The sequence below is a fragment of the Malaclemys terrapin genome, chromosome 9, assembly GCF_027887155.1.
Source record: "Malaclemys terrapin pileata isolate rMalTer1 chromosome 9, rMalTer1.hap1, whole genome shotgun sequence".
NCBI lineage: Eukaryota > Metazoa > Chordata > Testudines > Emydidae > Malaclemys > Malaclemys terrapin.
In genome coordinates this window covers 99317783-99374524 of record NC_071513.1, presented here as the reverse complement: position 1 = coordinate 99374524, position 56742 = coordinate 99317783, and the positions used below count along the sequence as shown (strand labels likewise).

At 57.1% G+C, this 56742-nt stretch overlaps 3 protein-coding genes and 1 pseudogene across 5 annotated transcripts; 3 read left to right on the top strand and 1 right to left on the bottom strand.

The window, feature by feature from the left end:
* The first annotated feature begins 4163 nt into the window (after positions 1–4163).
* On the top strand, positions 4164–19730 carry CHRNG (cholinergic receptor nicotinic gamma subunit). Of its 2 annotated transcripts, none has more exons than XM_054038821.1 (12): positions 4164–4280; positions 6853–6992; positions 8017–8061; positions 8535–8644; positions 9257–9412; positions 10664–10761; positions 13948–14151; positions 14682–14796; positions 15558–15672; positions 16514–16721; positions 17483–17616; positions 19056–19730. In XM_054038821.1, the coding sequence occupies exons 1-12, from the start codon at positions 4238–4240 to the stop codon at positions 19218–19220; spliced, it is 1533 nt and encodes a 510-aa protein (XP_053894796.1). In that variant the 5' UTR covers positions 4164–4237; the 3' UTR covers positions 19221–19730. The 2 variants fall into 2 exon arrangements, with proteins under 2 accessions (XP_053894796.1, XP_053894798.1); XM_054038823.1 differs by having other exon boundaries at positions 4244–4280; positions 6737–6992.
* LOC128842697 (uncharacterized) lies at positions 4287–6728 on the top strand (annotated as a pseudogene).
* Positions 19731–22929: 3199 nt separating the features above from the next.
* On the top strand, positions 22930–29652 carry LOC128843776 (phospholipid scramblase 2-like). The gene is made up of 7 exons (XM_054040879.1): positions 22930–23365; positions 24201–24275; positions 25060–25252; positions 25542–25653; positions 26677–26776; positions 27226–27284; positions 28618–29652. The coding sequence occupies exons 1-7, from the start codon at positions 22930–22932 to the stop codon at positions 28642–28644; spliced, it is 1002 nt and encodes a 333-aa protein (XP_053896854.1). The 3' UTR covers positions 28645–29652.
* Positions 29653–34877: 5225 nt separating this feature from the next.
* On the bottom strand, positions 34878–55255 carry EIF4E2 (eukaryotic translation initiation factor 4E family member 2). 2 transcript variants are annotated; one of them, XM_054039761.1, is made up of 8 exons: positions 55155–55255; positions 53381–53495; positions 52529–52663; positions 49539–49643; positions 47224–47376; positions 46913–47049; positions 38126–38204; positions 34878–35349 (listed from the first exon to the last, which is right to left on the bottom strand). In XM_054039761.1, the coding sequence occupies exons 1-7, from the start codon at positions 55172–55174 to the stop codon at positions 38159–38161; spliced, it is 711 nt and encodes a 236-aa protein (XP_053895736.1). In that variant the 5' UTR covers positions 55175–55255; the 3' UTR covers positions 34878–35349; positions 38126–38158. The 2 variants fall into 2 exon arrangements, with proteins under 2 accessions (XP_053895736.1, XP_053895737.1); XM_054039762.1 differs by lacking the exon at positions 38126–38204.
* Positions 55256–56742: the final 1487 nt, after the last annotated feature.

Genomic DNA, 56742 nt, shown 5'->3' with positions numbered 1-56742 from the left:
TCTGCTGGGGAGCGCCCCGAGCTGAGCGTAGCAGCCCAGCCAGGGTCTGCGGGTACGTGTGGGGCACTATGGCACCTACATCAACCCTGGATCCTAGGTAGGGATCAAACCCAGCACCTCTGGCAGCAGGCCCCTTGGTGCCGCATGGGGAGTCGTTGTTCCAGCCAGCGGGTTGGCCTCACGGGTGCTGATGCCACGTGTTCCCTATAGCCCCACCCTGCCCAGTGGGAAACGGTCCCCCCCTCATCGGCGCCTTTCCCCCAGGGCACGCCAGACCTTGGTGCTCACCCGGCCTCCCTTCGCTGCACTTAGCGGCCCGGGGACAAGGGGAGTCCATGGGACGGGGGGAGGTCTTGTTATCACAGCAATGACCCCAGCGGGGCAGGAGTGTGCTGGGCACGGCTGCCCCGAGCTGCCCTGTGAGGAGATGGCGCGGGTGGAAGGTGCCATGCGGACAGTGCTGGAGCGTGAGATCTCCCCAGGGAGCAGGGCCAGCTGCCCACAGCAGCCCCTGCCAACCTGCCCCGCCCTCTGTGGCCCAGTCAGTCCAGGGCCTCCTTGCTGACACTGCCCAGGTGGGGGGCAGTTAGCGTTGATTGCCCGTCGCCTGCCAGCCACGGGGCTGAGACCCACAAACTCATTCCACACAGAGGCCACCCAGCTGCCCTGGGGTAGGGAGAATGATGGGCGCCCCCCCCGCCCTGAGCAGCGCCCGGCTAAGCCCAGCCTCCCACAGCCCCTGACCGTCCTCCCAAGGACCCCGAGCAGAGCCCCTCCTGGGGGCGCCAGCACTAAGCCAGCGGGATCGGTGCCCGCTCCCCAGGGCCCTGCGCACCAAGCCTGGGCCTGGCTGGTGGAAGCCCCTTGGCCCCCTAGAGCCCGGCGTCAGGCCCAGCCCTGACCTCACTTGCCCACTGGCGTGGGGCAGACACGGGGCACTAGGTCCTGCCATGGGGAGTGCCGGGGAGCCCTCTGAGCCAGGCCGGGACCTGCCTATGGGTATTGTTAACTCAGGCTCCATGGCGGGCAGGGGAGCGAGGCCAGTGGGTCAGGTGTGAAGCGGGAGGGGGGGGGCGGGGAGAGGGAAGGGGGCAGTGCGCGGCAGGGAGGCTGGGAGGGGGCAGGCCCTAGGTGAAGGGGGGACGAGTGCACAGCAGGAGTAAGGCTGGCAAGGGTCAGGCAGCGGCTGGGGAAGGGGGACCCGTGCAGGGGGAGGGAGCCAGGCCCTACGTGAACGGGGCGGGCACAGTGTGGGGGAGGGAGGCTGGGGGGTGAGGCAGCAGCAGGTGAAGGGGGGGCAGGCCGGCCAGGGTGGGGGGTGTCAGATGGGAAATGCTGGGAATCTCGTGTCTCGGGACAGCTGATGCTGCTCATGTCGCCCATACCAAGGACTCAGGCAAGCCTGGTATGTGACCCCCAGACAGGCTGGTCACAGGACAGCTGGGGCTGGGGGCTCATCCCTGAGATGCCAGCCCAGCCCTGAAGAGGAGTCTCCCCCTAGCCCTGTTCCCGGCTGACATGGTCCCGTACTGCGGGGGGCGTGAGGAGGCCTCGCCCCAGCCCAATACACAGGTGCTGGCTAGAACATCCGTTGCAACCTCGCACCTGGTGCAAGCTGCATCTCAGCCTTGGTGCAGCCCAGAGCTAGTTAACCCCGCAGCTGCTGGATCCAACACTGGGCAAAAGCTCCACGCGGTGTCGAGTGCCCCGAGCGGTGGGAAACTGGGATCGGACCCCACGTCACCTGCAGGGCCAGATCCATTTCTCCAGCCGGCGCTGCAGCAACTGAGCTGCCAAGGCAGAGCCAGCTGCCGGGCCGAAGCCTTCCCTGGCCTGGGCTACGCCAACCTTCTCTGTGGGCGGCGGGAGGGCAAGGGCAGCGTTTGGCCCGTGGGGGATGGGGAGCCCACCGTGACACGAGCAGCTTGGACGCTGAGCGGACCCACCCTGGGGGGCCACTCAGCAGAGTCAGCGGCCCTTAAAGACACTCGTGAAACCAGCGCCCCCCGCTGCACACTGCCCAGGCAGTGGGAGCGCCAGGGGCATTACCCAGGCCCACACTCTGCCAGTGGGTCATCGGTGTCAGAAACCTGTTTGGCTAGCATGCCCCCAGTGGGAGGGGCGGGGTAGGGGAGTGAGGCCGTGGCGTGATTTCCCCATGGCAGCTGGTTCCATGCCCCAGATGCCGGGTGTGAGGAAGGTGGGCATTCTGGTAATAGCTTTATGAGTCAGATGTGTGCCTCAGTTTCCCTATGCGCTTGGTACCATCACACACGGAATGGGAACGAGGGCTGGCAGAACGTCACGGGGCCCCTTGGCGGCGCTGTCGAGAGCTGAACAGAGCCAGCATGTGCGAGTGGCGGATCCAGAGCCCCGGTGACTGAACATTAACGACCGGGGCAGTCGAGAGCAGACGGCTTCCTCCAGCACCGCGGGGAGGCCAAGCGAGGAGGCCAAGGAAGGTTGTTGCTGGGACCACGCATAGACAGGAGCAGCGAGAGGGAAGATGGCCCCTCAAGGATCAGGGCCTGGGGAAGCCATCGCTCGTAGCGCTCTGGACTTTCCCTTGCTAACCGAAGGACTTTCTCTCAGCTTCCTCGTGTTGGAAGGGCTGCCCTGCGTCCCTGCGTGGCTCCTCTCTCGGTGAGGAACAGGGATCGCGGGAGCCCAAAGGGTCAGAGTCATTGAGGCCTTGGGGAGCCGTGTGGCCCGCAGATCGGGGGGGAGCTGGCATGCGGAGACCAGGGCCTAGCTGAGTCCCTATCAATCCATGACACCATGCGCGTGTGAGACCCCCACCCCAGTGAAAAGGGGGGCAGAGGTGCCACACCCGGACAGGGAGGGGACCTCAGTCAGGGACAAAGCCATGCAGAGACTGGGTAAGGTCGGTAGCACCCGAGCTGTGGGCTAAGGGGGTCATGTATCCCCACAGGGCAACACTGCCTTCCTCTGGCAGCTTCACGTGGGGGATCTCAAAGCATTTGACAGGCATTAAAGATGGGGAGGAGGGAAAGCTCATCCTCTGTTCAGAGCTGGAGAAACTCAGGCCCTGGGAGGGGGAGTGATTCGCCCAAGCTCCCGCAACAACTCCATGGCAGAGGTGGGAAGAAAACCCAGGTCTCTGGCGTCCCGGTCCCCAGCGCTAACCACCAAACCAGAAGCTCTGGGCTGGCAGGCTCCCAGGGGACTGCCTGGACTCTCTGGTCCTGATGGGGCAGCATCAACCTCCCATGGCGTCTTTCCCACCTCAGACATAACCCGGCCCTGTGGAACCGTGGCTGGGGGGAGCCGTCCCCAAGCCGTGGCCTGGGGCCTGATCCTGTGTGGGGCCCAGCTCCAGGCTAGGGAGTGTCCTGGATTCACTGGGTCTGGGCTATGCCCCGGCACATACAGGCCCCTGGGAGATCCCCTTTAGCACCCAAGGGGCTTCTCTTTTCCACGTGGCCTCCACACCTCTGGACTTGGGCCTTCAGGCTCCAGCAGCGTCTGTTCCCCGCTGTGAGCTTTGACCATCGGGTCCGACTGAGGTGGAGGCCGGTTCCGAGGCTCTTTACCCCTACAGGGAGCAGCGCGTCAGGGAATATTTGCAGCGACACTGGGCAGCCCTTCTGAGTCAGCTGGCATCTGGTCTCCGGCAGTCGGCAGCTCAGCGTGGGAAAGGCAAGCGGGACACAGAGGTCCTGCTGGGCTCCGGCAGGCCCTGCTTCTCTGCGTCCCTCTCTTCCCAGCCCAGACACTGAGAACAGTGTGTTCACACCGGGCCGCTCTGGCTCTGGCTCCAGCCACGCGGTGTTCACGTGCCCAGGCGACGCTGGCCTTAATGTCCTGGCTCCCTTTGTCTCTTCTGCCTCCTCCGGTCTGTTCAGCCCAGGTTAAGGAATCTGGCCACCAACCAGGCAGCTACAGGAGTCAAACGCCGCAGCAGGGCACAGCAGGGAAACTGAGGCACGCACGTGGCTCATACAGATATTGCCAACTCAGCATGGGGCAGGGGCGGTCCGCGTGTCCCCCGGGAGGTGGCTGCCCGGGTGAGTCGCTTCCTCCCCCATTGTTGTTTCAGAGGCATTTGGCCATCCGCTGGAGAACAGCTGACAATGCTGGCCGGACAGCTGGACTGCAGGCACGGCGCGCTCGGGGAGAGGAGGGGTGCAGGGGGGCCAACCACGGCCCAAAATAAACCTCCAGAGCTTGCCGAGCACACAGCCGCCGCCGTGCCGGGAGGGAAGCTGCCACCACCATGCGCTGCCTGGCTCTGCTCGCGACCCTCGGCTCCCTCACAGGTAAGCCGTGCCCGGCCTGCGGACGGGGCGAAGGGCAGCCGGGTATGGTGCTGGGGAGGTGGCTGTGAGCACGGATGGCTCTGTTCTGGACTCAGCAGCAGGGAATCAGGGCAGCTCAGGAGACCACCCCCACCCCTCTCCATCCCAGGGCTGGGGCGGGGAGCAGCCTCCTCTCTTGCTATGATCACTCTCCATCTCTTCCTTCAGGGCTTGGGGCGCAGCAGCAGCCCCCTTGTCCTGCTGGCTGGCGCAGGGCAATGTGCCATTCTGCACAGCCCCCGGCAGGCTGGCCTAGTCACTATGTGTGCGTACAGCACCTAGCGCAGCGGGGCCCCGCTCCTGACTGGGGCTCCCAATATCAGTATCTCTGCCTGGAGAGCAGCCCCTTTCACGCCCTGGCTGCCACGGGCTCTGCTGTGAGCATCAGCAGCCCTCACCCCAGCCCCTGCAGCGCCAGCTCCCTGTACCCCACTCCCAGCCCTCAACGGCTGTGCGGGGTCCTGCACCGTAACATGCCCGCCAGAACCCTGCTCACTGCCCTGGGATGTCACGCTGCTACTGACTCCCACCGCTCCACCTGCACGGGGCACCCACCCTCGTCCATTTCACGCTGCCAGCCGTGGGGCACCGACCCTCGTCCATTTCAATCTGCCAGTCAATCGTGGGGCACCCACCCTCATCCGTTTCCCGCTGCTGGTCGTGGGGCACCCACCCTCGTCTATTTCACGCGGCTGGTCGTGGGGCACCCACCCTTGTCCGTTTCCCGCTGCCGGTCCTGGGGCACCCACCCTCGTCCGTTTCATACCTGGGACAAAGGGGGGACTGAACTGGGCTCCTTCCGCTTTGAGAGCGCGAACGACGGAGGCCACAAAACAATTCTTGGCAGGCACTATTGCTACAGTGGGGCCAGCTGCTGCCTATGCCTGTTAGCAGGGGCTTCGAGCCCAGAGAAGCCAGAGACACGGGCACACGCGTGTGCGGGGCACACGCAGACCCCCACCCGTGAGTGTGGGACACACCCATCTGCACACAGTGCTGCTGGCCAGTTGCCAGCGCTAACCCCCAACACGCTCTCCGAGTCCCGTCGCTTTCCAGGAAGCAGCAGCAGCAGTTTTGCTAATGAAGGTAATTCGTTAGCACGTTGTGCTTCTCCCCAGAGGCATTTCATTCAGACGCGCTTGGCCGGTCTGGCCATTAATAATTTAATAATGCAGGGGATTTGTAAAGCCCCTGCTAATGAGCTAACCATCTGGGCAGCCGAGGGGGACTGATCCCAGGCCAGCGCTGACAGGGTGCAGGACCCCATTGTTAGACCACGGTTAAGCTGGGTTCAACACACGTTGCCTGGTGAGTTCAAGCCACGTTTTCTCCTTCTGGGGGCCCAGAGTCGGGGCCGGCTCATAAAGATTGGAGAGGGGGACACCTGCGGCCCACACCCCGGAGAGAAATGGGATACTGCTATTCCTCACGGCATCCTCAGGCTTCTAGCCCCCGAGCCCTGGGCAGCCCCCTCTGGCAGGGCCGCCGAGAGCGGGTCGGGCCCTGGTGAAAAAATTTTTTCGGGCCCCCCAGCAAGGGTGGACTGGCTAAACAGGGCTGATGGGGGGGGGGGAGAAGCCGGGTCCCAGGCCCCCTTCCGGAATTTTTTTGGGTACCCCAGCAAGGGCGGACCAGCTAAACAGGGTCGACAAGACGTGGAGGGGGAAGCCAGGGAAGCCGGGCCCCCTTCCAGACCACCAGGCCCTGGTAATTTGTACCAGCTTTCCCCCTCCCCCCCATCGGCCCTGCCTGCAGGGCATTGGCAGGGTCTGATCCCAGGCCCTTTGGCTCTGAAGCATAGATTCATAGATTCTAGGACTGGAAGGGACCTCGAGAGGTCATCGAGTCCAGTCCCCTGCCCTCATGGCAGGACCAAATACTGTCTAGACCATCCCGGGTAGACATTTATCTAACCTACTCTTAAATATCTCTAGTGATGGAGATGCCACAACCTCCCTAGGCAGTTTAGTCCAGTGTTTAACCAGCCTGACCCCCGATAGAGCTCTGCCTCTCGTGTTCAAGAAGTCACTCCATTACTATGCAGCAAGAGTAGGCTTTTATCCTCTGCGTGGCCAACCCTCCAGCAGTCCCATCGCCCGCTCCAGCTGCTTGTTACACTTTTGCCTGGGGTCAGTTCAAACCCCGTGCAGGTGAGTGGAGGCTGGAAGTGGTTCCCATTTAGCAGCGGTGTGGTGCCCCCGTCCCGTGGGAATCCCATTTGACGGGTCCTGGCGCACAGCACAAAGCCAGGCAGCCCCGTGGGCACTGACAATGCAGCTGCCCACTTTGGGTCTCACTGGAGAGGCCCCAGACACCGAGCGCCCTCTCAAAGGAGCGAGGCTGGGGTAGGCTGGTGGAGCGGCCTAGGGGAAGCTTGCCTTGCTGCTGCCCATGCTGGACCCACCCTGTGCCCTCAGGTCGCCAGGGCAGGCACCTGGCACCATCCGGATGGGCGCTTGGCCTTGGCACGGCCGCCGGGTGGGGGTGGCATAGGGCCTGCTTCCCTCAGGGCCTGGCTGTGCCCTGCTTTCAGCCGTGCTGTGCCGGAACCAGGAGGAGAAGCTGCTCAATGCCCTGATGACCAACTACAACCGCAACCTGCGCCCGGCCCAGGGGGAGGGCGACATCATTAACGTCACGCTGAAGCTGACCCTCACCAATCTCATCTCCCTGGTAAGCAGAGCCCCGCCCCTCGTTCCTTGCCAGTCCCCTCCAGCCGGCTACCAAGCGACACTGGGGCGGGGGCGGGGGGGGGCGCGGTGCATCGCCAGGCAGGAGAGGGTTAAAAGGCAGGTGGCTTCACCCCTGCCGCTGAGCTGGGCCCTTTCCTGCCTTTCTCCTTGAGCAGCTCAGACTGCTCCCAGCCCCTGCCCCCAAACTGGGAGGGGGCTGCTTCTCCTAGGGGTGGGGGGGGGCAGAGATGGCTGCTCCCCCGTTAGGCCTGGCATGGGGGACAGAGACCTGAGTGCACTGCCCAGGACAGGGAATAACAGAGGCAAGAGGCACTGATGCCAGGAACATCCCTGCCGCCTCTCCTCCCAAAAGCACCCAGCCCTGACCAGGGACAGCCAGTCCGGTCTGGGTATCCCTCACACTACCTCTGCCATCACAATGGGGAGTCCGTGCCAGGGCAGATGCCCATGGGACTGGCTGCAGGACACTCTGTCCGAACCGCCCTTGGTAACGGTCCCTGAGGAGAATCACTATGCCAGGGGTGGGGGGGAAGGAAGAGGGAGATTGCGGAGGTGGGCATGGGGTGGTGATGGAGCTGGGGGGTGCCGGATGGGGGCACTGGGTAGTGACGGGGCTGGGGGGATGCGGAGGAGGGCACGGGGCAGTGAATGCATTAGACACAAGGTTTCCTAGCAGCAACACAGTTGCAGTGAGGGCAAGGCCTGGCCATGCCTCAGTGGCTCTGTGGCTGCTGCTGGCTTCCCCTGCGGGGGCTGGGATCGTGGGACGCTGCCCTGCTCAGGGCGCCCCTGGGACACCCCAACACGCTGCTGCACCCTAGGAGGTAATTCCTCAGGGCTCCATGCACCGGAGCCCCACGAGAAGGGCGTTGCCTGAGCACCTAGCAGCTGGCATGCACCGTGCAGCCCCACTGGAGCTGCCGCAGGGCCGCCCAGCCATGGCGGGAGAGGGCAGGGCGGCGTGGCAGCAATCCCACAATCCCTCTCTCCTTTCTGGGTTCCAGAACGAGCGGGAAGAGACCCTCACCACCAACATCTGGATTGAGATGGTAAGGTGCCCAGGGGTGCCACCAGCCACAGACTGGGCAGCAGGCAGAGATCAGCTAATGCCCCCCACCTCCCGCTAAGCTCCAGCAGCCCTCCAACACCCCAGCGCACCGATGCACCCGCAGCCCAAGGGCTAGGGCAGGTCGCAGCCCCCTCCTGGCCTGAAGGCAGCTGTGGCTGGGGCCAAAGACTCACAATCTGGAGCCGGGAGAGAGAGGATTGTTCTGGGCTTGTTCCATAGCCAGGCCCCACTTTGGCACTGAGATCAGCGGCATGGCCAGAGGGTTCACTCCCAGCCACGGCTCCCAGAACAAGTCACAGAGAAACCCTAGCAGGTCCCAGCCCGTGGCCAGAGCATGCCGGTTCCTTGCAGACCACGCCCCAGGGTCCTGGGGGGTCACGGGGTGGCCAGAGATGTTAATTCTATGACAAGTGACTGACTCTGCTTTTCTCGGCCCCTTCCCCTCCATTCCAGAAATGGTGCGATTATCGGCTGCAGTGGGATCCTGACGAATACGACAACATCCAGATACTGAGGGTGCCCTCCACCGAGGTGTGGCTGCCGGACATCGTCCTGGAGAACAAGTGAGCAGCTGCAGGGCCCAGGGCAGGGGGGCAGTGGGAAGCTGGTGCGGACTCCAGCAGTAGAAACTGACCTTGTCCAGACCTCCCTCTGCCAGGGCACTCCATTCCCTGCAGGGGCCGGGTTTGTGGCTACCCACCCAGAGACGTCACAGTCAGCAGCTAACTCTCACGCATCCAGGACTGCAGACAGAACCCCACATGCTCTGCTCCACCAGCACAGGGCCCTACCAGGTGGGCTAAAGGGAAGGTCTCTACTAGAGGCAGCAGTAGTAGGCTTTTATCTCCTGTGAGTTGCAGCCAATAGGCAGTGGCGTGATCCCAGCTATGAGCCATTCCAATTCCATCCAGCAGAGGGCAGTGGTGATGTGCACTTCCCTGCCAATCACGTACTGTCCCACAGCTGGTAGGGTGCTCTCGGGGGTTTGGAGCCCATAGTCGGGTACGGGCTGGATGTTCGGGGGCATTTGGGGATCGCCTCTGCCTTGCTGGGGGCTTCTCTGTGGCCCTGGGACAGTTCCAGCCCCATGGGCAGTGGCCAGCCCACAGCATGAGCTCCGGGCAGGGCGGGAGGGAGCGCCCGGCTGGCCTGACCTGCCCCTCTCCTGCCCGCAGCATCGACGGGGTGTTTGAGATCACCTTGTACTGCAACACGCTGCTGGAATCCAATGGCTGCCTCCTGTGGATGCCCCCCGCCATCTACCGCACCTCCTGCGCCATCTTTGTCACCTACTTCCCCTTCGACTGGCAGAACTGCTCCATGGTGTTCCAGTGAGTGCGGCGGCTCGGGAAGGGGCTGGGCTGCCCCCCAGATGGGAGGGCAGGGGGCAGAGCCCGGGGCACGCACGCAGCTTTCCTGCTGGGCAGGTGGCTCTCATGCCCCCTCTCAGGCGGCAGCTTGCCCAGATCACCAGCTAAGGACCCATGAGATCACGCACAGCTGTGACCCTCTGCACCTCCCTCCGCCTTAGCCAGAGGCTGGTTGCGCTCAGCTCCGTGGCAGCCGTCAGGCCGGTTACCATGGCATGAGCCCTGTAGGTCACTGAGCTAGCAACGAAGGCACGCAAACCGAAGAAACCCAGGGCCCTGTTCTAGCCCATTGCCCTGAGCCCAAGAGGGCCCTGTGTGTGCTTTATCAGACGTCTCCATCCCCTCCCATGACAGACCGAGCTAGCCCAGGGAGAGTGAAATGTCTGTGATCAACTCTTCCTCCCGCTCCCCACAAATTCTCCCATTGTATGGGCCCCGATCCAATGGACACAGGTGGGTGTTGTTGTTGGTGGGGGTGCAGGATCGGGCCCCTGGCGGCTCGTCCAACTGTTCCTTTCCGATCAGTCCGTGGCCACAACGTGTGACTGGATCGAATTTCTGCAGCGGTTACTAAATTCTGAGTGCATCCAAGTTAGTGACACAGGGTCCCTTCCCCCAGCATCGGCCAGTGCCGATCGATAGCAGGAAGGGAGCTCATCCCGCGTGTCGCTGAAAGGCCTTGGACGATAAAAGCCAGCTCCCGTTTATCAAGATGGGACCTGGCCCCAGTGGTGTGCCTGATGCCCCATACTGCAGAGACAGACGGAGTCCCTGGCCCGGAAACCTAACACCCCACATCCTGCCCCTGAAGTCAGACTTGGGGAGGCCCCGCACCAGGCGAGCGACCAGCCGGGTGGGTTGGATTGCAGGATTGGGGCCTACATGAAAACTCTTCCCCCGTGTGTGCCCCCACGCCTGTCGGCTGGCTGGATCCAGGCAAGGCCACAGTGGTGCTACGTGGGATGGGTCTGAGTCAGAGCTGGGCTTGACCCCAAGCTGGGGAGGTGCCGGAGCCGTAGGACGTAGCAGCCCAGACGCTGCCTCGTTTCAAAGGAAGGGAAAGCCAATTCCCTGGCCCTGCGGAAGTCTGGCTGTGGTGCCGATCCCAGGATCCCGCTTAGGGTTGGATCTCGGCATTTCGGTTTGTCTGAGCGTGTCCTTTAGACAGCCAGGCTCAGCCACACACGGCCTCCCCCCACCCCTGCCACACAGGTCCCAGACCTACAGCGCCAATGAAATTAACCTGCTGCTAACGGAGGAAGATGGGCAGACCATTGAGTGGATCGTCATCGACCCCGAAGCTTTCACAGGTAACGACCTGCTTCCTCCATCTCTCCCCCAGGGGTCTTCCCTGGCCCAGTGGGGCAAGCCTACCAGTTGTGTCTCTAGAAATCTTCCAGCTGTTGGCAACAGGAGGAAATTCCAATGCCAGAAGGGTGGTGCCAGCACTAGTCAGGAGGAGACAGTGGCTGGCAGGGTGGCTCAGCATGGCCCGGACACGTAGCAAAGCGCAGCAGGATCCCAGCCACCCAACCGGTCCCTCCAGCCCATCCAGTGTGGGATGGAGGCATCTGTAAAGAAACTGACGTTGAACTGACTGATAGGCGGGACTGGGAGCATGGCCTGGTATTAACGTTTCCTGACCCTTCCCATTATGAGAGCTCATTGCCAGTTGCTTAAAATCTTCGCCAAACTTTAACCATTCGGCTGAAAGTCTCCACACCGGGCGTCTGCCTCAGGCTGAATTGTTTGGGAAAATAATCAGCTGAAGCGGTTCAGCTGGGTCCAAGACCGAGGAAAAATATCTTGTTTTGCCCATATTAAAAAATTCTGGGGACCTTTCCCTTGAACAGCTGTGGTGCCCCCACGCTTTGGGGCAGGGATTCGGAACAGGGCACGGGGCGGGGGGTTGGGGGGGAGGTGTTTGTGGCAGGGATGTACCTTTTGCCATCCTGGTGAAAATGCACCCAAACCTGGCTACGGTATAAGCCTCTGAAAAATCGCAGTTGGCACCTGCTCAGTAGAGACTAGCAGCTAAAATCTCCAATGAGTCTGTGCTCACTGAGCATGCTCTGTCCCCTCCCAGTGCCCGGGTCATCCCCACTGAGCGTGCTGCACTGTGGGGCGACACCGGAATTTGCTTCCGGCTGGGATGGGGCTGGGCACGGGCGCTTAGAGCAGGGAGCCCATCCCGCTGCGAATGCCCCGGCAGCGTGGAGGGGGAAACCGTTGGATTCAAATGCTGAGGGAGCAAAAGTCGGACGGGGGGAGGTGGGGGCAGGGGAAGGAGCAACCTGGGGGAAACAGGCTAGTGAGATGGGGACAAGTGGGGAGAAATTGGGACTGGCTGGGCAAGGAGACTGGGGCTGGGGGCAAGGGGAGGCTGGGACTGGTTGGGCAAGGAGACGAGGCCTGGGTGTGGGGAGGAGAGACGGGGTGCGCTGGGGGAGATTGGGACTCAGATGATGAGCTTGGAAGGGGGAGGAGGTCTGGCTGAGCAAGGAGGCTGGGCTGAGGGATGGGGAGGAGTCAGGACTGGGCCAAGCCCAGGTGGGAGGGGAAGGGCTGAAGTCTGGGGAGACCAGACAGAAGAGTCCACTGGAGCACACTTCCCTCCAGAGCCCAGAACGAAGCCCCCGATCCCCGAATCTCACTCCTCTACTGCCTCTGAAAGCTCCTGGCAGAGGCCTGTCCACCTGGAAGACGCTCTCCATTATTCTCTTAGCTCAAGGGCCAGTGGTGGCGGCTGGGGACATCCGCGACCCTGTGGATTTCCTGTTTGCTTTTTCAATGCCCTAGGAAACGCCCCCCCAAACCCTCTGTTAAAAGAACACGGCCGAGGTTACGCCAGCAAGCGCCCAAAGCTTAGGAAAGGCCACAACGAAGGGCTCCTGGGCAACCTGAATTCAGCCTTCTCGCGGGTCTGCCTGGCAACGGCTGTTAATTCCCTGGGCACGTCCTGTTTCCACAGGGCCCCGGCCTCATTCCGTGCCCGGGATGGACCTGCCCTGGGGCTGCCCCAGGGGTGGGGACTGACGGAGGCTGTTGTCTGCCGGCCCCCTTGGTACAGACGTTGGCAGGTGTGCCATGAACGAGGCAGGGAGGGCGCACAGGGAGCTCTCATGCTGTCACTTCTGAGCGCGGGACGTTGCCGCTTGAATCCGGTTCGGGTAACGCAGGTCAGGAAAGTTGTTCAGGGTGTGGGCATCACCATCACCCAAATCCCAGAGAGCAGAGGTGCACTGGGGCCCTGAGCACTGTCCTAGGTCCTTCCCTATTGGCTGGAGCAGGTTTCCGGTTCAGGTTTTGTAGCCAGGCTTTGGAGCAGGAGTTGCTGTCCCGTGCATGCCCAGCAGGTATCCCCCGCACAGCGGGTTCTTAGCAGCTGCCACCATGACACAGGTACGTAAGTCAATAGTCACACTCCGAGAGAGCTTTTCTAACCGGGACCGGGAGCGGATTGACGCGGGGAATGGAGCTGTCACGGGCAGACAGGGATGTTTTCCATCACCTTTTAATTGCATCTTGGAGGAACAAAATGCTTTTTGGGCGGCGAGATTTATTCTTTCATTACCGGGCCGAGCCAGATATCTAGATTGGTAAAAAAATGAAATCTATCGCTCCTGCAGCCGACAGGAAACCAACAAGCCTGAATAAGGCATCACGCGCCGCTTCCCCCGCTGGCCGGGAGTCAGGTGGGAGAGCGACTGAGTCTCCATCCAACCCCCCTGCACCGACGAGGCTCCAGGGGGCAGGCGACGCTTAGCCCCCGAGCAGGATCGGGCCCCTGGGAGCCAGCCCCTGCAAAGCAGGGTGCATTAAGCTGGTGACTGTGTATGTCCTGCCATGACAGAGAACATAGCAGGGCTCCCGGGCACTGTTGTAAATCTTCTCCCAGCCCCTGTCCCTGTATCTTTAGCTGTCCCCCGGTGGGAAGCCCCCAGCAAAGGGTTTCTCTCCCCCCGTCTCTAGGGGGCATTGTCTCGGGCTCCCTCTGTCCCCCTAGAGACGTGGCGGCAGCGGGGACAGGGTGAATGGGCTCCCCGTTGCTGTCAATAGTTGCTCAGCTGGGCCTGTCATTCACGCCGTCGGGCCTGGGCGGCATGCAGAGAGGCGGCAAACAGGAACGGACTCGCAGCCCAGACCTCGGCCCGCCCACCCCTGCTGTTTCCAAAGACGCCCACAACCGCCTGGGGAGAATGGGCAGGTTGGTGATGTTCCGCCCGCACCCAGGGCCCCGTCCCAGCGAGCGGGATTCCCCTTCCCATCTATCCTCCTGCCCCTGAAGGCCCCAGATAAAAGCAACGCCCCCCCACGCAGCTCTAATATGGGCAAGAGGCAGTTCCGGGCATCCGCCAGCAGGGGTCGCTGGACGAGCTCCTGTTCCCCCGGGGGGGCTCATGCTGCTCCTAAGGGGAGTCGGGGCCCAAAGTGGGCTCCCCGGGAGGCTGGGCCTGGGTGGTTTCCATAGCCACGTGGTGTCGTCTTCCCCGCAGAGAACGGGGAGTGGGCGATCAAGCACCGGCCAGCCAAGAAGATCGTGAACGCCGAGCGCTTCACCCCGGACGACTTGGGTTACCAGCAGGTCGTCTTCTACCTGATCATCCAGAGGAAACCGCTCTTCTACGTCATTAACATCATAGTGCCCTGCGTGCTCATCTCCTCCGTGGCCGTGGTGGTGTATTTCCTGCCGGCCAAAGGTAGAGCCCGGGCCTGCTCGAGTTCGGTGCCACCCACCACCGCCATGGCTCGAGCCTCTGGCATTGGCACGGGGACAATCCACGCCTCCCGGAGTGGGAAGGGGGCAGCAGCAGCTGAAGGGGACAGACCCAGTCCGATGCCCACGCGAGTGTGACAGGCCACTGGGGGGTCACCCTCACGGCCCGGTTATCTGAACCAAAATGGGCTGAAACGTGAAGAAGATTGGCTCCTCTCCCCCGCCCCTGCCCAGTTATGTCCCATTTCTGGCCCCTCGGCACCGCCCGGCCCCCATTCCTGAGCGTTGGCCAGCTCCCCCTGAGTCTCTGGGAGTGCATGGCTCGCTCGCACATATCGGGCTGGAACGGCAGAAAATTCTTTCCCACACCTGGCTCCCAGCCCTCTGCTCTAACCACTCTCCTGGCGGGCTCCGGTGTGTGGGAGAAGAGCAAAGCCCTTCCCAGAGGGCTCCGGCGCTTGGGGGGTCTCGGTGCAGACACGGGCTAATCTCTTGCTTTCTGCATCCCAACAGCGGGCGGCCAGAAGTGCACAGTCTCCATAAACGTCCTCCTGGCCCAGACAGTCTTCCTCTTCCTGATCGCACAGAAGGTGCCCGAGACCTCCGACGCCATGCCGCTCATTGGCAAGTAAGTGATGCTCCCTGGGGCCCCAGGCGAGCTCCCAAACCCGCTGGGCTCCTCACCCCCGCCCCAATCCCAGCTGAGACTATTGGAGTCCCTGCTCCAAGGGACACAACGGGAATGGGCAGGGCCAGAGAATGAGAACCATCGTAGGTGGGGATAGGGGACTGGTAACTCAAACCTTGGATGTGTGGCCATGCCGCTCATTGTTCCCCTGCCCTGCAACGCAAGAACAAGGGCATGAATTAACAGAACTTCCTAGTGGCCCACAGGACATGCCTTGCTGCACAGCCTAGGGTTCATCTGCGGAACTCACCGCTGCAGGAGGGTGCAGAGGCAAACGGCATGGCCAGACTCGAGAGTGTGCTCCGGGGGCTAGGATGGAGCTAGAAGCACCATCCTTCACAGTTTGAACAGAAAGTGAGCCCGCAGCTGGGAGTTCGGCAGGAGATCCCCCCATGCAGCAGTCCTGCACAGCCAGGGGCATTTTCAGAGGAGATGTCTGCTGCTAGGTGGATTAGATGGACCATTGGGAAGTTGTGGTCTGGGCTCCCTTTGTCTCCTATGTACATACGCGCTGTGGAGCGAGAGATCCAGGTGGTTCCTGTTCCCAGATCCCAGCCAGCCCTCGGCTTTGCCCTATGCCTGCTGCTAGGGCACCGCACCAAGAGCTGGCAGATGCCACGTGGCCTGTGACGGGGCTAGTGAAGTGGGGCTGGGGGCAGCAGGCCTGGTGACCAGCAACGGAGGCCCCTTCTCTCCTCCAGGTACCTGACCTTTCTCCTGGTGGTGACGGTGGTGATCGTGGCGAACGCCGTCATCGTGCTGAACGTCTCGCTGAGGACACCCAACACGCACGCCATGTCGCAGAAAGTGCGGCAGGTAGATCGGGTGGGGTCAGCGCGCGCTCCCACACGGGCTGGGCAGAGACCCGCTTAACGCACGCGTGATCGGCCTCCTGCTCCTCCCAGAGCCGACTCCCCCTGCGCCAGCTCCGGGGAGTAGGCACTGCCCGTGCTGCGGGGCTGGGGTAACTGCCTGCTCCCTCCCGTGCCCGTCGCTGCCTCAGGAAAATGCAGCTCCCGCTGACTTTGGCAGAGTGGGGGGAAGGTCAGAGAGCAAAGGCAAGTGCACTGAGCCATCAAGTCATTTCCCAGGGTCGAGAGCCCCAGAGAATGGCCAGACGGCCGGACCCATGGCATGTGGGGCACGCTCCTTCTGACCCAGGTGTCTCGTTACCCTGGCAGCACCACAGCCGCGGGCTCACCGCCCAGATCCGACCATGTCTCCACACCGCTTTGCACAGCCCCAAAAGAGGGCACAGGGGGCAGGGCCGGAATCGGGTCCCCAACTGCCAAGGAACCGCTGGGCATTAGCACCCCTCTGGCAGCTCCCACTCGGCAGAGATGGGGAGATGGAGCCCAAACTGCTTCCGCTCCCGCCGGCATCGGGCAGGAGAAACTGCGCTGCGCCCGATGGAACAGCCCCGGGGCCAGACTCAGGCTCCATGAGCCCCCCAGCAGACAGGACCCCCCCTGTGCCAAGCACCAGCTGATGGCACCAGCTCGCCCGGTCCCCCCAAGCGTGATGGTGCCGGCTCCCCATGGCCCCCTCCCACCGAGCGTGACGGCGCCGGCTCCCCCACCCTGCCCCGAGCGTGACGGCACCGGCTCCCCCGGCCTGCCCTGAGCGTGACATTACCGGCTCCTCGCTCCGTCCCCAGATCTGCCTGCGGCGGCTGCCCCACTTCCTAGGGATGCACATGCGCCGCAGCGACATGGCCCCCCGCCCGCTGCTGGCACGGCGCCGCAGCTCCCTGGGGCTGATGGTGAAGGCTGACGAGTACATGCTGTGGAAGGCCCGGACCGAGCTGATCTTTGAGAAGCAGAAGGAGAGGGCCGGGCTGATGAAGGCTGTCCTGGAAAAGATCGGTGAGTGACAGCTCCACGGGGCTGGGGAGAACCTCATGGTGGGGCAGCCTGACGCCCCCACCCCACAGACTGTGACCCCCTGGGCCTTGCACCGGCAGCAAATCCACCCCCTAAGAGCAGCCCCCCAAGGCTGGAATGAGGTGTGAGGGAGGTGCTGACAGGGGAACGGTACCGGGGTGAGGGTGTCACCATGGACACCAAATGCCAGGAGCCAGACTGTGGAGGAGAGGAGCGTTAATAGCCCCCATTGCTCCGGCATCTGGTCCTGATGCAAACCCATCCCTGTGCCCGCCAGCGGGCGGCGAGCGGGGCGAGGCAAGCAGCACCAGCCCACCCCCGCATAGGCCGTCCCGTCTGGGAGAATCATCGACGCCAACAAAATTCAGGCGTCAGCTCTTCCCTCCCGCGAGGTGTGCGACCGGGCACCCGACTCACGTGACGGTGCTTCGGCTCCCTGATTGGATGCCCAGCCGCGCTGAAAAACAGGAGAACCACCAGCAACGCCAGCCGGCCATGGCATCCCTGCTGCTAAACCGTGTGAAATGCTCCAGAGCAGCCACGAATGCACCAGGCTTCGGTGCACGAAGCTAGTCGTGAATTCACTGTGCGCCGTTCGACCTGCTCTGCAGAGCTGGGGCCTGGCCGGCCGGTGCTTTGCAAAGGGCCAGGTGCCTTTGAGATGCTGGAGGGTAATAGAGACGGTTGGTGGAGGCTTTCTGGTGCCTGGTGCTATCCCCTCTCCTCCTCTTCCTCGTCTCTAGGGAGAGGCCTGGAAAACGGGTGCACCCAGGATCTCTGTCACAGCTTGGTGCAGGCTGGTCCCGAGATCCGGGCCTGCGTGGACGCCTGCAACCACATTGCCAAGACGCTGCGGGAGCAGAACGACTTCGACAATGTGAGTGCTGCCGCTGCAGAGCGTTAACCGAGAGGGGGTGTAACGAGGCTGGTTCTGGCAGGACCCGACTGAGAGAGTCAATTCAGGACAAATTGCTTAGAGCAGGGCAGTGACAGCCCAAGGCTGGGGTTCCTTTGCACACCAAGGCAAACCAAACCAGCCAACCAGAGAAGACTTCGGTTTTACCCCACTGGCTAACCACAAGTCATACAAGCAATTCCCTGATACTCTCCAGTTTCCCAGTATCACCACCAGTGCCACTCATTCTGGGGACGAAAACCAATACCCCAGTAAAAGAAAAAAGGTTCTCTCGATCCCAAAGGACCAAGCCCCAGATCCAGGTCAATATAGAAATTAGATCTTACCTACAAATCACGTTGTTGCCAATTCTTTAGAATCTAAAATCTAAAGGTTTATTCATGAAAGGAAAAATATATAGATGAGAGCTAGAAGTGGTTAAATGGAATCACTTACATACAGTAATGGCAAAGTTCTTGGTTCAGGCTTGTAGCAGTGATGGAATAAACTGCAGGTTCAAATCAAGTCTCTGAAGTACATCCACAGCTGGGATGGGTCATTCAGTCTTTTGTTCAGAGCTTCAGTTTGTAGCAAGGTTCCTCCAGAGGTCACAAGCAGGATTGAAGACAAAATGGAGGAGTTTTTAGGGCCTTTTATATCCTCTGCCCTGTGGAAGATCACAGCAGCAAGATGGAGCCTGGAGTCACATGGGCAAGTCACATGTCCATGCATGACTCAGTTCTTTACAGGTAGCAGCCATTGCTCACATGCTAACTTGAATGTCCCCAGGAAGACTTCTTATGTGGATTGGAGTCTCCCAAGTCCTATTGTCAGTTAAGTGTTTCTTGACTGGGCACTTAACTTGCAAATTCCTTTCTCAAGAAGCTGACCAAATGCTTCACCGGGCTACTTAGAATCAAAACACATTGAGATACAAGTACATAGCCAATATTTATAACTTCAGCTACAAAAATGATACACACACACAGATAGCATAATCATAATTAGCAAATCATAATCTTTCCATAGACACCTCATATGACAACCTTTATCCAATATTTGGTGCCACTGCAGGACCTTGGTTGCAAAAATGATGGATACGGTCCCAGTTTGTGTCAATAACGTCACAGGGGGCTCAGGTCAGAGGGGGACCCAGGGCAGTGGGGACAGAGGGGCCCAATTTGCAGGGACTCGCGTATGGAGAAGCAGGTCAGAGACCAAGCTGGAAAGGGAAATGGGGTTGGGGCGGGAGGAGAGAAGGGGCCGTGTTTAGCCACAGGGGAAGCGAGCGCAGTTTTGATTGAGTTCAGTGGTGGCTGCGCGTGGTCCGAAGCCCAAAGGCCCCAGGGGACATAGGCCCAGCGACAGCGGGAGCCCGCCGCAGGTTTGGCCGTGAGCATGTGTCTCTTTCTCCCCCGCAGGAGAACGAGGAGTGGATCCTGGTGGGGAGAGTCATCGACCGCGTCTGCTTCTTGGTCATGGCCTCGCTCTTCATCCTGGGGACGGTCAGCATCTTCCTGATGGCCCATTTCAACCAGGCGCCAGCAGCGCCCTTTCCCGGGGACCCCAAGCGCTACCTGCCATAGCAACCCGCTTGGGGTGGGTGAGCCCAGGACGTCTGCACAAGAGCCTCCCCCCATGGGCTCCATGCCCGAAGGCACCGTGTCCCAGGCGGGGCTCACAGAGCTGCTGCAGGGCGGAGCCTGCGGCTGGATCCTTCAGCCGGGGCTGCTTGTGGAAGCCGCAGACGGAAATGACCCGGACCACGGGGAGAGATGGCAGCCAAACCAGAGAGTCCGGAGCCCTCCGTGCCTGCGCTGTGCCCAGCTGCGCCTCTTGCTTGCCTCGTTTACATGTAAGGGGCAAGTGAGCTGAAGGGCGCTGGCTGAATCTGGGCCCCCCCAAACACTGCAGCTGGCAGCTCTGGCACCCCAAGGGACAAGGAGCCTGTCTGCCCCCTGGGGAGCTACGTGGCGACGGCCCAGCGAGGGGAGTGGGGCAGGCTCGCATGGGTTTGGCGGGAGATCTCGGGCAGCCGCGTGTGTTTCATGTGAGCCAGGCGTCGGAGTAAACACCACCGCATTTTCAAACGGCTGCTGGACTTCTTTGCTGGCAGCAGGGAAAGGCCAGGGGGGCGCTGGGAGTGGGGAGCAAGTGGGGAGGGGTATGACGGTGCTGCCCGTGGGAGCCAGCTGAGGTCACTCAATTAAGGTGAACTGCAAACAGAACGGGGCAAACCAACCCCAAACGCTGGTGGATATTCCAATACTTGGATTTACCAAAACAGCTTCTGTAGTACCTCACTGGTTACTCAGAGTCCAAACAACGCAGTTCCCTTAAAGTGCCCAGCCTCAGGCCTCCATCCAGACACACACGTCAGATAGGATGATGATTACTGAAAATCTTACCTCATCATATTAAAGAAAAGGTTCTTCCAATCCCAAAGGACCAGCCACACACCCAGGTCCAATTATAACTTAGATCTTACCCCAAATACACACTTATAGCCAATTCTTCTTAACTAAGCTAAAATTTATTTAAAAAGAAAAGAGAGAGAGTGTTGGTTAAAAGATCAATATACAGACAGACTTGAATTCGATTCTGGAGGTTCAGATACATAGCAGAGATGAGCTTGTAGTTGCCAAAAGTCCTTTTAGAAATAGTCCATAGGTTATAGTCCAATGTCCATATTCAGGGTGATTCCAGTCGGTGACTGGGGATCTCAATCCTTGTGGGTTAAGGTTTCCCCCTCTTGAAACCCAAAGCAGATCTGAGACGAAGAAGGATCATGTCCCAGGGTTTTTATACATTTCCAGCAGCCTTTTGGCCTGAGAAAACAATAGGCTTTAACTTTCCTTCTCCTAAACATCCTGGCAATTAGCACAGGGTAATTTATCCATTAAACAGTTCAGATCCAGGTTACCACAACCTTCAAAGAGACATAGAGACAATAATACTATTTCACTCAAGTGTCTTCTTAAATGCTGCCAATACTCCTTTTTTGATCTTTGAATCCAAGCTATAGCAATAGACAAGACTTGTTTGCTTACATCCCAAGACCTGAGCAAACAGCTCCCCTTCTATCTCCAGCAACGCGGCTGCATTTCAAAGCTCTATTCATTTACAGATCTTCCTAACTAGTCTTTAAAGTTCGGCCTGGGTCAGGTCAGTCTGGGAGGTAATTAACTCTTTCTGGCCCTGTCACTTTTCAATGAGAGATTATATCACACTCATAATGTCACAAGGGGAGATGGGTCCGTCTCCAGTTGCTGCACCATGAGGCATTGGCGCAGCTGGCCAGGGCTTCCCAGAAGCGGCCGGGCAGAGGGAGATGGGGTGAGGGAGGCTGCCCGCTGCTGGTCCCAAGGCTGCTGAGTGCCCTGTGACGCCAGCCACTGCCGTGGGCACACTCACCCAAGCTGTGGGGTTCCTGTTCTTTAGGGGGAGCAGCTCAGCCCCAGAGCACCTGCCCGCCGGCCACACTGCGGTCCCTGTGGCGCCAGCCTGGCTGGTGGAGCTCTGGCATTCCAGGGGGCATTAGTGGCTTGGCACACACTCAACTGGATTGATTCCTACTTTGCAGGGCAGCTCTGGCCAGCCCCTTCCCCCGCGATTGGCCATTAACCCGCTCTTTGCCTGGCCCAGACACCAGGGGGGTTGAGTCAGTCCTGGAGCACGCTGCAGATCTGTGAGCACACGCGCCCGCTCCGCCCCCGCCACACTCGGCCAACCGGCCAGGGAAGGAGGCCACCGTGACCATTCATGCCCAGTAACGGCTGCACCAGGAGGACTGACTCCCCTTTGGATTCAGCCAGACGCGCCTCACACATCCGTTTGCAAACCCCCCGCTCACCCGCCGCTGCTCCAGGCAGTTCCCAGCCGGCTCCAGGGCACCCAGCACGCGCTCGCCAAGCTGCCTTGGCCTCTGCTGCTCCGACTGCGCCTCTCGCACGCTGCATTCGGGGGCCCGCGCACGCTGGGGAGGTGGGCAGAGTCACGGCCCAAGGCAGCCTGGGAGGCTCTGCCCATGGAGCCCTCTCCGGCGGGGCCGCCCGGCTGAGCAGCACGGCCAGGCAGGGGCACGCTGCAGCAGGAGAGACGGGTTCAGATCAGGCCCCTCACAGATCTCAGGAACCGAGAGGGCCTCTGGCTCACTTAGCCGCAATCCCCGGCTGGCTGGGGGGCAGGCAGTGTAAGGGCAATGGGCTGGGGGGCCCCAGAAGGTCCATAATACCCCCATCGGGCCTTCTGTCCTGCCACACCCAGGCACAAGGGGGCCGGGGCAGAAAGGGGCCAACGCCACCAATCTGGCAGACCTGATTTGCAGGGCGAAGATTCCGATGAAGCCCTTTCACCGCCCTGATCCGCTTCCTCCTCCGGCTTCGATTCTGGAGCAAAGCCCCCCTCTTCCCCGCGGGGCCAGGAGCAGCCACCCAAAGCGCCGGAGGAAAGGAAAGCGCCGTGCAAGCAGAACAGCTGTTTGCTCAACCTCCCGTCCCGGCCGTGAACGAGCCAGAGTCCGACATGGGGTTCATGGGGGGAAGGGCATGGTTGCTTTGCCACAGCGGGCGGTGCCGTGTGAGGAAGCTACAGTCACTTGGGGGGGTGGGGGGGGTTCCAGAGGTGGACTCCGGAGCCGACTGCTTTGGATTGCCCCAGGCAGTAGCAGCTCGAAGCTGTTCCCATGGGGGGGGGGCTATGGGGTGCCCTAGCAATGTGGCTGGCCAGCAGCCGTGCCAGAGCCAGCAGCCGTAGGATGTTGCCCCTTTTCTGGGGCGCAGGGGGAGCCCAGCGCTGCCAGGATCCGGGCTGAGGATTCAACATGCCCCATTGGATACTGGGGGCGTCGAGTCACTTTGGCGCCGACGCAGATTCGCAAGCAATCCCGTTTTCTCCTGCCCCCGTGGGCCTGGCGGCACCCTGACCTGGCCTGGCTCACATGGCACCAACGGGCAGCCCTGGGCACTGACCTGGCCTCTGGCTGTCATGTCACACTGCCAGGTCTCCCCTGCTGCCCTGATTAACATCCCTCCCCCCGCCCGCCCGACGGGCCCCTCCTCCCGGGAAAGCTGCGGCTCTCTACTGCCCTTCGCTGACCCCTCAGGGCCAGAGCTCTGCCCGCACAATGGGGGAGATCCGGCTGGTTGGGATGGCAACGCCGACGGGCGGGAGGGGCAGGGGGGCTCCGGTGGGGGCTGCGCTGTTGGAGGGGGCTGGCGGCACAGCTGCAGAGGGGCCGGGGAGTTTGCAGCCCTCTGCCGCCCAGGGCCTGCCCTCAGCTCTCGGCCCCTCGGGATGGCCGAGCTCAGCTCCCAGCCGTCTCCCTTCGGGCACCTGACGCGGGAGCGGCACATCCAAGCGCTGGCGAGGTCCTTGAGGAGGAAGGACGGGACGTCCCCCAGCTGGGAAGGCACAAGCCGAGCTAACCAGGCTCAAGAACTGGACTTTGGGAGCAGCCAGGGGAGCCCGGATGCCCCTTCGAGTGCCGAGGACCCTGGCCACCAACTCGAGGGCCGGAGATGGCCGGGAAGCAAGTGGGGTGGGACTGCCGGGGAGGAAGCCACCGAGTCGCCTCTGCCGCGGCTGGGCTGGCGGGGCAGGAGAGCCCGCAGACGGAGCCCGGAGCAGAGCTTGCAGCGGGTTCAGGAGGACGACGACGTTCCACCGCTCGGGCTGCAGGTGCTGGCCGGCGTCTCCCAGCTGCGCATCACCGCCCGAGCTGGGCTACGCGGTAAGGCCCTTGCGAGGCCCAATCTGCTAGCCTCGGCCCCCCGAGTGTGGCCCTCACAGCACTCACCCCCCACCTCTTCCATATGAGAGCTCTGCCGCGATCCCAGAGCCCAGGACCCGGGGGGGGCAGGGGGGCAGAGCCTTTCAGCCCAGCTCCTCTCTTCAGATCCGCCCGGCAGTAGGGAGCGGAAGCTGGTGCCCCCTGGCAGTGTCTGGGGGGGTTCACGCTGAGCCAGGCGCCCAGATCACAAAAGCCAGCGCCAGCCAGGCCTGGGAGCCAATAGCGACAGGTCCCCAAGTACGCTGGGATCGTCTCCGAGGGGAGGAGCGCCCCCCAATCTCGGCTCCGACCCGCTTGTCTCTGGGGTTCAGATGGCCCCAAATCAGCGTGGCCTGAACCTGCAGCGCAGAGGAGCAGGAAGAGGGGAGCAGAGCGGCCAAGGGGCGAGGGGGGAACGATGGGGGGTGTTGGTTTGATGGAGGACGCGCCAGGGAGCTGCCTCCCATCATGGGCCCGTCATCTGCTCCGCACAGGCTGAATGACAGACCTGTTCCCGGGCTGGGCGCTCTGTGGGATCTCTGGTACTTACAGCGTTTAACCCAAGCTGGCCAACGTGTGATGGGCCCACCGGCCCCCATCAGCCCCAGGCCATGGGGCCATGAACACCCCCCGGCCCGGTCCCAGGGGTGCTGCGTGCCGGCCCTGCGTGAGGAATCTAAAGGCGCGACGCCGGCTAGCGACATTTCCTGCCCCCACAGCCTGGCACCAGCAGGGCAGGGAGGTGCGGGGGGCAGGGGGGGGCACGGCTCAGACGCTGTCGCTTTGGCTCTTGCAGGGTTCGCCGGGGACCCAGGGAGAACGTACGTGGTGGGCACCGCGCAGGCAAAGGGGCTGCTGGTAGCTATCGAAGGTAACTGGTGCCCCACCCCGGCCCATTCACCCTCCTCATTGTCAACAGCCATGGTGGGAGGGGCACAAAACCCTCCCAAATGGGGGAAAGGGTCTGGATAGGAAGCCATGGAAAGGGCAGAGCCCATCCCCCAGCAGGATATGCCTCTCTCCCCCCTTCTCCCCCCCGCAACCCCCTCCCGCAGCGCCTGAGCCAGAGATCCTGCTCACAGCTCACGGCCCCCGCCCCTCCGTTCCCATCCCCCGTGGCTCTGCCTTGGGGCGGGGAGCAGCACAGCCCCCCAGTGCAGGGGCGCAGGCCTCCAGTGCAGCCCCCTCCCCCGGCATCGGGGCACAGGCCCCCAGCACAGCTCCCCCCCGCGGCATCGGGGCAGAGGCTCCCAGTGCATCCCCCGTCCCCCGGCATTGGGGGGGCCAGGCCTCCAGCGCAGCCCCCTCCCCCGGCATCGGGGCACAGGACCCCAGCGCAGCCCCCTCCTCCAGCATCGGGGCGCAGACCCTAGCACAGCTTTCCCCCCTGGCATCTGGGCGCAGGCCCCCAGGGCAGCCCCCGCCCCCCAGCATCGGGACGCAGGCCCCCAGCACAGCCCCCGGCTCCCGGCATTGGGGCACAGGACCCCAGCGCAGCCCCCTCCCCCGGCATCGGGGTGCAGACCCTAGCGCAGCTCTCCCCCCTGGCATCGGGGCGCAGGCCCCCAGCGCAGCCCCCTCCCCCGGCATTGGGGTGCAGTCTCCCCCTTGTGTGATGGCCGCCAGGTCCGCACCGTTCTCTGTGCCCGCCTCAGAAACCAGCCGCTTGTGCCTGCACCTGTGTGGCCCTGCCCGCTCCTGCCGCATCCGCCTCCGGGACCTGCAGGGCCAGGACGTCCTGTGGCTCCGACGGCCCTTCGGGGCTGGCGCCAGCTGCCTGGGCTGCTGCCGGACAGAGATGAGGGTGTTCACCGCCGGTGACCAGCTCGTGGGCAGCGTGCGGCAGAGGTGAGGGCACCGTGGACTCGGGCACCAGGGCTCAGGAAGGGATTGCTTCTCACCATGGAGAGGAGCCGGGCCCCACGCGGACGAGTGGCTGGTGGGGGCAGCGTGGGTGAACCGGGGTCAACGCCCCCCCTAAGGCGCCAGACTGCAGGGGGGGCAGATGGACCAATGATCAGACCCTGCCCCATGCCCAGCAGTGCAGTCCGGGGGCTCCAGCCGCCCCTCTGGCTGGCGCGGGGCTCTCTGCCCTGCCCACGGCCTGGCTGTACCACACGCCATGCTCTGTGTCTAGGTGGGGCATCCTTGCCCATCTCTGGGACCTGCGTGACCCCTACGGCGCAGCCACCATGAGGATCCGAGGCTCCTGTGCGGCCAGCCGCTGCTCCTCCAACCAGGAGTTCCAGGTAAGGGGGGCAGGTGGAACAGGGCAGCGCGTCTCCCTGGGGCTCCTGCCAAAAACAGACCTTAGCCGTTTTGGGGTGGATGGGAGTGGGGCTTTCTGGTTTCCATTGGATTGTCTACACTCTCTGGACAGCAACACGGGCTTCTTACCTAGCTGGCAGCTTCACTCCTTTGCCAGGCAGGCTATACAGTGTGGGTGAACGTGGGCAGGAAGAAACATGATAGAAGTAATTGGTGTAAAGTCCACAAGCACCCAGACTGTGAATACTGTGCCCAGCGCTGGTCAGCCCACCTCAGCAAGGATGCAGCGGGACTGGGAAAGGTTCACAGAAGGGCAACAGAGATGGTCAAGGGTACGAAATGGCCTCCATGCAAAGAGAGATTAAAAAGACAGGGCCCATTTCAGCTTAGAAAGGAGACGACTAATGGGGGTATGACAGAAGTCTATAAAATCATGACTGGCATGGGAAAAGTGAATAGGGAAGAGTTATCTATTCCTTCCCATAACACAAGAACTAGGGGTCACCCAATGAAATTAATAGGCAGCAGGTTTCAAACAAACTAAAGGAAGTATTTCACATAATGCACAATTAACCTGTGGAACTCCTTGCCAGGGGATGTTGGGAAGATCAAAAGCATAACTAGGCTCAGAAAAGAACTGGAGGAGGACAGGTCCATCGATGGCTAGTAGTCAAGATGGTTGGGACACAACCCCATGCTCAAGGTGATCCTAAACCTCTGACTGCCAGAAGCCGGCAGTGGAAGACAGGGGTGGATCACTCCATAATTGCCCTGTTCAGAACAGCCCCCCCACGAAGCTCTCGTACTGGCCATGGATGCAGCCAGGACACTGGGCAAGATGGGTCATGGTCTGACCCAGTAGGGCAGCGCTTATGTTCTTATGTAGGCTAGAGACGATGCTAAGCTGGGGCCTTGCTAGAACCCCCATTGGGAATGTCCCCAGCCCCAGCCCATTGCTAGCATGGCCTTGGCACTGAGCTGCTCCTCCTTGTCCACCTGCCCAGGTCACCTCCCGCGCCGGCAGCCCCGTGGCAGTGATCTGGAAGAGGTGGCCAGGTTTCAATGAAGACCAGAACATGGACCATGAGTTCTTTGGGGTGGACAGTAAGTGGGGAGCGCAGGGCGGCCAGGCTGCCAGGGAGAGTCCCCCAGCAGCGTCCGCCTCTGGGATGGGCAGGCTGGCCGGGCTCTGGGGGCACAGTCACCGTGGAGATGGGCACTGGTTTAATTTCCTCCCGTCCCTAGTAGCCTCACCCATAGAGCGAGCTGCAGGGAGAGCCCTGGGGTGGTGGCGAAGAGCCCTGCACTGTCTAGGCCACCCAGAGAGCAGAGGCTCTCCTCTCGGATGCCCTTGCCAGGGAGAGGAGCAGCACCTGGCAGGAGAGGATGCAGACGGACCGCTTGCCCCCTGAGGCCGCAGAACATCCCATGTGGGAGAGAGGCCCCCGAACCCGAGCAGTGGGGCTGTTCTGGGGCCGGGAGGGTGCTGGCATCGCCTCCTGTACTCATAGCTGAGCTGTGGGCAACGCGCCCTCCCACCATCTCTCTGTCAGTTTCAGCAAAGCTGGGAGCCGAGGACACCGCTCTCCTGCTGGCAGCAGCCTTCCTCCTGGTAAGTGCCAGCAGCCGAACCCTCCCCGCCCGCTCACGTGCCAGCCCTCTCCTCCCGTGCCCTCTGCCCCCTGCTCGCACTCGTGGGCTGGCCACCCTGCCAGCGGCTCACGTGGGCCAGAGCCCTGGGGCAGGGACACTGAACCGTCCAGCCCTACCCCAGCGAACAACCGGAGGGGTCAGGAGCGAAAGGGCCTCGCCAGCGACCTCTGGCAGCAGGGCGCCCAGGTTCAGCTTGATCCTTACCGAACAGCTCTGTTGAGGGGGTCTTAGCGAGCTCTCCTAGCTGCTGCCCGACACGGCGTGGTGTTACCTAAACTCACCGCCCCGCACCCGCCAGCTCGCTGCCTCAGTTCCCCTCCGGCGGCTGGTTACACTAGGCCCAAGACAACGCAGCTCCCCGCCCCCCGCCAGCCCTCCTCCTCACCATCCTCCCCGCAGCCCACACACCTGCGCAGGCACTGAGCTGGGGACGACTGTGCACAGGCAGGATCCACGTTGCCTTTTCCTTGCCATCCTCCCTCTCCCCCATCAGCTGCCATGCCTTGTGATGTCCTTAGCCACCTCGCTTCGACTAGGCCCCGCTCCACGGAGCGTACCGTCTCCGGCCCGGGCCGTGCAGGGCGCTGCACACCCACAGCGCTCCAGGCAGCATCATCAGTGTGTTTTCTCGTTAGCCGTAACCCAGGGGGACGCTCCCGCCTGTTGAGCCGCATTAGGGCTTTCGCTTCTTGCAGCCAGCTGCCACCAGAGGGCGATGTGTTCACCGCACAACCGGTCAGCCAGTAGGAGGCAGTGAAACCCACGGACGCATGGATTCTGCCCGCTTAGCGGGCTGGGCAATGCATCGTGGCAGCGTCACGCCCCCCAGACAGCAGACTGAGCTGACCGGTCTCATGCCAGCTCGGGGAGCCGGTTACCCCAGCATAGGGCGTGTCTGGTGGAGCCGTGGGGCTGCAGATCCGGCTGGGCTGACCACAGAGTTCTCCGGCGCGGCCTGTGCCATTTCTCGCTCCCCCCGGCCCAGGTGGTGATCGCTTGGATCAAGGCAGAGCCCAGCGGGCTGGGACCGGTCTCCCACGGCCCCCTGTACTGCAGAGGAGGGTAGCTGCAATCCGCTCCACTAGGTGCCCGTTAAGCTGCAGCCGCTGGGCACTGGCTGGCAGCGTTCTTGGGTTCATGCCCCTCTATTATATTTCCCCATCCCCCGCTCAGAGGAGTGGTAAAGTCAGGTGCATAGGACGCCCTCTCGATCTTTGTGTGGAACATAGGGATTACCCCCCCACCCCATGTCCAGGGAAGCCTGTTTGTAACCTCTTCTCACTGTTTCCCAGAACTTCATGTTCTTCGAGATGAGCTGAGGAGGCCTAGAAGAGACCTGCTGGGAGCCCTGCTATGCCAGAGACACTGGGACTAGTCCAGCAGCTCCCCCCTGGAGTCACAGAAATCCCAGTAGCGAGGCACAGGCTGCCGCTGTCTCGCAAACGCTGGATCTCCTTTGGTGGCTGGGATGGCGCTCGGCGCCTGGCTTCGCACACGCTGCTTTCACGAGGCAACTGGAGAACCTGGAGTCTGACGTACTTTCTGTTTATCTTAGGTGTGCGCGTGGCCCCACCACCAGTGTGTCTGAGCCCCTCCCAATCCTCAATGCAACACCCCTCAGAGGCAGGGCAGGTATCCCCATTGTACAGTCGGGGAGCTAAGGAAGATGCCTAAGGTCACGCAGGAAGTCGGTGGCAGAGCAGGGAATTGAAGCCAGGTCTCCCAAGTGCTAAGCTGGAGCCCCAACCACTAGGCCACCCTACCTCTCCCGGGTCACTGTAAAATCCAGCACTGACTAGGCCCATTGCAGAACCCACGTCGCAGCAGGCACGCGCGCTTTTCGCACCCTGAACTCTACGGTACCTGGCGCTGGGAATCCACGACGGCCCCAGCGTCACAAGGGCAGGCAGGAGAAGGAGCCAGTGAACGATTCAAACCCAACACAAGCCGGGGGAGCGGACCGAGGCAAAGCGTTCGGACACGGGGAAGGAGTATGCTGGGCTCAGGTCCCGAACCTACTGGGCGCCATGACCCATTCTTGCCACCGCCCTCCCAGATTGCACTGAGTAACTGACACAGGAAGTCAATTAAACCATCAGATCAGCTCCTGGTGGCCATGGGGTTCCCTGTTAAATCGAGGAATGGGACTTTCCCTTTGGGCCGCTGGCAGCTGGGCAGGTGCGTCGGGAAGCGGGAGGGTTTGGTGCCAAACCACCCCAGGAACTCTTTGGGGAATTGTTCCAGGGGTCAGCGGCCCCATTCAGAATCAGGGCTGCGTGGTGCTGGGTGCTGTACAGACGCATACGAACCCGTGGTCCCCACCTCGAAGCGAGACGACTGAACGCAGGACCAGATGCAACAAATGAGAGCAGCAGCACGAGCGAGCGACTGGAGTAACAAGGCTGCGGGTAACGGGGCTAGGACCGTGGGGTAACACAGACGAGCCCGGCGCGCACTTAGATGGTACGGGTCAGTTAATTAACTAGCTCTCGAGTGCAAACAAATACATGGACCAGCTCACTGACCATTTCTGAGACCTGCTTGACCACCCGTCTACCCACTAGCTGATGGCAGGTTCCCAGGGACATGGGACAAGCAGGGGGGGCGCGGGGGGGGGGGGGGGGGAGAACCGGGGGGGGCGGGGTCTTCCAGTGCCACAGACCTGTAAGGGGTTACCTCTCGAGGCAGATTTCCCAACTAACCAGCCCCTGCCCAGCCAGCCCCGCCCCACACATCTTTTCCTTTCCTTACCAGGGTGTGTAGCGTCTAGCACAGACCGTGCTGCAGCACTTGGGGGCGGGGGGTGCAACTCACACCGAACCCCAAATGGGCAGGGGAGAAATTAGCCCAAGGCTTCTAAAACCAGGACACGTGTTGCTCAGAGGGACCTCAGACCCCTAACCAAGCCAGACTCAGCATCAGCCCTATTTTACAGAGGGGTAAACAGGCTCACCGGCCCAGCACTAGTCAGTGGCTAAACCAGGAGTCCTGGCTCCTAATCCCCTGTGAGGGGACGACTGACTCCCCAGGAACATGCAGGGCTGGCCTATAGCAACCTTCTCCAGATCAGGCCCACAAAGCAGGGTGCAAACCCAGCAGTAGTTTTAAAGGCTAAGTGCTTTCAAAGGAGCCGCCCCTGCTGTTTTACCATGAGTCCCCTAACCCCGGTGATGTTGTGGCCCGGGGCCCTTACCGCTTGCTGCATGGAGGCCACCTGCCTGCTCTGTCCCCTGCCCCATATGACACAGATGCATCAAAGGCAGTTCCCGCCGCCCCCCAGTCAGCTGAGAGGAAATGATGAATTTCTCCTTTAAGAAAGGGAATTATGGGTAAGTTACTAGGCTTATAAAAAAGGCAGCTCATGTATCTCCTTAACAGAGCTTGTTAGGTTTCTTGTGGCCAGGGCTGGCCTTTCAGTGGAGGTGAATTAAGTTTCCTTTTAATAAATGGAGAAACCTGGGTTTTTCTAGGATAACCTGTCTCCATAAAGGCTGCATCAGGTGCCATCGTGGACCTGGGAAACAACTGGCCTCTCATTCTCCCTCTCCCATGAGCTTTGGAGAATCACTTCACCCCGAGCCTATACAGTGGGGATCACACTTATTCAGCTATGGCACATGAGCGGGAGTGGCCAGCATTCAGTATCGTTATCTGAAATCCTGAGACCCTTTCTCTGCATATGACTTTGATGGCTTATTTTTGGCCTATTCCCATCCCAGCGGGAACAGACAACCCCCTTGGGGCAGCTTGAATTGATGCCCCTTCTCTACTGGTAGGAGACCCAGCATTTCTCCTGCAATGTTTGAGCAGCGTTTTCTCCCCCGGGCTCTGGTCAGCCAGCAGGGACTGATGAAACGCAGCAGGGAACAGGTGTCGTCATGGCAAGGCTCCCTGCATAGCTGGCTGGAAAGCCTGGGTTGTCTGTGGGCCATCGTGCTGGCTACTGTCCGGGAGGTGAAACGTAGTTCTGAAAACCCAACCCGACGCAATGCTCTGCCGGCAACGCTGGCCACTCGCTGGTTGGTCCTTGTAGAGATGCTCTCTGGGGATCAATACAGCTGCCTCCCAAGTGTTTAGAAATAACTCCCTCCCTCTTGAGTCTAGGGGAGAATTGACTTGCTGGGTCGAGAGGTGCTGTGGGACGTCACGGGGGCAGAAGGAACGGTGGGCTCTCATGGAGCCAAGGCTAGACCAGCGGAGGGCCCGTATGCAGAGCTGGAGACCTGGAGCTGGCCTGGGTATTCACTGGGGAGCCAGGGCCGAGGACGGTGCACTGGCACGATGCATTCACAGCCAATTGTTTTGCTAGGGAGGCATGTGGCAACATTTTGTACCAGTTGGCGCCTTTTCAAGGCATGTGGCTTGTCCAGTCTATTTATAGGTGCCTGACCTGCCAAGACTACAGACCCTGCATGACCCGTCAGCTCACGCCTTGCAGCTCTTGCTGGGTGGTTTAGGTGTCCGCTGCTTTATGACCGCCGCTCTGATGTTCTCACAACGGTCCCACTGCTGCCATCACCCTCATCGGGCTTTGGCAAAACACTTTCCATAAAGGGGGTTGGCTAATGCACAGAGGCTGGCACTGCAGGTCCAAGCCAGCCCCAATTTAGCACTCTTCCCAGCACACCGGGGCCACCGTCAGGGCCAGGGCTTTTGGAGAGGGTTCAGGGTCCGTGCCCGGCCTGATGAAGGGGGCAGGGAGCGCTCGGTGGCTGACAGAGCTCCTGCTTGAGTGGTCTCTCTAATGCTGCTGGGCTTGGTACCATCATAATCAAGGCATCTTAATATTTCAATCCAACCCAGCACCCCGGCTCTGCAGCAGGGCCATCACTCTCTCAGCCCAGCCTTTCCGTGTTCCCTGCTTTGGGGGCCCAGCCTGTCCTACCTGGGGCCTGCGTTTCAGAGGCATCGAGCACTCAGAGTTCCCATGCACTGTAAATCGAGTGAGTGGGAGACAGACAGACGCTGCCTTATTCGTTGAGGAAGCTGAGAGACCATGGCCGATTTTCAGGAGGGCACAGCACTTCCCCCTCCAGCTAAAGGCAATGGGAGGGGTGGGTGCTCAGATCTCTTCTGGCCGACACAGAGGGATGGACCTGAGTCGGTTCTGAGACTGAGGGAGCAAGTCCTGCCTGGGCCTGGCCTGACCCAGCAGGGCTGACTGCAGCGCCAGGTGGAATTGACAAATGTCAGAATGAAGCATTTGGGGCGGGCGGGCGGCACTTGCAAGAGGCCTAAGGTGCTTCTCCTCCCCGCGAGGACGCTATTTGCAGTGCTCACTGATGGCTGGTAAAACAGCAGAGACACAAGGGGCCAGGTAGCTCCCTGCATGGCCACATGGTCCCCTGCTCTCAGTAAGAAGTGGGGCTCAACAGGCCATCCGGGGCGGAGGCGGCATTTTCCAATTTTGAAAGTTGGAAGTAGAGACTCTTAAGGGATGAGACAAGCCCTTTCCCCGCCCTTCACGAAAACAGTCCACACTCTTGTTCTTGCAGGATTTTATTAGTGCAGCAAAACAGGCTACAAAAGAAAAGCCCCGTCGAAACCCGCTTCTCACCCTGTCCCTTTGTACCAGCCACCACCACACAGACATCTGTGCGCCTCACCCCCACACTCTCCCTTTCGCCCCAGTGACTGCTTTCGTTCTGAGCTCCAGAGACCAAACTAATCTCCCCCTAACGACCAGAGCAAGAGGGGCGGATGTTTTGAACAGAAACAGAGGGAGCAGGGGCCGTGGAAGGAGAGAAGCAGCCAGGCAACAGAATGGCAGTTCCATAGGGCGGCTCACTTTAAACCAGCATTTAAACAGCCCAACTGCTGCCCTAGCAGAGGGACCAGCAAGCCCGCTCCTGGGTTCAGCCTCCCACGGCGTGCGTCTGAGGGGAAAAGCCTGAAAACACATAAAATAGCAACGCTGGGCTCTGCGCACAGCTGGGACTATAAACGAGACTAAAACCTTAAGTGCTGTCATCTGCAGAAAGCTTAACGCAATGTGGCTCAAAGGAGCCTGCAGCGAGTCTCTCATTACGACGGAGAATAAATCCCCTTTACAAATCTTGCCGGCGCCAGGACAGAGTATTATTTAAAAAGGAGCATTTTAAGAGCTGCAGCTAGGGTTTGCTACCTGGTAGAATCGGGCGAAACGAGCTACATCTGGACTGGAGCCATTGTTTAAGAGCTGCCCCAGCAACTGGTGGTGGGTAAACAAGCAGCAAGAGGTGAAATGGGACGAGGTGTCCCGCAAAGCACAGCTGTAGAGAGATGGGCTATCCATCCCACTGCCCCACCTACAGCAAGCCAGCAGCTGGGGATTTTCAGGTCCACTCTTCCATGCCAATCCAGCCACCCCGCCCAGGGGCGCGCTGCCCGGGCAGATCAACAGCAGCCCCCCGCCCCCTGAGCACTTTCAGGAATTCCAGGCGGGATTCTCCCAGAGCGTGGGGTGATGGTAAGTGATTCCAGAAGGAAGAGCAATTTTTCTAAGCCCCCCGCTCTAGATTTCATTGTTCTGAGGCTAACTGAGGGTTAAGAGGCTGAAGTTCTCTGCAGTCAGCAAGGAAAAACAAGCAGCGGTCTGCCTCGACTCCTGAATTCCAGATCTTTGGGACACTGTGCAAAAGAGACTGGCTAACAAAGTCCTTTCCTCCAATTTGACAGAGGCTCAAAGTCAGGCTGACCAGGGAACAGCAAAGTTTTTGCTAATTACAGTCTGTGGGCTCAAGGAGGAGGGGAAAAGGCTGGAGCAGAACTGGGTTTGGATACAGCACTAAGCAGAGGAAATAATCCACTCCCTTAGTGGCTGTGGAGTCTGAGGGAGCGTTCCCAGGTGAGCGAGATCAATATTGGCCTAACGCTAGGGTGGCAGCTGTGTCATTCCCGGCCCCAGGTCCCCTAAGCGTCTTCTCCACACGTCCTGCTCTCAGACAAAGCCACCGGCTAACGCTGGAAGGCAGCTCCAGGCTGGGTTGCCCCCAGCGACATAGCAGGAACTCAGTAGCTGCTTCTCCAGCCCACCCTCACTGGCTGCGAGGAGATGGTGCTCTTCCCTAATCCCATCCCCATGGTAACCGTCACCACATTTGATCTTTCCACCTATGATGTCCTGCAGACAAGGCAATTAAGGCCTCAGAAGCGACTCGTTCCCCTCATTTAAGGGACAGCTAATTGACATGTCTGATGGTGCACAGGCAAGAGCACTTGTAAGAGCCTGACTAGGTGACAGGAACCTAGACCCATCCCAGGCATTTTTATAATTCACCAATCTAGGGTACGGAGCTTGTGTTTTTATAGGTAAACGCCTCAGGCTGAAGTCATCCCTGCTGTGACTGCAATGAATACTGTGGGGTTATGGCAGGGCTGCACTCCACGCCTCCTCTAGAGGACCAGATTGCAAAGCGGGCCCTTTGTTGGGACAGTTCCTGGGTGATTGATGGGGAAGGGGAAGGAGGCAGGCTGGCCGCCTCTCTGGGGTGAAAGGGCAGAGGAGGAGATGCCAAGCTAGACAGTCGTCATCCCAGCTGTTCTTAAACAAACCAAACCAGAGAGATTGAAAGAAACAGAGACCCAATAATTTATTGGCAGAGCTGAAAGGGGGCATTTGCAAACCAATGGGTCATCTCTCCTGGCCGCAGAGATTCATTAATACTGGTACCCCTCAGCACAAGAGCATGGGACTCACAATATCCTCTGCACAGGGTATGGAAAGAGGAAAGAAAGTGCTGAAGGAGGCACTGGGAGGGCACCCTGCTAACTGAAAAGTCGGCCTCCCGCCCTGCCATTGGAAAAAAGAGTTTTGTGTGACAAGGTCAGCCTCTTATTAGTCACCGACGCAGAAGGGCTTTGAATGAAATCCTTCCTCCGGGGTTGAGTGCAAAAGGGTGGTGCGATCACTCCAGCCTGCGCGGCCCTCCAGAAATGGCAGGGCACGGATGGAGACCTCTCAGCGGGTTCACACCAAGAGAGGAATTTACCGTCAGCCTTGTTCTCACAATGTGATTTTGGTGTTTCGAAAGCTTGAATTATCCCTGGAAGAGAGGGGGAGAGAAAGAAAGGTTTAATACATCGGTAAGTACATAGCCCCAGATACAGCCACAGAGCCTGACTGGTCCCACCCCACTGAGGGCAACAAGCAACAACCCACCTGATTCAAGTTCACCTCCCAAATCCCCCTAGTTAACTGCTAAACATCCACACGCTACCCAAACAGCGTCTCTGCTTTATTCCAGGCTGCTACCGATCACTAGCGTACTTCGATGGAACATGAGAAGATCCTGGTTTCATCCTTATCCGTTCGGGATTGCGAGTAACGGGTGTGTCTGACCTGGCACAACCTGCCTGGCAGATTTCAGGACTGGACTAAGTTGGCTCATCGCAGGGTCTCTTTCCCATACATCTCTTCTGCTCTCAAACGAGGCACAAGTCATTTTGTTTAGCATCTGTGCTCTTGGCTCTCCTGCCTTTAGCCCCTCCCTCAGGGGTCTCTTTGTAAAGGGACTGGCAAGAAACTTAGGCACCAAACGTGCCCTACCGTAAAAATCCCTAAGAATTCAAACACAGAGGGGCCGATCCCGCAGCCCGTACTTGTGGGACTAGCATCACTCCCATTGCTGCTGCTGCAGGATCAGCCCCTTGTCTGTCTGTGCCCGGGGCACACGACCTGGTCATTGATAATGTGAACTGTCGTGTTAGCCTCTGCGTTGGTGCTGATAGCCTTCCCGCAGCGGCAACACAGGAGACTACTAGAGCAGGGCTGACAGTGATGGACATCACAATTTCAGGTTTCTAGAGGGGCTTTTCAGACAGGAGTGAAGTTCGATGGAAGGGAGGGACCCCTGTTGAGAAGGCAGGTTCTGTGACTGCATGGCAACGGGCAGAGTTCCCACAACAGTAGCAGGGCACGGGGGCATTGAGAACAGACCTTTGGGGCACCCGAAACAAGCGGCACCAAAGCAGTGCACTGAGACACCCTAGCATGCATCGCAGCAGGCCACAGAGCTCCCAGGAAGCCCAGGTGGGGAATGTGGGCAGCCCAAAGGTGGGGAGGTATACTGTAGAACTGTGAAATGTTTCTTCAACCTCTGAGCTGCTAAGGAGCCATGTGGTGGCTGTGACATGGTGCATGCTGGGATAGCCCAGTGGGGCAGGCTGGTGTGGCTATGGGCAACCCGAAAGTAGTCAGTGGAAAGGGGATTGCATGCTGAATGCCTCCTGCTATTTGGGGCATTAAGTACGTTTCCCTGCTATTAGTTAGAGACATGCTCGGAGGTCACCGCCAGAGAACGAGTGGCAACCATTCTACTCCTGAGCGCAGCAATGGCAGAATCGGGCTGCGTGGCCATTTGGGAACGCGGATCGAAACTCTTCTCAAATCCAGAGTTAATTTACCACTGCGCAATTTCCCAGGCTGCACCCTAGCCCAGGGCAAAGCATCTACCTCGAAAGCAGATTTCGATGGGACTCTTCTCGCTGGGTCAGTTCTTGCTCGGTGGGGGTTTTGGTGGAGTATTGCCATTCCACTTTCTTTCCACGTCCCCCAGTACTATATGGTCCCGATCGTGTTTCTCTGTGGACAACGCTAGCTTTGTTCTTGCCACTACTCTCCTCTGGCCAGGGTAGGCAACTCAATGCAATTAAGAAAGTTAAATCAACATTCCCCACATAGTCAAATGCACTTGGCACATTTACTGTCTTCTAAAGCTGGTACTTCACAACCTGTGCTGGTAGCTTTTTATTCTGGAAGGGCGTTTGAATGTCTTCTAATAATAAAACGTTACTAAGTGCTTATGTAGCACTTCACAAGCAGCCTCTCATTACCCCTCCCCAACAGTCAATCCTGCGAGGTAGGGAAGAAAGAGCGCTCTTCATTTTTGCCCAAGGCCACACGGTTTCTCCCAGCAATGTTTGTCCAAGGTCACAGAGCGAGATGGTAATCCCGATGCTGCCACCAACTAACTCTGGAAGCCAGTCTGAGTTGCAGCTGTCACATGTGCGGCTTTGTGGGATTTAGGAGCTTGCAACGCCTCCCCTTTGGGCACGTTAGTGTGCACCCACTGGGATACGCTGCAAAATCCAGCTCGTCTACAGAATCATGAGAACAGAAGACGCCTCTAGTCACTAGGCAGGACTCTGCCCCTTAACAGTAAGGCACCTGCAATCCCGTAAGTGGCCCAGGGTGGGAAAATGATCTTGGCCATAAGATGGACACCTGTACCTAGCTATTTTCTCTACACAAGGTTGCCGTTAACAGAGGGGCTGTGGGCACTCTCATCTTGTTAGCCACAGCGTGTACTATTTTAAAATATAGTACCTACTGCACATCCTTCATTGGCAAGCCTTTATTGACAGCCTAGCTATTCTGCCCCGGCCCTCCGTCAAGAGCAAGGACTTGCCTGCCAAGCTGGAGACGCCGTTATCAATGTGCATTACATGTACGCTCTTAGTTTCTGACTACAACTCCACTTCCTAACAGCCAATTCTAGACAATACAAACAAGCCAAAGCCATATCTCTCAGCCTACTCGGCACCGGGACACAGCTGCCTTGCAAACAGGGGATGCATTAGCTAAATGGCTGACAGCATCCCGGCTGCAAATGCCAAGTGAGCAGTTTTTCCTAGGGTGAGATTATTAGTGCCTTTTGATTCAGAGGTTAGTTTGGACTTTGGCAAGTCAGCCAATAGTGATGGGACTGACGCCAGGTCATGAGGTATTCAGGTCCGCTGTGGAGCGCTGTCCCCACGTGAAGGCAGGCGCGGCTGAGAGGTATGCCATAAAGTCATGTAAGAAGAAAGATGAGGCCCTACCCTGGGTGTGACAGAGAGAGGGGGAGCGTTCGATCAGCGACCACTGCTGTTCACCAGGCCATGAAACTCCTCCCAGGCCCTGGTAAGCCAGAGGGGGGGAAAAAAAAAACAAACAGCACTTCAGATCAAAGGGTTCTTAACTTTTACCGAGCGCAGAGACATTCAGTGGCGTTTGAAAGGCCATTCTGAGAGCAAGGCAATGTTCTCACCAGGGCTCAGAGGACAGGCGCATCCTTAAAACACAGCCAGACATCTGACAGCATGAGGTAGCTTTAAAGTTCTGCACAGACATGAAGCTTTCTGATTGGCTGCCGGTGACATCATAGCACGTTAATACCCACCAGATACAAGGTGGGACCCTCGACCTGTTTTTAAACTAGAATTGCCATTTCCTATGCCTCATAAAATAACCCAGGGTTGTGCATTTCTGGCGGATCATCATGTTCCTTGACTGGTTAAATTCACCCAGTCTGGCCTTTCTCCAACACATACCAGGGCTTGCTGTAACCCCCCAGAAATACAATGCTTTTCATGCCGTACGGCTTAGTTACGAGACCGTTCTCTGACCAGGCTACAGATTCCTATTGTTATTAGAGACAGAGCCTCATTTCCTATCATAAGCCTGCACTGTTAACGACACCCACGCTAAAAGACGACAGCTATTTGCAATGAAAATGTTTTCAGATAAGTTACAGGGAGAGGCTTCTCGTTCCATTCCCTGGCGGAGAATCTGTTATGGACAGAGTTAGCAGACTGAAAAATGACTGTCTGTTTTACAGAGACAGTGTACTGAAGGGTCTCCCAGGGAAAAGATGCTGAGGTGAACATGAGCATAACTATTATCCGAGATCAGACACATCAAGGAGCTCTGTTTCTCCGTGCCCCTGAATATTGAGCTTAGTGCTACAATACCTGCCGTTTCACTCAACGCATGGGGGCATAGGGAGGTTAGAGACAACCCGTTTCAGTTGTAAAATCCGATTCCGTTCCAGGATTCTGCCTCTAGTGCTAATTTTCAGACCGAAAGCCGCACATTTACCAGCGACCTAAGAGTTCCCTTATTCTGCAGTGGATTGATGACAGTTCAATCCTTCCTCCCCGACAAGAGTACAGATCACACAGAGTGTTGTGTGTTATCACCGGACCCTGGGACTCTCCCAATGCATTTATATGATCTGTGCCTAAAAGTCAGGCTGTAAGCTCCTGGGGGCATTAACAGTGTTGTCTAGTGTTAGCACCCATCAGCTCTTCAGCAATAAAGTCTTTAGGCTGCATTTTCAACTGCTCTTGCCTGGTGAAAGCACTGCCCAAAGCCCTGGCCAGGGCGTACCAGCCAGGGTTCATCCCAGATATTTTTCTGGCTGTGTTTGATAGCTGCATACCCTGCCATGAGATTCCTCCCCCTCCCCCATTTCTAGTCAGTTTCTCTTGGGGAACTGGCCCAGTACAAGCAATTTTCTCCAGCACACCTTACCTCTTGGAGTTTGTGACATTGATCGCTCCTAAAAAAAAGCATCCCTCTTTCTGAAAGTGGATCGATCCCTCCTCTGACAACAACCACGGCAGTGGTGAAAGGTCAACAGTCCTTGAGGCTAAGGTCCTCGCATGGCGGGAGTAGCAAGATCCCCCCATCAATGAACCTCAGGCCTGGCACGCAGTGACCACAGTGAACTCAGCCTCCGTGGCCCATTCAGCCGGTGCCCTCTTTGGAGGCTGCTGAGGGTGTCCTTTTCGGTATGTCTACACTGCGGTAACAAACCCTCAGCACCAGGTCAGCTAGCTCGGCTGTGGGGCTAAAAACAGCAGTACGGGCGTTTGGGCCCAGGCTGGAGCCTGGGTACTGGGACCCTCCCCCCTCAAGGGGTCTCAGAGCCCGGGCTCCAGCCCAAGCATCTACACTGCAATTTGATAGCCCCGCAGTCTGAGTCCTGCGAGCCTAGATCCACTGACCTGGGCCAGCCCCGGGTTTTTCATTGCAGTGTGGACATGCCTTAGGTCTAGTTGTGACAGGAGTTAATGAAGAAGGCTGTTGTCTAGAGCTGACTTGTTTTCTAGATGTTCTCTTCTCCCCTCACCATGGTCTCCGAGAACTCCCTTTGTTCAGATGGGTGGGTGAGTGACTGACGTGGTTCCCTGGGATGACACTACTGGAGAGAAAGACACCACTGCCTGATGTTAAATGAGCACAACTGGAGTCTGACCTTTGATCCGAAGCCTCACAAACAAAGGCAATGCGCGGGTCAGTGCTGCCGAACGTATCGCAGCAGCCAGCGCTGTCTGGATGGGGCAGCACATTAACCGTTTCTGCTGACACCTGGCGGGGGGGGGGGGGGGGGGGGGCCGGCTGTGTCCAGGTGCTACTTTCAGTCCAAAACCAAAAGCGAACGGGGCCTCCCTGTGGCCATTTCCACCCAAATTCACAGCTCCATTTGGACAGGCATGGCAGCTGCTGCTCAGGGGGCCCCTGTGTTAAGGGATCATCGCAGGAAAGACAGCAGCATGAAAAGAGACGTGTAAGTTACAACAGAGGGAAAAAGCCTACTCCCCGCCCCGAGGGGGCCGCATTCCCAAGAATCTCCTCGGCCCCTGAAATCTTCCCTCCTCACGTACGCCCAGGGAGCAACTTCCTTCAGGACTATGCGGCCTGGGGAGCTTTCAGAGACGGGACCACTGAGAACACTGCCTGGGCCGAACGTGGCCCCAGGATCTGTGGAATCCACAAATGTTCATCTGAATTAGAGCGTAGTTATCAAAAAGGTGACAAAAATGGGCCCTTCTGACACAGCATATCGGCTTCGTGGGCACTCCCCGGCTCCGCTCCTCCATCTGAAAGCTGCCTACAACCCCCGTCTACCCGTCAGCTTTCCTTCGCACCTCCCAGCCCGGATATTTCCACCCCACAAGCCTCTCTCCCGACTGCCCCCTTCTCCTGCCATCACTCCAATGTGCTTGGGGACACATTCCTTACCCCGGTGAACCTAGCGCCCGCCGTCCCCTTCAAATCAGCAAATTCTAAGATACCTTGACAACAGCATCCATGCCGCACTGTTACCTCCCGAGTCCTGCTCACAGCTTTATAGTGAAGCTCTTCAGGCCAAGGATTTGAAGTGATAAAATGCCACACCTATTATAGCGCTGTTAGCTTTAAAGAGATCTGCTGCCTTTACTGATCAACCCACCTCTCTAGTTTTGTTCACCCCGACACCCTCCTGCAGCCGGGGCAGAGGGAGCTGCCATCTAGTTTGTGTTGTGCATCGTCAAGGTTGCCCGCTGAATTCTGCTTGCAGAATCTTTATGGCCTACGGCAGGGCCAGAGGCAGACAGTGCCATGGTGTCGGGATATTTTTATTTATAGGCATTTTTATGCCCCTCACCATGGTATCCGAACAGCACACAAACATTAAATGAATTTATCCTTAAGAGTTGGGATTACCACCATTTTACAGATGGCGAAATGGAAGCACTTGAAATTAAGTGACATGCTCAAGGTCACCCAAGAAGTTGGTAGCAGAGCTGGGGACAGATCCCACATCTTCTAAGAAGGATTCTTGCTCTTGTAAACTAGTCAGACCAGAATTTGATTTTTCAGATCTCAGGTGACATTTGCAGCCCTGGCAACCAGGGACGTAGCAAACTTTTGAAGTGAACGTGTTTGAGCTGGGTTCACTGAGAAGAAATATGGAATAGCTCCATTTTAGTCACTTTTCTGAAGACAACGACAACACACCAAAAGAAGGGAACCTTTCAGAATTGCCCGCACCCCTGAAGTGTGCTGTGATGCTACAGAACGGACCCTAGAGGCATTACCACCATTTCAAAACCCAGCGTTAAGAAAGTGATCTTTAAACTTGCAGAATCTACTGGCTGGAATTGGAGGATGGAGGAATAACTGCACTGCAGACTCAAGAGAAAAGGAAGCGATCTTCAGACCTGGACCGTCGCTGCTCTCCACTGTTCTAGTCCTAGGCCCGATGGACTAAGCACAGAGCAATGCATACATTGGACACGTGACCAGACAAAGGCATGTGTCAGTCAAGTGAGGATTTCTATGAGTTCCCTTCCACAGACCCTCCACAAAAGCATCTGCATAATGGTAGGGAACAGGGCTAGAAATTAGAGGCCCTGGGGGCAGGTCACTTTGGGGGCAGGTCACATTCAGCGCAGTGTAAGGAGACAATTGTAGGAGTGGCTGCAGCGTTCAGCAATTTCATTTCCCAGCGTGTTCTCGAGAAATTGTGAGCAGATGGAAATGGGCATCCCAGTGGGTCAAATGAGCTGTAGAATTAGCTGTGCTCTGATGTGGCGGCAAAGGAGCCGCCCCCCACAAACACTAAGCCCACGGACTTGCTGTTTCACTTTCCCTTAGAATCAGTTACCATTAGGATTTCCTGGCCAAACAGCGCTCAACTCTGTGGGGATTTCACTTTCCAGCAGTCTCCAGTGGATCCGAGATCTCGGTCCCTATGTGTGTGTCCTGGAGAGCTCTGCGTAACCGCTTAATTCATTTCCCTGCACCGCAGAACCCTCCCTCTGTTCCCTTCTGTATCTGCTCATCGTCTAGCTAACTTCAGACCTTTTATTTTCCCCAAGTGTCTGCCGTGAAACAGACCTGATGCCAGCACTAATAAGATCAGCCATTCTTCCAATTTACTCTAGTAGTCCCATTATTTATCAGTGCTGACTCTGAAGGGAATGGAGAGTTTTATACCCTGCTCAACTCCCACTGCAGCAACAGCCACCTACAAACAACAGGGGCTTTCTTTTCAGAAAAGCCGGCCTGCTTAAAGCTCTGACAGGATACTCCAGAGTCACTTTAACTAAACTATTTCCAGTCCAGCTGGCCCCACAGAAGTCTGCCGTGCTGCCACTCAAGGAATCCGTTCCCCTCTCTCGGAAAGCTGACTGTGTGGTGTTGGTGGGAGCCACCCAAACACACAGCAGGAATTGGAAAGAAGGATGGGGTAGACATGGGGGAAAAACACATGGGTCCATGAAGGAACCCCGCTAAAGCAACACACGAATGTCCCACAACTACAGCAGCCGGTTCTCCCCAAATGCACCACTGATCCTAACAAGCTCCAGGTTCACCTGCTACCAGTGGCAATATTCACAGCGGTTTACAGGCCCTCCCTTGCAAAATGGCACAGCCGGTGGCCAGTCCCTCCCTTGCAAAATGGCACAGCCTCCATTCCAACAAGGTAATGGGAAGGGTGCACCGTTCATAGCAAGGAAGAGCCAAGTGAAGGGCGCCACTGTCAATAATCCGCTTTTCTTCCCAGGCTGTGCCAGGCACAGGGTTAATGGTGTAAAACACCTGGGGTGACAGAAGCAGTTATGGTTGCAGAGGTAGAACGGAATTTCCCTAGACTCTCCCAGCATTAGACGTGGGGCTTTGAAGAACAATAGCTGAAAGGAAAAGCTCTTGGGGAACAGTAAGAGATTTTCTCGCCAACCATTAAAACAAGACAGCTACTGCCATGCAAGATGCATTTCGACAGAGACCAGCACTGATGTCCCCTGGCCGTGCGCAATGCTGCAAGGGACTGGACTAGCTCTTCTAATGATATGGAAATGAATGGACCCTGCTACTTGCTGGGATTTAGGACGTTTGTCAAAATCATAAGCATGAGAATGAAAGGACACAGGAAAATGGCTCTGAAAGCTCCACTTATCATCTAGCTAAACACAAGTCCAGAGCCCGGGAAGACTGGCGTGCAGAACGACCCCTCTGAATGATTGGGGTACAACAGATACTTTTCTAACCCAACTTGGCAGCATGGGCACTTTCAGCAGCAGAGGGGCTTGTCCCCTCTGAGTGCCTTGAAGAACTGGCGCGTATAAAATAAGTTTAACGTGTACATTTAATGTCACACAAGTAATATATAAATCCTGCACCACCTGGCCCAGAAACCGCAGCGAGGAGATTTCTGGAGATGTGCATTTGCAATGTGTCACAAGCTACTAAAGGGCAATGCCTGCCCCCCCTCCACCCCTTTCCTTTATTTTTGTGAGAAATGCCCATCTTCTCCTAAGCCCACTCCCCCTCACCCCCCCCCCCGAGCTGAGATGCCAATCAAACTGTGCACATGAGCCAAGCTCTGGTGGAGAGATGCAGTCCATACAAATAGAACCACGAGAAACCACTTGGAAAGGAGGCCCTGACACTATCTCCAGCAGGGCAGGTCCATTAGGGCCTTTCATAAAACACAGCCACAGCGTGTGAGAATAGAGTGCTGGCTAGAAAGCCCCCCTAGAGTCATAAATCAGATGGTACATGTGCAGCATAAGTGGAGTGGAGTCATGTATTTCGACAGGGTTTGACAGACAGGGAAGGTAACGAGGGTGAGATTTTCTGGAAGAGGACAGCAGGTTTGCAAGAGATTTTTTATTAGCAAAAGGACTCTGCTAATGCAAATCAGGTCAGCCAGATAGAGTCTGACTGCAGCCAGCGCTGTGATACACTAACAGAGTTGTTAATCTGTCAAAGACTGCGCCCAACCCAGAGAGTTTACAACTGCAGCAATTAAACTGGTTGTTAGCAGCAACTACACACTAATGCAAGCGGCATGAAAGCAAGACACAACAGGCCAGATTCTGCTCTCAGGCACACGGCTGTAACCAGAGTAACGAATAGTTTGGATTTACACCGGGGAAGTGAGATCAGAATCTGGCCAGTGAAAACAATACTATTAAAGGAAGAGCTGGGACCATGTTGGAAACACACTGTAGCAGACTTGAACTAGCTAACAGCAATCAGTTCTTGTTCTCCCTTGGAGAAGTCAATGAATAGCCGAGCTCTGCTTCAAAGAGGCTGCAAGCACACTTCCTGCCTTCGTAACTGCACCAGAATGAGCAGGAGACAAGCCAATTTAGCCCCTTTTAAGACTCATTCCCAGCTGTAATGTGAGCTAGTCAACATCATGCCCGGTTTAAGTGAATCTGTTCCTCAACCACCTGTTATTCCCAGACACTGGCATCCTGGATTGTATGTCAGCAGAACAAATGCAAGGGATGATATCCAGAGAGAAGGGGCCGTGAGCAAAGGGGCGGAGCCCAGCAGCCTAAGGGCAATGCAATGCATTCCCATTTCCGAGGGCAGCAAAGGGTAGGACTGCTAAGGAAGGAGCACATTCAGTCTCCGGGGAAAGGCCAGGACGACCACACCGGAAGCACCCCTTGGTAAACCCTCTCTCCGTCACCAAGGCAGCCAAGCTGCTTCCAGCCACACTAGCCGGAATGCTGGCTCAGATCAGGGGCTTTCTGTACAGAGCCATGGAGGAAGGTAGGGAGAAGAGGAGCGAAAGCAACTGAGGAATTTCTCCAGTCCCCTCTCCCACAGAGAGCCCCACAACCTTAGCTTGAAGGCTATGCCGTCTCTGAACAAAGGTCAGACACAACACAGCCAAATGCGGGTCTGCAGGAGCCCTCTGAGATCTCGTCATGAAACAGGCATGACAGAAATGTTGCTCTCCATGTGCAGGAGAAGTTGTGCTTCACAGCGAGGTGGCTCACAGAGCCCAATGAAAGATTCAGTCAATAAAACAGGTCAGATCTTTTAGAAACAGAATAGGGTCAGGAACAGATTTAGGTTAACAAGAAAAATCTCTCTCCCCCCCCCCACCCCCCACCCCCCCCACCCCCACATACACCAGTAGTCACCTAAGAAAGTTCTCTGGCAAAGAAACATTCTGACAAAACATTTGGTATTAATACAAAAAATATGTAATTTGACTAGCTGACCCACAGTCTAATTATGCAGCAACTGTGGATTCCATGATGTAGACGCTTGTCCCACTAAGAACTAGGCTGACCTCACCAGTCATTGTGACCACTGCTCCATGGTCTTTAAATTGGACAGATGGCTTGCCAAGACCTGGGAAGTTTTAGACATGAAAACAGGGTTAGACGGGGGGGGGGGGGGGCAGAGGGAGGGAAATCACAAATACTTGGGCCCTTGGTTACAAGCTGGACTAGGAAGCCCTCTACTCCACTGAATTTTTCTCTTTATTAATTTCTTTGTGCGTATGTCAACTTTGAAACGTTCTTAGTCTAACCCATGCAACCTAATTAACGTCTGGTTTATAATAAACTTCAGTGAAAAGGGTTTAATGTTATTTACTTATGACTAGTACCAAAATATGCAGCAACTCTTTGGCACTTTGAGAAATAAAAGTCACGCCGAATGGCCTAGCATGGCAAATTACAATGAGCTCGGTTAAAATACAACTGTCCTCTCTACAGACCATGTTAAAAAGCCTCGCTTACCAAGAGCTGGGACGATTTCCTATAAAGATTTAGTATGATTAGAAATCAGTTGTACAGCACTGTAAGTTTACACAGTGCTTTCCCAAGAACATTTATTAACTTAATGATTCTATAAATCCCAGTTAGCTTTGGTATTTTAGTCTCCAGAATTCCTACTCATTCAAAGGATCGGTTCCCCACCGCAATCTTGTTTCTTAATCGAAAAAGCCCCTTCCTATGATGGGTAGCTCATTGCCAGATGAGGACGAGGACGGGTCACTAAGAGAGAGACCAGGAGTGCAGGCTACAGGCAAACCGAGGGATTTACTATTAAGTTCATACATCCCCAACAACAGTATGAAAGTGACAGACTTTTGGCTTTTAGAGGCCACTAATACGACAGATGTTTACAGTATGGTTAGCAGATAACAGCCCCAAAGCATTAGTGCATGTGACCACTTTTCTCTGCACCTGGGTCCTAGAGAAAACTGCTCCAACACACATGCAACAGGCAGCACTCCCTCCCCCTGCCCCTGCACGTACTTGATGCTGTCAGTGTGCGTTTTGTATTCCATGATGGTGTTCGGAGGTAGGTTAAGCACTCGGCGTAACGTGTCGCGTATCCGAGCTGTTGTGGCCTGGTCGCTAGCGGTCTTGTTCCATATGGAGATAATATCCTCCTACAGAATAACAACGAGGGGGGGTAAACAGATGGAAGTTTGTGCGCTCCAGCCAGAACACATGCTTGACAGTCCGCAGGGCAGTTTACATCGAACTGGACAAAGATGACCGCCCCGCAGATTCCACCCCTCAAGTCAGCACACGTGCCCAACGTGGTCCGAATGGCAGCTTACCTGGAATCGGACAGAGACAACTGCCCCACAGATTTCTTCCCCCACCATAAACTGTTCTCCCAACATCGCCAGAATGAGATTCTCCCAGCAGCGGGATGCTAAGCCCTTGCGCAGACGGATAATCCACTTGCCACCATTTTTGTTGGCATCGTCCTGGGAAGAGGGGTGAGACATGGATTCATTTTCTCCCAGCTATTTTGCTGCTAAAACAACAAGCTCACAAATGAGCAAATACCAATTACATGGGACCAAGAGGGACAGAACGAAGGAATGTTCAAGCTCAAGCACTGTCATGTTTAGTGACGAAGGCGGCATGACAAGGGTATTCTGAATGCCAGGCAACATTTGAGACAATGACTCTCCCCAGAGATTCTGCAGATCTTCCCTCTATTCACTGTGTACTTGGGCTCTGGTTGACTCTAAAATGAGGACAAATTGATACATCATATCATGATCCAGTGGTCTGCACATGGAACTAGGGGATAGGAACTCCTGACTTCTACTCCCATCTCTAACACGGATTCCCCCGCTAGAATTAGGCAAGTCACCCTCAATCTGTGATTCAGCTTTCCCAGCTGTAAAATGGGGATAATACCTAATTACATCACAGGGATGTTAAAGGAACTTATGTTTGTAAAGTGCTACTTAAAGGCAGAGGAAGAACTACAGAGAATAGGTTATTTCTGCAAGTTACCAGAGAGAACTGTTAAAAATACAGGCTCCCTCACTCAGACTATCCAGTACTGGAGTGAGTCACAGTAAGATGGGAGATGTTACAGTCCTAGTCCTGGTAACTGCTGGTGCTATCACAGATACAGGCTGAAGATTTCAGTGCAGAAAGTGGCAAGAACAGCTACATGTAAGGAGGACAAACAAAATCAGCATAAACCCCAGGAACGTGGCAAATTACCGACAGGAGGCAAATTGCCTTCGGAGCAGATGTTCAGGACTGGGAGAACAGAACATCCCCTTCAGAAATGAGCTGTCTGGGATTCAGAATTTAGGAGGTTTTCAGGGCCAGCCTGAACAGTGGTTGGAGTGGAGGGATTGGGCCTTGTAGTTGAAGGTTAGAGTCAGTTTTCTTTCAGGTTGAGTGCACCTCAGTTCAGTGAACTGTTTAATTTCCGTTTGTCAGCTGAGCAGCTCAATCTCCCAGCACAGTAAATAACCATGAACATTACGATTGAGGCTTCGGATAGCCGGGTAGATGGCAGGGTAGGGTCAGGTAATGGATTAGCATTGCACGGAGGCGGGGCAGGGAGTGGCATTTTATACATGGCCATACAAGGACGGTGGATTAGGATTAATTTAAAAAGGAGAAAAAGAACAAGGAAATTACTGGAGGAGAAAAGGGTCATAGTGAGCTCCAAGTTACTCCCCTCTCAATGCACGAACCAAGTGGGTATCCGAAATTAAAAGAACCATTTTAAAATGGATCGGAAGAGATGCTTTTTAAAAGTTTAAATACTGACACATGGAACCTTCTGCTGCAGCATCTTACCAAAGCATCTAGGTTACGGAGAGTCCAAAAAGGACAGACATTTATATTAGAATAGTATTTGTAGCAACACGGGCTATAAATCCCCAAGCTTCAGGGCGTATACTAATTGCCAACTGGGGTCAGGAATCATTTCTTCAAGGCAGAGTAGCACAGTGTGTTTCTTCATAGCAAGGCATAAAATTCTCAGACTGCATTTGGTACTGGTCACTGTTAGGGACAGGTGGGAAATTGATCTGGTGTGGCAACTTCCATGCAGATCTACTGTCTGACTACCACACAGAAACAAGCTGAACTCCAAGAGAAAGAAGAAGACAGGAAATCAGATCCAAGCCTCCCAACCCACCCCCAGATTCTTTATCACGATTCTGTTTATTCTCAGTGCCTGAGCTTTCACACACTTACACACAAGGAGAGAAGTTGGTCTCCTACATTCAGGCTGCAGAACAAGGTGCATTTGTCACAAAAACAGCACACAGTAACTTAGCCAAGTTCCCTTGGGCCACAGCTTCTGGAATCTGCCATCTTGGATTGGAGACAGCAGATCACCAGAGGCAATTTTTCTTAGTCTCGGGGAGAGCACCACCTCTCATTGCTCCTGAATGCCCCTCCTCTGCAGACAGGGCAAGTGCCTCATTAGTTGTGTCAGTAGCTGCTATGTGAGAGGAGACAGGGCTCTGCAGGAGGACAAACGTAACTGCAGCTGGAATGTCAGCCTGGCTTGACATTTAATGCTAGGAGACCAATCACTGCGGAAAACGCTCTGCCAGAAAAGACCCGCTAACAATCCAAGGCAGACACCCGAGCGCCAACTCACCTCCCACATGGGTTTGATTCCCTCTTTGAAGAGATGGAAGTCGCTATGGCCTGTCAGGTCCCCAGGACGTACCATGTGACTGTAAAACCTCCAGAACTGCTCCACCTGTAACGCCACATGCACCAGGCAGTCAGAGACAAGTCATCCAACACTTTACAAGGGGGCTTCACAATGTCAGGACCCAGGCCTTCGGGAGCAGATGTACAACCTTCACGTCTGGCTTGAGTCTCTCTCCCTCCAGCGAGGCAGCTCTGTGCTGCTTCCCTGTCAGACTGCACATGAGGACAGTAGCCTTCAGGACATTTAGAAACAGAGCGGTGGCATTGACAGGGCTTGTGCAGGTGTTTCTGGGAGTGGTTACGACTGTGTGACTAGCACACAGCCCAATGATTAGTGTCTGGCCTGTGGTGAGCGCAGATCAGCACTTACACCAAATAATTCAGGAAAGTGTCTGTGTAATGAAGGTCCCTCTGGAGGACAACGACAAGAGATACACAAGTCCCACCCAAGCACCTCAATTTGCAGCCAGTGGTGAAAAGCATCACAGCACCGGGGTAAGCTACTGATCGTTCTCTCCACGCTACACAGAGCCTCATTAGCACTTCATACCCTTCCTCTCTACAACAGTGGGAACTCCTGGAATTACTCCCCACAGGAGCCCTCAACCAAGGAATGGTTTGGGTTTTACCATAGTGTTTGCAGGACAATACACATTCTGGTGCTGGTTTGGGATCTTAAACCACCTTCTAAAGTGCGTATTCATACGGCTGCCTAGTCACCTCTAAGATTAACCATCACTGTACATTTCAACCCCTGTGAGCACTGGTTTCTACTGCAGCACTCTCTGAATTGACTTTCAGTGTCCCAGGCAGCAGTGAATTAGGGTTCTTTTTTATTAAATGCGTAAAGTTCTTCATGACACTTATAACTTTCCTAAATGCCTTATTCTGGTCCTTTGAGCTGTTTTGGATGACAGAGGGTTTTCTCCTTAAATAAAGCACGTAGGACCAGATTCTGCAACCAGTGGCTTCAACAGTAAAGCTTCCCAACTTGGCTCAATGGCGCAGGATAAGGCCCAGCTAGAAGATAAGGATGGATTTGTTTTCATACAAAAAGCCATCATTTGCATTTTAAAGGATTCTGTCCAATAACGAGCTAATTAAAAGTTCTGGTAGGGCTGCCAAAAGAGTTGAAGAAGAGCAATGCCACAAAGACTAGGAGGAAACCTGATAGTACGGCCACCAATTTAAGCCCAGGAATTATACTCAAAACTTCTGTACTTATCTTTCAGGGGGGAAAAATCCCTTTCAAGAGCTGAACTCATTGTGGTTTCAAGAAATGAGGGGGAAAAAATCTTGTTGAATATAGTCTGTCATTAAAGTACAGTGTGTAGACATTAGAGTCCCCAAACTGTATGATATGCCCTCTAGTGGCTAATTTTGTATTTGCCAATGCCTAGTGATTTTTAGCCAAAACTACACGAGGCTTGCGTTCAAAATGATGCTTTTCCCTAAACCTATTCTCCCTCCCCCTTGAAACCTAGCATCAGAAAACTGTTACCCGCCTGTCAACAAATCTTTTTCTTAAGCTAATATCGCCTATCTCACATGAAAGTGGGGCACTTCCAGTCTACAATGGTGAATCAATAAATTTCTCCTTGCTCTTTATTGTAGCTAAAACAAAAGATTCACAGGTTCTTAGTTCCTTTAATAAAAAAAAAATTCAGTGTGAGGGGGAAAGTGTTTTGGTTTTTTAAACTGAAGTGGTTTGACAGCTACCGCCAATCTCACCACATCAAAACAGTCATACTGGTTCCTCACTATTTGGACCTGTTTCCTTTCTCCACAGCTGGGAGAGCAGATAAGCAAATTTCACTTGTTGAAGTAAGAGAAACTGACGAGTTCAGGGGTCAACCCATGACCAACCTTCTCCCCATTCCTGCCCCCATGTATGTGGAATGATGAGAGCCAGATGTCCGGACAGGCACATGTGACACCTCAGTGCATTAAACATGTATAGACTAATAGACTGTTATTTCAACAACCCGCCTCCAAAGCTGTGTGACAGGGATAGGATATTTTAATATTTCAAATGGTCCAGTAGAGAGTTCAGAAGTGGACAGGATTAACACACTGAAAGGGACCCTGGGAAAATTCATGGAGCAAGAAGTTTACTTATCTTGTTCCCTCTGCGGTCCTGATCATCCTGAAGAGTGTTTCTGAAACTATTCACAAGTGAAGACAGTGGCTAGGTCTGAATTTAGGGTTACTTGCCTGGATGGTAACATTGTATTTCTGTTTCTGAAAGATTTGGCAGTGATTTCTATATGCTTCCCATGTCGCTTGGCTTTATAATAGTATTTCAGAGGGCCAGTGCTATCAGCTTTGCTTTTCAGCCCTCAACTCCATGGAGAGACAAGGAACCACCTCGTCAACTGATACAAGCCCATCAGCTATTTACATGTGGAAAGCAGACAAATGTCTGCTCCAAGTATATTATTCATGAAGGGGATGCATGTAGATGGGAATCTACAACATTATTGCCAGAAGCAGTGGACAGAAAAGCTTTTGGTTTATGCTTCACACATCAGTTAAGCCATTCGATACTTCTAAATATAGGAAAAAATCACTTCCTCTCTTACTCACCTGCCAAGTCCTGAGCCTGACTCTACTGCCAGACATAAAGGAGAACGGAAATGCTTCTTACTTGCCATTACTTACAAGCTCAGGGACTTCTCTTTCCACTGCTACTATTAACGAAGGCACCAATCCCTAGAACAGGACAGGCAGTGCTGCTTCCTGGTCTCTTTTAGGGCTGTCGTCTGTTGTAAGTGAATCGGAATCTGAGCCTCAGAGGAACCACTCTCCTTTATGTCTGGTGGTAGGTATATTAAGATGGTACGCGCATGCAGACACATAGCCACAGAGAAAAGCTACGCGGAGAAGCTGCATCGGATGGTCAGTGAAGTGGAACAATGGGAATGTACTCACTGAGGCGAAGGTGCCAATCTGTTTGATGTTCTGTTCATAGCTCTGAGAGCTGGTGGGTCTCCCCGGTGTTCGTCTGGAGTACCAGAAAGTATAATTATACTGCAGGGGGTGCTCGGCCGGCCCTGGGACAACAGCCTGGGGACCAGAGAAGCTCATTTATTCTCCCGTATTCCTCTCAAGAGGAAATTGAACAAGGTACATTCACAACATTAGCTGCCCACACGTTGCTGCCATCACAATGAACAGTTTAGCCTCATTTTCCTAGAAAAATCTCATCTCACTTTAATAGCTTGACACAGCCCATTAGTTTGGCAGCAATTGACTATAATTCACATAGGAGATTAGAAATCCATAGCGCATTTGGTCCCCAAGCTGGTAGGCCTGGGCGTGCTAAAGAGACTGCCGCTCAATAGGAGCCCCTCCTGCCAATTTAGAAGCAACATTAAACTCTGCGTAAATTCCCTTTAGTCCTTGGCAGCAAAGAAATGCAGACTGCTTCAAAAGCACAAAGCTGATCTGGTAAAGTGATGGGAAGCTCCCCCCCCCTCCCCAAGGCTTTCCGAAAATCTGTTTGGGGAAAGAGTCCAGCTTTGCTTTCCGGCGCCATATGGAGCACAATTTGCTAGGCAAAGATCTCTGGCTGCACGAGCAGAGAGGATATTCAAGCTTGGCTCAGGTACCCACAACCCAACAGCTTACATGGCTCCCCATCACGGTGCTAACACAGCACTAAGCCAGGACAGTATTCCTGGATATACTCCTTACACTGGACCAGACTGACCGCGTGCACATACCAGTATTTCACACCCAATATTATCCCTGGATGATGGCAGTGGGGTATTAAGAACTCACCTTCCTCTTGGTGCTACTCTGGGATTTGTCACGATCATTTTTTTCCTTCTCACCATCTTTCTGTGTGCTGTTCTCTTCGTTCTGGTCATGGTCCCCACTGTCGTCATCTTTCAAACTGGCAAAGGCAAGGGAAAACGAATGAGCTTTGCATCTCATGGCTAAGGTGCCATCTTACAAAAGTGAGACTTGTATTACTTGACCTCTCCCCGAGACACAAACTGCTGGCACAACAGAGCCGATGCTGGAAGTCTACTGACAACAGATTCTTACAGGGAGAACCCCATGAGAAAGCTTATGTGCCCTACCCCTGTCACAGACCACTTGGCCAACAGGAACCCCAAGCTCAAGCCCATCGACTCTTAAAAACCAGATTAACTTTTAGGACAACTCCAGGTTTTCTTCCTAGATTGAGATCTGTTTGAAAGATCATTAAATAGGGAACTACCATCAAAGATGTTTATAGCACACCCATCACTACGGGACCTATGCACCAACTAATACTGACAACCATCAACTAGGGAAGGGGAAAGAGGCTGAGTCCCTAAAGGTACGTCTGCACCAGAAGTGATACACGGCACAGCCGCAGCTACGCTGCTGTAGCACAGATACTTACGTCAGCAACGGAAGAGGCTTTTCCAATTGCTTTAGTAAATCCACTCAAGAAGCAGTAGCAAGGTCAACAGAAGAATTCTTCTGTCAACCCAGCAATGTCTACACTGCAGGTCAGGTCGGCTTAACTACATCTCTCAGTGAGGTGAATTTTTCACACACATCACCCAAGCATCACAGTGAGGTTGTCCTACGCTTTAGGTATAGACCAGGCCTAAGGAGAGTTAGTGAGTTGAACCCCAGTGAGCATCTTGCACCAAACAGGTCTCCCAGTGCCATAGGAGCTGACTCTGTGGATGCTCTGGGGCTGGAGCACTCACAGGGAAAAAAATAGTGGGTGCTCAGAACCCAGCAGCGGCCCCACCGATCAGCTCCTCTCCCTTCCCTCCCGCCCACTGTTCAGCATCATTCAGGAGGCGCTGGGGAGGGCAAAGCGAGGGTGGGTGTGGGGCCTTGGGAGGAAAGGGCAGAACGGGGTGTGTGGGGGGCCACAGAAAGGGGTGCGTGTGGGGCCTTGGGGGGGGGGGGAAGGGTGAAGTGGGGGCAGGGCCTGGGTCGAGCACCCCGCGGGGAAATGACAAAGTCGGTGTCTGAGCTCCCTGCTCGCCGCTCACCGCGACAGGCCAGAGGCCATGCTGGGAAAGCAGGAGCGAGCCAGAGCCGGGGCACACGGCCCCCGTCTGGAGCTGGTTGCTGGCCCTGATCCCCGAGGGCGGTTACACCACCAGCCATTGGAGGCTTGACGCGGATGCAAAGCGGCTCACGTGGGCCGACTCCATGTGCGGGCCTGGGCCTGGCACCGGCTGGGGGCTCCCCCCGCGGGGGGGGGGGGCAGAGCCGCCAGACCCGGCCCTGCGCGGGGGGGGGGGGTGTGACTCAGAGCCCCCGAGCCGCCCGCTCCCGGCCCGGCCCAGCTGTCGTGGCCCAGGGGCGGCCGGGAAGCGAGTGGGGCAAAGGGGAGGGAGCCGAGCCAGGCCCGGCGCTGCCGCCGATCGAGTCCCCCTCCCTCACCCCGGCGCGTCCCGGTGACTCAGCGCGACTCGCCGCTGCCCAGGCCGGGCCCAGGGCTCCCCGAGAGCGGGGCGGGGGCTGCAGCGCCCGGCCCCGAGCCCGGCTCAGCGGGGCCCCGCCGGGAGGGGGGGGGGAAGAGGCGCCTCAGACTCACGCGTCAAATTTGTTGTTCATCCTCGCTCGCCGCCTCCGCCCGTCTCTCCGGTGACTTCCGCTCCGCGCCAAACACCCTTCCGCCACTTCCGGGAGCGGCGGAACTCCACCGCACTAACGCAGGTTTCCGCCCGGCGCAATGAACGCGCGCGCCGTCCTCGCGAGACCAGGGCGGGCGCCACACCCAGGGGGCGGGGGTAGGCAGGCCTCCATCTTGAGTGTGGCGGAGGTCAGCAGGCGCGGCCGGGCCCGTTCCCGGGTTTGAAAGGCTCCTGCCCCACGGGGTTCCCCGGGCTCGGCTGCCCGCCCCGGGCGTTGGGACGAGCCCCAGACACAGGGGGTCACAGCGCTGATCCGCCCCGGCCAGTACCTGCCTCGCAACCTCCTATGTCCATGGCCAACACCCAACCCCCCTCCCCCCCACACCAGCACCTGCCCCCCATCCCCGTGGCCAGCACCCAACCCCCCCCCCCCCCCACTTGGACCTCTGATCCCCCCCCCCCCGACCAACACCTGCCACCCACCCCCAAGGCCAGCACCCAACCCCCCCCCCCCACTTGGACCTCTGATCCCCCCCCCCCCGACCAACACCTGCCACCCACCCCCAAGGCCAGCACCCAACCCCCTCACCCCCCCACACCTTGGGCCTCTGAGCCCCCCCGACCAGCACCTGCCGCCCCCACCCCCGTGGCCAGCACCCAACCCTCCCCCCCAACCACCCCTTGGGCCTCTGAGCCCCCCCGACCAGCACCTGCCGCCCCCACCCCCGTGGCCAGCACCCAACCCTCCCCCCAACCACCCCTTGGGCCTCTGAGCCCCCCCAACCAGCACCTGCCCCCCACCCCTGGGCCTGCCACAAGTCCCCGTGGCCAGCACCCAACCCCCCCCCCTACTTGAGCCTCTGATTCCCCCCCCCCCGACCAGCACCTGCCCCCCGCCCCCTGGGCCTACCACACACACCCGTGGCTAGGATCCGTCCCACTTTAGCCAGTGGAAATGCTGGAGCCTCCACCCACTTCCTCACCCCTCTGTCCGGCCGTGATAGGGAGCAGCAGGACTTTTCCCAATCTGCAGCGGGCGAGGGGCCCCGGTGGGGTCAGTCCGTGTCACATTAGCTCCAGGGGTGCCTGGGGACATCATTTGGTGCCCCCTTCATGGAGCCGGGAGGCCGGGCGTGGTTCTCCATCGCCCCAACCCCTGCCCATTGTGCGGCGCCAGGGTCCCTGTTTATGTCCTTATTTTGAACTTTTCATCCTCACTCCTGTCCCCTCCCCCTGGAACTGTTGTCTTCTGGGCCCTGTGGCCCATGGGCAGCAAGTATCATAGGCCGGGGGAGGCTGTGCCTCCCAGAACAGCCTGGCATGGCCCCACCCATGCTCCACCCCCAGACCCCTACTGCCGTTCCCCCTTGGCCCAGGCTGGCTGAGGCTTGGCACACTGGCCTGCCGCCGGGATTCAGGGCGGCTGGCACTGGAGCCAGGGTTGCCCTGCCTGCCCCATGCTTAGGGCGCTGGAACCGTGCCACCTGGCTCTGCGGTGCTCCGGGCCTGGAGGCGCTCAGGGGCTGGGGGTGCTGGGACCTCACCACC

Excerpts from the sequence above, each read along its gene's own strand:
- CHRNG (XM_054038821.1), top strand. The coding sequence starts at position 4,238 with ATGCGCTGCCTGGCTCTGCTCGCGACCCTCGGCTCCCTCACAG. Across the intron at positions 4,281-6,852 it reads GACCCTCGGCTCCCTCACAG|CCGTGCTGTGCCGGAACCAG; the intron begins GTAAGCCGTGCC and ends CCCTGCTTTCAG. Across the intron at positions 14,797-15,557 it reads GCCATGCCGCTCATTGGCAA|GTACCTGACCTTTCTCCTGG; the intron begins GTAAGTGATGCT and ends TCTCTCCTCCAG.
- LOC128843776 (XM_054040879.1), top strand. The coding sequence starts at position 22,930 with ATGGCCGAGCTCAGCTCCCAGCCGTCTCCCTTCGGGCACCTGACGCGG. Across the intron at positions 25,253-25,541 it reads GTGGGCAGCGTGCGGCAGAG|GTGGGGCATCCTTGCCCATC; the intron begins GTGAGGGCACCG and ends CTCTGTGTCTAG. Across the intron at positions 27,285-28,617 it reads TGGCAGCAGCCTTCCTCCTG|AACTTCATGTTCTTCGAGAT; the intron begins GTAAGTGCCAGC and ends ACTGTTTCCCAG.
- EIF4E2 (XM_054039761.1), bottom strand. The coding sequence starts at position 55,174 with ATGAACAACAAATTTGACGC. Across the intron at positions 53,496-55,154 it reads ATGAACAACAAATTTGACGC|TTTGAAAGATGACGACAGTG; the intron begins GTGAGTCTGAGG and ends TGCCTTTGCCAG. Across the intron at positions 38,205-46,912 it reads ACGCACACTGACAGCATCAA|GGCCTGGGAGGAGTTTCATG; the intron begins GTACGTGCAGGG and ends CTGGCTTACCAG.